The sequence below is a fragment of the Panthera tigris genome, chromosome C1, assembly GCF_018350195.1.
Source record: "Panthera tigris isolate Pti1 chromosome C1, P.tigris_Pti1_mat1.1, whole genome shotgun sequence".
NCBI lineage: Eukaryota > Metazoa > Chordata > Mammalia > Carnivora > Felidae > Panthera > Panthera tigris.
The window spans coordinates 65,371,099-65,443,187 of NC_056667.1; the positions used below are offsets into that span (position 1 = coordinate 65,371,099).

Genomic DNA, 72,089 nt, shown 5'->3' on the forward strand with positions numbered 1-72,089 from the left:
GCTAGGTCATAAGCTATGCACACACTCAGCTTTCATTGATATTGCCTGTGGCCTGTGAGTTTTTATTTTTATTTTGAGAGAGAGAGAGAGAGAGAGAGAGAGAGAGAGAGAGAAGGGGAGAGAGAGGGGCAGAGGGAGAGAGAATCTTAAGTAGGTTCCACGCTCAATGCGAAGCTCGACACAGGGCTCAATCCTACAACCCTGGGATCATGACCTGAGCCAAAATCGAGTCCAATGCTCAACCCGACTGAGCCACCCACGTGACCTGCCTGTGAGTTTTTAAAGTAACTGTACCAGTTTCTAGTTCAACCAGAACTGCCACTGTGCCACATTCTTGCTAACATGTGGTTGGTCTTTTTAGTTTTTGGTGAATAGTGGTATCTCTTTGCGGTTTTACTTTTTCATTTTCTTGATGACTGACAAAGTTGAGTACCTTTGCATATGCCTATTGGCCATTTAGGAAGCGCTCATTTTTCTCTTGGTTTGTTTATTATGATTTGGGGGTGTTTTTGAACTATTCTGGAGATGAATTCTCTGTTGAATATAAGAATTGAAAATCTCCTCTCCAAATTTGTGGGATATATTTTCATTTCCACTGGTGTGTCATTTGATACAAAATCCTTCATTTTAATATTTTTCACTTTATCAGATTTTATGGTTGGCACTGTTTGCATGTTATATAAGAATGCTTTGTCTACTCCAAAGTCTGGAAATGTTGTCATGTAATTTTCTTCTAAAAGTATGATTGTTTTACCTTTCACGTTCAGATTTGTAATGCATTTGGAATTGATTTCGGAGTGGGATCAAAACTATTGTTTTTTTTCTGTAAGCCTATCTGGTTAACTCAGAACCATTTATTGAATAAATCATCATTTCTTATCTGTACTGCAGTGTGAGTTTGTCACTAATCAGGTGACTAAGCATGTGTGAGTCTGTCTCTGGACTCTCTTCTGTTCAATTGGTCAGTTTGTCTCTCTTTCATCAATAACACATTGTCATATTTATGATGGCTTTACAATAGTTTTATAATAATGATCCCTCAAGTTTTGTTGTTATTCTTCTGTTCCTGTTATCAATTTATTGTCTCTTAGTTCCACATTTGTCCTTCATTGCTTAGTCTCTGAAATGGAAATGGTCTCTTTAAATGTTTTTTTTCCCCTTGCCTGCCGGCTCAAAGTTCAGTTTTGTCAGTAGAGGGCGCCAGAGAGACATTGCAAGAGAAGGGTTTGGCTTCCTGGTTCTGCCACTTCTGAAACCCGTGGCTTCTGTGGCGGGCAAGGCGGGGTAGAGAACAGGTCCTGCTACCCAGCGCCAGGGCCCTTTGGTGCCTGGTGGCCAGCAGCACCCAGAAGCCTGCTGCTTCCCCAGTATTCTCCTTTGAGGGGTTCTATAGTCGCGTGACTCCAGTGAGACACCTGTCTGAGCCTCTTTCCCTAGCCCTGTGAATTTCCAGCAGTTTTCACTGCCCCACCACAAGCACTCTTTTTTCCATTTTGTGAGCCAAGGTCATAGTAAGGTCTTAGACCTGCTGGGACATCTTCCTGTGTGTTCTGTTTCACCCTAAGGGTAAGATTATTCCTCACATCTGCTATCTCCTATAGTTTTTAGTTTTTTACTTCTAGCTAATTACTGTAAATAGTTCTTTGAAGTAAACTTTCCTAGGTCAAATTACTGTGTGGTTTCTTTCTCTTGATTGTATCCAGGCTGATATAACATCTTTATAATAATGTTTTAATTAATTAATTAATTATATTAATTGATTAATTTATTAATTAATAATGATGTCTTCTATAATAATGGTGTATTTTTCTGTTTAGTTAGTTCTGTTCCTGTAAATCATATGATAGATTTATTCCTAAATTTTTCATGTATATTGATGTTATTGTAAAGAGTATCTTTTGCATTTGTTATTAATTTTGCGGTTGTTCTGAGACAGAAATCTAATAGATTTTTGACAATTTACCTTTTATCCACTGAGCTTGCTAAATTCACATATGAATGCTAATAGTGTATCTGTATAATCTTCCTTATTTTTCTCATACACAATCATGCTTATGCAAAGAACTAGGTTTATTTTTTCCTTTCTAACCCTTACACTTTTTATTCCTGTATCTTCTTGACTTATTGCATACCTAGATTTGAGACCTTTGGTACAATATTGAATAGAAGTGGTAATAACAAATACTTTGCTCTTCGAAAAATTTTTCATTATAACACCATTAAATATGCATGTTGTGTTTGTTTATTACTAGATAGGCTGTTGGATTACGGAAAGTTTATTATATTTCTGGTTAAGTTTTTTTTTTTAAATCACGAGTGGGTGTCAAATTTTAGGTATTTTCCCCTTGAATTGATAGCATCATATTATTTTTATCTTTTTTGTTCATTAATATGCCAAATTACATTGTGTTTTCAATGTAAAGACACCATGCATTACTACAATGAACCTGTCATTGTTATGTACTATCCTTTTTATTTATCGGTAGGTTCAATTTGCTAATACCGTGTTTAAGATTTTTGTATATATATTGATATTAGTTTATAGTTTTCCTTTCTTGTCGTATAATATCTTTGTCAGTTTTGTATATGGGTTATCCTGATGTCAAGAGTTTGGAAGTGAGGAGGTGAGGAAGTAAAGCAGATAGAAGGAAAATGAAATCTTTAAGGCAAGATAGTACTGGGAAACAAATGACCCCAAGTTTGTAGCAGGGAGAGGCTGCAGAAGAGCAGGAAGAGCGATGAAGGAGAGGAAAACAGAGTCAAACCTTAATGTCCTTCAGGTGAGATAGCTCTGGCTCCCTGGTCTTCCTGACCAGCCACCCAATATGGGCGATGCTCACTGCTTTTAGAGGTGGGCCCCTTATCTAGCTACAGGAACATCTCAAGTGACAAAAAAACCCCACAAAACTTAGGCCATTTCAGTACCTGGGGCCTGGAGTACAGGGCTTAGGGCTTTTCTCCACACAGATCTGGCAATAATTTTATCCACTTATTGTTACTACCACCCTACGACTTGGGTGATGGGACTATCCTGTCTTCATATCTCTCCATCTTCCATTTTTCCCCCTGTAAATAGCCCCCCAAGTCTTTTTAAGATGATTTATTTCCATGTAAATATATAGTATTCTCAAAAATTTATGAGAATATCAGTATATTTTTATATATGTGTATTTTTTTTCAAAAAATTTTTAATTTATTTATTTTTAATATACATCCAAGTTAGCACATAGTGCAATAATGATTTCAGGAGTAGATTCCAGTTATTCATCCCCTATGTGTAACACCCAGTGTCATCCCAACGAGTGCTCTCCTTAATGCCCATCACCCATTTAGCCCATGTCCCCACCCACAGCCCCTCCAGCAGCCCTCAGTTTGTTCTCTGTATTTAAAAGTCTCTTGTTTTGTCCCCCTCCCTGTTTTTATATTATTTTTGCTTCCCTTCCCTTATGTCCATCTGTTCTGTATCTTAAATTCCACATATGAGTGAAGTCATGTGATATTTGTCTTTCTCTGACTTATTTCACTTAGTATAATACCCTCTAGTTCCATCCGTGTTGTTGCAAATGACAAGATTTCATTCTTTTTGATTGCCGAGTAATACTCCATTATATATATATATATATATATATATACACACACACACACACACACACACACACACACATACCACATCTTCTATATCCATTCATCTATTGATGGACATTTGGTCTCTTTCCATACTTTGGCTATTGTTGATGGTGCTGCTATAAACATTGGGGTGCATGTGCCCCTTCGAAACAACACACCTGTATCCCTTGGATAAATACCTAGTAGTGCAATTGCTGGGTCATAGGGTAGTTCTATTTTTAACTTAAAAAATTTTTTTTAATGTTTATTTATTTTGAAGGAGAGAGAGACAGAGCATGAGTGGGGGAGGGGCAGAGAGAGAGAGGGAGACACAGAATGTGAAGTGGGCTCCAGGCTCTGAGCTGTCAGCACAGAGCCCAATGCAGGGCTCAAACCCACAAGCCGTGAGATCATGACCTAAGCCGAAGTCGGACGCTTAACTGACTGAGCCACCCAGGTGCCCCTATTTTTAACTTTTTGAGGAACTTTAATACTGTTTTGCAGAGTGACTGTACCAGTTTGCATTCCCACCAGCAGTGCAAAAGAGATCCTCTTTCTCCACATCCTCGCCAACATCTGTTGTTGCCTGAGTTGTTAATGTTAGCCATTCTGACAGGTGTGAGCTGATATCTCATTGTGGTTTTAATTTGTATTTCCCTGATAATGAGTGATGTTGAGCATCTTTTCATGTCTGTTGACCATCTGGATGTCTTTTTTTGAAAAGTGCCTATTCATGTATTTTGACCATTTCTTCACTGGATTATTTATTTTTTGGATAGTGAGTTTGATAAGTTCTTTATAGATTTTGGATACTAACCCTTTATCTGAATGTCACTTGCAAATATCTTCTCCCATTCCGTCGGTTGCCTTTTAGTTTTGCTGATTGTTTCCTTTGCTGTACAGAAGCTTTTTATCTTGATGAAGTCCCAATAATTCATTTTTGCTTGTTTCCCTTGTCTCCGGAGACGTGTTGAGTAAGAAGTTGCTTTGGCCAAGATCAAAGAGGTTTTTGCCTGCTCTCTCCTCTAGGATTTTGATGGCTTCCTGTCTTACATTGAGGTCTTTCATCCATCTTGAGTTATTTTTGTGTATGGTGTAAGAAAGTGGTCCAGGTTCATTCTTCTGCATGTTGCTGTCCAGTTTTCCCAGCACCACTTCCTGAAGAGAGTGTCTTTATTCCATTGGATATTCTTTCATGTTTTGTCAAAGATTAGTTGGCCATATATTTGTGGGCCTATTTCTGAGTTCTCTATTCTATTCTGATCTATGTGTCTGTTTTTGTGCCAATACCATACTGTCTTGATAATTATAGCTTTGTAATATATTGTGAAGTCCAGGATTGTGATGCCTCCAGCTTTGGTCTTTTTTTTTTTTTTTTCAGGATTGCTTTGTCTATTTGGGGTCTTTTCTGGTTCCATACAAATTTTAGGATTGTTTGTTCTAGCTCTGTGAAGAATGCTGGTGTTATTTTGATAGGTATTGCATTGAATATGTAGATTGCTTGGGCCATATCAACATTTTAACAAAATTTGTTCTTCAATCCAGGAGCATGGAATGTTTTTCCATATTTTTGTGTCTTCTTCAATTTCTTTAATAAACTTTCTTTTCAGTGTATAGATTATTTCACCTCTTTGGTTAGGTTTATTCCTGGGTATTTTATGGGTTTTGGTGCAATTTTTTTTTCATATTTTTAACTGATGAAAGGTATACACAGCAGATCTTGTAAGTACCGTAGTAGCTCAAAAAAGATGGCCATGTTACTTCCTAATTCAGCCTATATGGTATTAATTCATCCTGTGGGTTTTCTGTGCAAGTAGCTTTTTCACATTCCATTGCCTAGTGTCTAATAACTAAATACAGATATATGTTTTTAAAGTTTATTTATTTTGAGAAAGAGATAAGTAGCACATGGGAGGGGCAGAGAGAGAGAAAGAGAGAATCCTAAGCAGGCTTAGAACTGTCAGTACAGAGCCTGACGTGAGGCTTAAACTCAGGAACTGTGAGGTCATGACCTGAGCCGAAACCAAGGGTTGGATGCTTAACCATCTGAGCCACTGAGGCATCCCATAACTAAAAATATTTTTAAAAGAACCAAAAGATTATTGTATTTGCCTTAAATTCTTTATTGCACCTAATCCTAACTTTAAGTTCAGTCATTGCCTCACCTAATCTCAATTCACATTGTTTTTTTTTAATTTTTAATTTCTTTTAAACATTTATTTATTATTGAGAGGCAGAGAGAGATAGAACATGAGCATGGGAGGGAAAGAGAGAGGGGGAGACACAGAATCTGAAGCAGGCTTTGGGCTCTGAGCCGTCAGCACAGAGCCCGACGCGGGTCGAACTCACAAACCGCGAGATCATGACCTGACCCGAAGTCAGATGCTCAACTGACTGAGCCACCCAGGCACCCCTCATTCCACATTGGTTTAATGTGCGTATAATCTATGTCTGTTTATGTCCCCAGAGTTTAGCACAAAGTTTGGTATACTGGTGCTCAATATATTTTTTTACTGAAAGAAGAAAGAATGGATGGATGAATGGATGAATGAATGAATGAATGAGTTAATGAGTAAATGCAAAAGGCTAAAAACTAGTCTCTTTGATTCTAGTCTTGTCCTTTGTTATAGTCAGAAATCTATGGTGGCCTCCCAATGGCCTACCTCCTTGTACAACTCCCTCCCCGTGAATATGGCAGAAATCCGAAAATGATGGGATATCACTTCCATGATTCATTTATTGTCTTTAAGAAAGAGATTATCTTCAGTGACCTTGAAAAAATTAGGTGTAGGTGAGCCCTTATAAGAGAGGGAAATCTTTCTGAAGGCAGAGACTCAAGGCATGAAGGAGGTTTGACACAGAGAAGATTCTGCTGCTGACTTTGGAGATTCTGTTGCTGCCATGTTGTATAAGATGAATGCAAAAGCCATTGGCAAGAAACTGGGAGTAACCTCTAGGAGCTGAAAGTAGCTTCAGGCTGGCAATCAGTGAAGAAAAGGAGACCACAGTCTTACACTTACAAGGAACTAAATTCTGCCAATAACCCGAATGAGCTTTCAATCAGATTCCTTCCCAGAGAAAGATGGGACTGACGTAGTGTCCCCTCCCTAAGGAAAGAAATGAAACGAAACAAAACAAAACAAAAACCTCAAGGCAACCTGGTTATACATGTACGTGTACGTGACAACATCCCTCACGACCTTGTAACGTGAGACCGCTTAATCAGACTACATATTTGTGTGTTACCATATATGGGAGACAAAGAAGTAAAATGTATAAAAAAAACTACACCACATGGTGTTTGGGGCTCAATTCTTTGGGTACAAACCCAACTGAGTTGTGCCGGCACATAAAGTTGCTTCCTGGAGAGAAAAGCCTCCGTGTCACGACTCTGCAAGAATCCTGCTACAGGAGACAGTTGGCCAATACCTGGACTGAGAGACCCTGAGCAGAAAATCCATTTGAACCTTGCTGGGTTTCCTGATCCACGGAAACTGTGCCATAATAAATGTGAGTTGTTTTAAAGCCTCTAGGTGTATGATTATTTGTTACAAGTCCAGAAAAACTAACTCTTCTTTCTCTGACATTCAGTTTTGATCATGCTGTTACTCTGCTTGGAGTCTTCATATTGTCTTCGTGATAAAATCCAACTTAAATAAAGACTTTTACAATCCTAATCAGCCCCCTTGCCTCATTGCCTGCCAGTTCGATGCAGTTCAATCCATTCCAGCCACGAAAAATGTGTGGAGGCCCCTGATGACACTACGCTTTCTCTTGCTTCACTTCTTTCTTGGACTTTGTAGGGGCCCCCGGTGGGCTGCCCCCAAATGTACCACAATGACATACTGATTATTTTGAATTGAAGCTACTTGCGAAATAGCCGGTGTAAGGACACTTACACCCTTAGACCTCTGACCCCCTGAAAGCAGAAAATAAACCTCTCGTATGAAAAAATATCCTCCCTGTACTAAGAAGTAAAAAGACATCCTTATCACCAGAGATAAGGACTTTAAAGTCAAGAAAGCAGAAGAAATAGACCTTGGTATGTGTATGTGTGTTTACTAATCTATAGCTACCTGGCCCAAATTCCACTTAGAATTCCTTACTAATTAAAGTTCCCAAACATCTGTTTTCTTTAGCCCATCGAGTTCTCACAAATTGATTGTCTTTTTGTCTAAATTGTATAAAAACTGCCTGTTTTGTCATTTCTTTGAGTCTCAATTTTATTATTGGGCCTCCAGGCACACATAATAAAACTTTGTTTTTTCCTTCTGTCAATCTGTCTCCCTTCAGTTTAATTCCCAAACCAGCTGGGAAAACCTTGGAGGAAAAGAAGGAAGTTTCTTCCTGACTATAACTTCATGTCTCAGTCTGAACTTTGCTTTGCTAGCTTTTACTAGTGCCCTAAGGCTGGGTGAGGCCACTGTCACTCCGGTCCCCAGGGGATCTTGTTTTTACTCCTCTTGCAGCATTTGGAACACTAATATACCTGTCTGTGTACCTGACCATCTCCCTGATTGCACAGCATACGATTTGAGGGCACTATTTTTATCTTACTCAGCATTATCCTTCTCCAGGGTCTAAGCCCTTGTTGAATGACTGAATGTGTAAATGGGAAAAGAAGCTGTGCACTGCCTTATAAATGAATTAGGGAAGAGCCAAATTTTCATCTGTGTGTTCCAGTGTAGAAAGATGGTTTTAAATACCAGCCAGCGCTGTCGCTCTGTTAGCTGAATTAACTTGCATACTTAAGTTTCATTTGCATGCTTTGAGAAATAAAGATACTAAGAGTGTTTACCGTGTTTGGAGAAGACACTAGGAAACGCGAGCAGTTGCACAGTGCCAAGCACATAGTAAAATGTGCAGAAATGTTGGCTATTGGTTTTATTGCAGTTTTTATTAATTATCATTTCCTGAGTGCCTACATGTGGGCTACAGAGGGGACCAAAGATCTTTCTGGTGGGTTTGGCAGAAATCTTAGTTTCTTTTTCCTTTTCTCTGTCTCTTTCTCTCTAACAAGGAAAAAGAAACCTAATGACGTTCTCATGCTGGCCACTGATTGCTGCTGAGTTTCACTTTCCTTTCTTTCAAACACAGATGCCACAGATCTCGGCAGAACCTTCTGTCTCCAAACTGTGGCTGCTGGATCCAGCTAAGACTACATTTAAGCTTCATCCAACTCTTAAAACCAGGTAAGTGATTTTTTTGCCATCTGATGCTTCCTAGCTGTGTGTAAAGAAAATTGCCTGTTTTCCTTTCTTTGAAAATGAATTCAGAGTGAAATGGCTGCTAATGACTGCTAATGATCATACTTTTCTCTTTCATTTGTTGTGTTTTTTAATGAAAATTTTAAATACAGGGAATGCTAGAGAGTAAGTTCTATCAGATTCTTAAGATGATTTATCTAATTAGAGTAGTTTTTTCCTCCTGAAAAAAACAAAAGCATTACAGATAATGTTGAAGTTACCTGTGAATCTCTCCTATACTCCTTTCTCTTCCCTTCCTTGCCAGAGGGAAATATTATCCAGACTGCGGTATAATTATTGTTGTGCTTGTTTTTTGTGCTTTTGCCACATATACCTCTGTATCTGAACATGATCTCTAGTATTGCTTTGTGTTAACAGTTTATATGAATGCTATCATACTAAGTGTATTGTTCTCAACTTGCTTAGTCTTTTGAGCTTTATTAAAGTTGATACAAATAGGCCTAGTTCAGTCACTTCAGTGCTCTTTAGTATTTCATTGTGTGAATATGCCAAAATTTGTATATCCAGGCTTCTAATTTATCCTAAACAAAGCTGCCATGAATATGCTTGCTCCTCAAAATGATATATGTCCATCAAAACAATGTGAATATTACTGAATCTCCATATTTGGGTCAACTTGGTATTGCTGGCCCCTTGTTGGATGTAAACTGCTATCTCATTATTGTTTAATTTACAGCTCTCTTTCTAGAACAGTTGAACATTTTTTTCATGTGTTTATAGTTGATTTGAGTTGCCTCATCTGTGAATGTCTTCATATACTTTGACTACTTTTCCATTAGAGACAGTTTTTCCATTAGATGTGAGGTACACACACACACACACACACGCACCGTGGAATATTACTCAGCTGTAAAAAGAGATGAGATAAGCCATTTGCAACAGCATGGATAGATCTAGAGGGTATTATGGTACGTGAAATAAGTCAGAGAGAAAAGTGCCATCTGATTTCCCTTATGTGTGGAATCTAGAAAAACAAAACAAATTAATAAAGAGTATGGGTTTATTTCTGTATTTTGCTTTTTCTCTTGGTTTTCTATCATGTTCTTTCATTTCCTGCTTTGTGTTTCTGATGAATGTGAGTCACTAAATCTAAAAACATTGTGGGGATAGTTTGAAGCTAGAAAAATGTTCTCTTCATCCAGACAAGATTTGTTTTTGCTCCTGCCTTACAACTAGAGGCACAGGCAATCTTCATGTATGTGAACCCACTCAGAGACTGAAATTACCAGGAGATGGAATTAAGTCTGTACATTTTTAGGCCACCCTTTTTTCTTCCCTGTAGCTCTTCAAAATCCTTGCCCACAGCTTGGGAGGAAGATTGCCAAGGCACCCTCTTTCTTGCACTATATTCCCCTAGCTCTGTGAGTCTAACAAAAGTTTTGCCTAACTTCTCAGCATCTCAGGCACCTCTTCTAAAGTTCACAGACGCTCCTCAGAGAAATGTGCTCCCAAATGCCAAGCTTCCCTCTCCGTCTTCACTTCTTTTCCAAATCTTAGCCAATGACATAGTCTTCACTCCTTTGTTATCTCTTCAATGCTTTCAAATATATATATTTACAGTTTAACCTGTGTTCTAGTTTTTGAAAGAATTGAAAGAATTGGCATGATGACTCATGGTCTATCCTGCCACTGTGGGACCTCCATGTCTATTAACTCCTCTCATATTTCAATTTCTTGCTCTGTGAACTGTTTTATGTATAAATTCCCCTTTCCTATCTTCTAATTCATGGGCTGGCAAACCATGACCTGTGTACCACCCACTTGTTTTTGTAAAAAAAAAAAAACCTTATTGGAACATAATCATGTCCATTTGTTTACATATCATCTATGTTTTTGCATTACATTGGCAATGTTGAGTTAATTATGGCAGAGATTATATGTTCCACAAAGCCTAAAATATTTAAACCTGTCATTAAGAAAAAGTTAGCTGACCCGTGTTCTAATTTATTAATTTTAATTTTACTTTATTCTTTATTTAGTTGCCCATTTGTCTACTGACTTAAAAAATTTAATGATATTTTAATGATATTTTTGATTTCTAAATTATCTGGGTTTTTTTTTTTTTCATATCTACCTACTATTGTTCTATCTCTGGTTTTTGTGTGTGTGTGTGTTTTGTTTTGTTTTTTTACATTGTAATCCAACCAACGTGTTTTAATTGGGTCGGAGAAAAAAATAACGCACTGGAACTAGAAGAAGCAGAAATCTGTACTTTAAGCCACTGTGGTATACTAACTAGCCTCTCAACCTATTGTTTTTCTATCAGATACAGAAAATCATGGCAGTGACAACGAGATTGACATGGAATGAGGAGAAAAGTCTGCAAAAGCTGCTTGGAAACGTTTCCTTGAGACTTCTTTATAAGTCTAGTGTCCATGGACATACAAGTTTTAGTTTGCTTGATAGGTGCCAGCTTCAGGGATCTACTATAACAATTCTTTACTTTTATAATAAGATTATTGGGGTCTTTATACCTGGGCATTATCCTGCACCAGGTAAAGAGTTTACAGAGCCAATCCCCTCCTTCTGTTTTTCATTTCAAAGGAATAAAGCTACAGAAATGGCAATTGCAGTTCTAGAGGCAGAAGTGAAAATTGCTTCTGGGCAACTGACATTTTGTTCCTTTGATCAAGAGATGTTCTGTATAGATTCAAGCAAAACCAAACTTTCTATACATCCTTTGTTAAGCTCTGAATTAGGAGTACATATCTCCTCTGACCTCACTTATTTGGAAAATGAAGTCTTTCGAGTTGAAGGTATGTTAAATGAGATAATCCTACATTCTGGTTCTAGTCTTTCTTTGTATTTGTTGGTCATCACTGAGCTACAAGAACAAGGATAAATGAGAGGAACAGTCAGGTTTCATGCCATCAAATTACTGTTTCATAAACTTCAAAATGTAACCTGGGAAGCATAAAGGTTATGATGTATTACCCAGAAGGTGTAGACAGCTTTGAACAGAGTCAGTTGAGGAGTGAAAGTGGAGAGATGGAGATGGAAAGTGAGCGATAGCAGGGGTTTGTTTTGATATATGACCCCTTTTGGGTCAGCTCTAGGACCTCTGGGTATACTTATGTGAGAGTTTGCAGAGTGAGTTAATTATCCTCCCTAGAAGGGGGGTAATTTTCCTTTCTCTCTTCACTAGGGTTACCAACACTAACTCCTAACTGGACAGCTCGGCCCTGGTTTATATAAGCAGACTCGCTGCCCCACTGAAAAGGTTGACTTGGCATATTTAGCAAGACAAGTTAAAAACCTTATTATGCTATGTTTATTTCCTACAGGAATTAAGGATGATACAACCTATATGCTCAAGGTAACAAGAGCCTCAAAGTAAGTTAGGTTTTTGGACTATTACTCACTTTATTTAGAACACTTCTATAAATGACATTGGAAATTAAATAATAAAATAAAAAAATATAACTTGGGTGATAAAAATGAATTATAATATTATTTAAATAATATGTTTGAGGCAATTTACAACAACAGCAAAAATAGAATGACTACCAACTGTGAACCTTTAAAAATCTACCTGACAGCAATTTGACTTTCTTTTTCACTTGAGCTGGCTAGATCCAAAGTTTTCCAGACAGAAATTTCTAGATGACTATTTCAGATAATTCCTTTGAAGCCTTTCCTTGGGAATAAAGTTTTGGGGGAATTTCAGTAAGTTTTAAAAGCAAACCTCCGGGGCACCTGGGTGGCTCAGTCAGTTAAGCGTCCGACTTCAGCTCAGGTCATGATCTCGAAGTTCATGAGTTCAAGCCCCGTGTCGGGCTCTGTACTGACAGCTCAGAGCCTGGAGCCTGTTTCAGATTCTGTGTCTCCCTCTCTCTCTCTGACCCTCCCCCATTCATGCTCTGTCTCTCTCTGTCTCAAAAATAAATAAACGTTAAAAAAATTAAAAAAAAATAAAAGCAAACCTCCTTTCCCCAATTTATAAATATCTGTGTTGTATATATTTTATTTCTCCTTAATATAATGTTATTACTGAGATAACACACATCTTCAGTGTTGCTGATATTTCTCTGACTTGTGTTGTCAAGGCTAATAGTTTAACAGTGATTTGGTTGCTGGTTAATGTTTAGCTTTATTAAGATATAGATAAATGCATTTTCTTCAAGCACAAAATGTGTAACCATAGACCATTTCACATCAGATGAGAGATGGGCATTAATACCCAAATAATACATAAGTAATTACAACATACTTGTAAAAGGAAGGAAAGAAGGTCCAGGAGAATTGTGCTGTTGTTCCTCTGGGGGTGTGGCTGTTTTAAGTTCTGCATGTTATTTCACAGGCAGAGGAATCGGCTTCTAGCAGAGCTCAGAGCCTTCAAGCCCAAAGTAGACTTGATTTCAGAAATTTGTATTCTCTTGCTGGGTCCAGTTGGATCTGGAAAGTCTAGTTTTATCAATTCAGTGAAGTCTGTTTTCCAAGGCCGTCTGACTCGCCAAGCCATAGTGGGGTCTGATGACACCAGCATTACTGAACAGGTAAGTTACTCAAGGATTTCCTGAGGGTTTTGTTTTATTGATTACAATTATTAGATTTGTTCATTTCTTTGCCATTCTCTGGGAATGTTAACCTTCTCACCTACAAGCAATTAAATGCTAAATCAAATGTAAAACAGGAGTAAAAGCTGAATCTGAATTGCCTCCATTGAGTTGTGTTTTACTGAGAGGCTTTTCATTTTTATGCACGCAAGAAGCACTTATATTTAGAATGCTTAAACTTGTAGAATACAACACTAAAATTTAAAAAAACTTTGTGTAAGTCTTTGTCTGTTATATTAGAAATGTGTTTTTACTTATGTCCCGTATGGTTTTACCTGGATTGAAATTCTTTTCTCTTTTTTTTTGTAATAAAAGAATGAAACCCTTTTCCATTTTACAAAACCATTTTATAAGAAATGATCATGAAAAGCAAGGCAACAATTCACTTTGGTGAGTCAACCTTCAAAGGGTAAATCTATCAGTGCTCCTGTGAACACAATCTTATTTGTAAACAAATAGGAGTACTAATACCATTTTTAAAACTGTTACTCCAAAGACCTACAAATTATTGTGGAAAAACTTTCTCCCATTCTGTGCTTCTCAATGTTATACAATCAAACAAAAAAATTAAGGGGAATGAATAGGACATTTCATAATCAAACTGTATTTTTCTGTGATTGCTACAACCTAATATTGTTATCTTCTGATTGGAAATGTGCTGTGCACCGTCAGTACAAAATTTTGCATCGGACAGACGTGGCTCATTTTAGTTTTGTGTCACATTTAATAACTGAAAGCATTTTCTATGATTTTCAAGAAACACATTTTATTTCTTGAAGTTGGCTAGATTCTATCTACTTGGCTGGCTTCATCTTGATGTATTAGTCTAGCCTCAAAAGCCAAAGCAAGATACGGCAACAGCAGTTCAATACATTAAGCATTGATGGAAATGTTTCTGTTAAATACTGTGTTGGCAGTAAAGACCTAAATACAAATAATTGGTCTTATTACTCAGGGATTTCAATGTAGATAATAAACAAATAAGTACTATTCACTGTGATAGGTGCTGTAGTACAGGTACTCACCAGGACAGGATTCATCTCCTTCCTTTTCACATTACTTTAAGAGAAGATGTAGATCCTGAAGTCCAAATGAAATGCAAATACTACTATATAAACTGAAGGAATACAGGACAGAATATTTATCAAGGAAACAGAATGTATTTTTTAAATGATTTATTTCTTATTTTGAGAGAGAGAGAGAAGAGAGGAAAGGAGAGAGAGAGAGAGAGAGAGAGAGAGAGAGATCTCAAGCAGGCTCTGTGCTGGCAGTACAGAGCCTGAGGCAGAGCTCAGTCTCACCAACCTTGAGATCATGACCTGAGCCCAAATTAAGAATCAGATGCTTAACTGACTGAGACACACGGGCGCCCCAAGGAAGCAGGAGTTTATTGCTCAGGGACCCTTCTCTTTGAAGAACTCAATTTGTGAAGGAAACAGATTAATGAAAACTATGAATGTGCCTACTGATACTAAAATTACACAATGCACTTTAAGTATGTGACTCCACTGCTTTGTGTAATTCCTTTCCGGTGGAGGCACCAGTAAAGTCCCATTTACTTAGATCAAAATATCCAGTGATATTGCTCCTAGGCATTGGACTTATGGACCAATGGGAGCTTTTGACTTCATTACAGATTCCTATAGGTCATAGAGGGGTTCTCTGCTTCCTGGTTGGGAATGGGAGAATTGTGATTCAAGTTGTTGTTTGGTATCTCGGAGTTAGCATTTTTCTTTGTGTTTCTGCCTAAATATTCCATAGTTGTGCCTATTTGGAAGTATATTTGACCAATAAAGATTTTTCAGAGTTCCGAGAAATCCTCTTGGTATCAGATTGAGTGTGTTTATTAAGAAAAGACGATTTGTTAAAGCAGAGCTTCCCAAAGTGAGGTTTGTAGACCCCTGAGTGTCCCTGAGAGAATTTTATGGGGTCTGTGAGTTTAACATTATTTTCATAATAATACTAAGATGGTTTTGCTTTTTGTAGGGTATGGACATTTGAACTTATCATACAAATGTAGTTTTATTTGTTGCCTGGCACCTTTGCACAAATCAAGTAATGGCACCAAACACTGTTAGTAATCATTGTATTCCTTTCTACCACTCAGCTTGCAGGAAAAACAAACAAAATGCTTTCACTTAAGAATGTAACTGATGAATAAGTAACATGGATTTTATTTAAACTCAGCTTTTGAGAACACATTATTTTAATATTTTGTGTGATGAAATGGGAAGTACATATAAAGGGTTTCTAAGGCATACCAAAATGTGGTGGTTGCTGAGCAAAGACACTGGTGCAATTGAGTTGTGAGCTGAACTTTTCTCAGGTAACATCATTTTTAATTGAGAAGACAATTGGCAGGCTTGCTTATTCATACGTAGCTATTCAGTAGAAATTCATGGAAAATGCACTAACTGAGCATATCACTTCAAGAAAAACAACCAACCAACGATGTTTGTTGCCAATGGTAGCATTTGAGTTTTAAAGAAAATTAGAACTTTGAGCAGCTTGTATCTACCATTTTGAGCTTCATAACTTCCTAAGACTTAAAGACTTATCTGGTAAGATTAGCGGTGCTAGTAAAAAGTATGATGTTTTAATATTGTCCAGTGAAATGTGCCAATATTTGGAAGATCTAGGTAAGCCAGTGAACCAATATTTTCAAATAAACAAATGCATTGTGTTACTAAGCCATGCATGGATACAAAGTGTATTCAAAGTGTAGGATAGATCAATGAATTTAATGTAACTGAGTATGAAAATATCACAGATTCCACATTACAGCTAACCTTTGAGAAATGATCACTTGTTGAGCTTTGATGCATTATTAATGAGGAATATCCACAATTTTCTGAAAGCTGTTAAATTAAATACTCTCTCCTTTTCTTACTACATATATACACGTGAGACTAGGTTTTCTTCATATACTTCAACCAAAATGATCTATCACAAAAGACTGAATTCAGAGGCAGGTATGAGAATCCTGCTATCTTCTATTAATCCAGATACTAAAGAGCATTGTAAAAAGTAAATTGATCCTGCTGTTTTTAATATTTTTTTGGAAAGTAATTTTTTTGTAAAAATGTTATTTGGGTTAACATGCAATAAATTCATAATTGTATTTTAAAATGATTTAAGAAATATTTAAAATTATTTCAGTTTCTAGTATGTTAAATGTCAGTAGAGATGATCTACATAAATAAAAATCTCTTTGAGATTCTCAGTAATTTTTAAGAGTATCAGGTGATCCTGAGACTAAAATGTTTGAGGACCAGTGTTAGGTATTAGCCACCCTGTGTTCTTCCTATTGTCATGTCTTGAATGCTTGTTGAAGAACGAATTTTTACATTTGATATACTTTGTTTTATAGTATAGGATTTATTCCGTTAAAGATGGGAAAGATGACAAATATCTGCCATTTATGTTGTGTGACTCCATGGGGCTACATGAGGAAGAGGGAGTAGGATTGTGTGTGGATGATATACCCCACATCTTAAAAGGCTGTGTGCCAGACAGATATGAGGTAAGAATTCTCCAATCTCGAAAACCTTTCAAATCATTTCCATCAATGCTCTTTGTTAAATTTTTACCCTATAAGACAATTTCAACTGTTATAAGGTGTTTTCAACATCAACCAACACTACTCTACTTTTAAATGAATAAATGTTCATATAAGTAAAGTAGAAGAACTTATTTTCTATGGCATCAAGAAATATAGGCTGGGGTGCCTCATTGGTTCAGTTGGTAGAACTTAAGACTCTTGAACTCAGGGTCATGAGTTTGAGCCCCACACTGGGCACAAAGATTACTTAAAAAAATAAGGTAATCTCAAAAAAAAAGAAAGAAATACAGTCAAAAGCAGTATTTTACTTATACAAATTTCAGAAAACGTTCAGGAAAAGATTGTTCCTATATCACTTTTACAATAATGTAAAATAAGTAGAAAAGTAATAGTTTAACCTCATGCACTTTTTTGATCGCTTAGACAAAATATTGGAACATTTAACCACTTTTTGTTTAAGTGTGATATTGTTATACTATAAGTACTTACGTTTCACCACTTAAATGCCACCTAAATACCTACATCCAAAAGTTGGCTTTGCCACTAATTAGATGTGTACTCATAATGAAGTTACATATATGTCTCTGCAAGTCTTACTTTTTTATGTGTGAAATGTAGGGAATAATAAAGCCCATTTTGTAGAGTGCCTGCAAAGATAAATGAGAGAATGTACTTTAAATGCTCAAAAAGTCAACCATTATTATCACCTTTCTTTTAGGCATTGGGTGTGATACAATCAGCCTCAATTTCTAAACGTGACTTCTGTTGCCGCTCAGTTGTGCTTGATTGGAAACCTTAACTATGGACTCATATATTAAAAAAAAATTATTAAAAACCTATTTTGTTACAGATGCTATGCTAATTGAAACACATAGTTAACTAGGAACGTAATTCTCATCCTCACAATTTATGGAGACATAAGATACAAGGAGGTGGAACAGAGCAGAGAGATTGGAGAACTTCAGGTTCTCCATAAGGTGAGCCTACTAACACCTTCGTTTTTCACAACAGAGAGGCAATCTACTCAGTTTAGCATTGAAACATATAGTTAAAAAATAATGAACCTGTGCTCGCTTCGGCAGCACATATACTAAAATTAGAACGATACAGAGAAGATTAGCATGGCCCCTGCGCAAGGATGACACGCAAATTCGTGAAGTGTTCCATATTTTTTTGTTGTATGGAAACCAATTTGACAATAAATTTCATATATTGAAAAAAAATTACTAGAAAAGCACAGAGGGAAATAAAGTTACTTGATATTATTCGAAAAAAAAAAATAATGAACCTAGCCCTGTACTGTAGTTTTAAATCTATTTTCTTAATCCTAGAAAGATTATCATTCTTGGTATGAAGATGTTAACTTAGAATTTGGGATTTTTCTTCTGTTTCTCTTTAGTTTCTTTTTCTTCTGTAAAATTAAAGAAATTATGTTATTTTATTTTTTTTAATTTATTTTTTTTAGTAATCTCTACACCCAACATGGGGCTCGAACTCATGACCCTGAGATCAAGTTGTGTGCTCTTTTTTTTTTTTTAATGTTTATTTAGTTTTGAGAGAGAGAGAGAGACAGAGCTCGAGCTGGGGAGGGGCAGAGAGAGAGAGACGAAGACACAGAATCTGAAGCAGACTCCAGCTCTGAGCTGTCAGCACAGAGCCTGACGTGAGGCTCGAACTTATGAGCTGTGAGATCATGACCTGAGCTGAAGTCAGATGCTGAACTGACTAAGCCACACAGGCACCCCTAATTTCAGTCCTCTGACTGAGCTGAACAAGCACTCCTATAGCATTTTATTTTATTTTATTTTATTTTGAATGTTTATTTTATTTCTGAGAGAGTGTGTGAGCAGGAGAGTGGCAGAGACAGGGAGACAGAGGATCTGAAGCGGGTTTGGTGTTGACAGCAGAGAGCCTGATGTGGGGGTCGAACTCACAAACTTGCAAGATCATGACCTGAGCTGAAGTCTGAGGCTTACTGGACTGAGCCACCCAGGTGCCCCCTATGGCATTTTATTTTAAATGGCATTTCCCATCCCCCCTCTGTTTTTCTCCTCTATTCATTAGTCCATTTAAGTATGCAAAATGTTTAAAGTCTTAAATGATGTGTAACCAATGTCAATGGTCATTTTTTTTTTTCTGGAGACTCGGATTTGAAATTCGCTTTTTAAAAATATATTTATTTATTTATTTTGAGAGAGAGCATGTGTGCATGGGCACTCGTGCACACAGGAGTAGGGAAGGAGCAGAGGGAGAAGGAGAGAGAGAGAATCCCAAGCAGGCTCCATCCTGTCAGTGTGGAGCCCAACTGTGGGGCTCCACCTAAAAGACCATGAGATTATGACCTGAGATGAAATCAAGAGTGGAACACTCACCTAGCTGAGTGACCCAGGAGCCTCTGAAGTTAACTTTTTAAACAAACATTGTTTGCATTTTTCTGAAATAGTTCCATTATGGATAATGTAAAGTATGGATACTTATAATTTTTGCCAAAACAATGAAGTGGTTTTTCTATACGAAAGATATAATAACATTACACTCCTAGTGGAGAGGAAGTATGGAAGGGGGATTACTAATTAACCTGGGGAAAAAGTGGCTAGGGGGAGGAAAGTTTTGGGTTGGAGGTTAGTGGTAGTTGCATTTCAAGCATGGATGTGTTTTAACGAAGTCAGCAAAGACTCTCTAAATGTTACCTTATGTTTCTATAACAGTTTAGCCCCCATAAATCAATTACGCCAGACCATCCTATGTTCATCGCCTCTCCGTCACTGAAGGACAAGATTCACTGTGTGGCCTATGTCTTAGATATCAACTCTATCAGTTCTATCACCTCTAAGGAGGTGGCAAAGTTCAAAGAAGTTCAAAAAGAGGTCTTAAGCTGTGGTGAGTCTCATTGTCCTTATTAAAAGAAACTTGTATTTTGAGGGGCACTTGGGTGGCTCAGTTGGGTAAGTGTTCGACTTCCGCTCAGGTCATGATCTTGCAGTTTGTATGTTTGAGCCCCAAGTCAGGCTCTGTGCTGACAGCTCAGAGCCTGGAGTTTGCTTTAAATTCTGTCTCCCTCTGCCCCTTCCCCACTCATGCTCTGTCTCTCTCTGTCTCTCAAAAATAAATTAAAACATTAAAAAAAATTAAAACACCTTTTATTTTGAAATAATTATAGATTCACAGGAAATTGCAACGAGCATACAGAGAGGTCCTATGGACCCTTTACCGAATTTCCTGAGTCCTAGATTGGTTACTGGCAACAGTAGACAGAGATCATTTACATATTTTTTTGTCACGTGTGATTTTCCAGTGGCTTGATAGTCAAGTCACCTCCTCATATTACTTGACCTGACCAGGAAGATCAAAACCAGAAAATTGCCACTGTTATGTGTGTGTGTGTGTGTGTGTGTGTGTGTAGCCCTGTGTTGTTTTATCACATTTGTAGATTTAAACGTAGTTAAGTGAGTCACCCTCATTTATGGTCTGGGTGCTTTTCAGTCTGTTGCTTTCTCATTGGATGTCAGGGCTACTGGGTTTGTGTGGGGCCCTTTAAGATTGGGATCTGTGTTGTTTATAATTCTGTGATTCCCCTGGTCTTAATCCCCATTGTTTTTCAAGACCAGACATTTTGTCTTTCTGGTGTCAGCCCCCAGCATTGGGGTGCCTGATGTGGGGCACAGTCCCTTCATTCCCTTGAGAAAGAGTTTGTATTTTTTTGCATCCCACCTGATTGTGAGGTCACTGCATCTGGAGTGGAATCCTGGGCAGTGTCTCTGCCTCTCATACCCTTCTGGATGCACTACTTTTGTGTTTTTTTGTTGTGGACATGCTAGTCATCTAGTTCTTAGGTCCTTTTCAGAGGACAGTGATTCCATACGTAGCTGTAAATTTGTTGTGTCCATAGGCAGAAATGAGGTCAGGGTCTTCCTATGTTGCCATCTTTAACTCATCCTCCATGGGAATTTTAGAATTACCTTGTCTATTTCTACAAAAAATCTTGCTTGTAATTACATTACATTAACCACATGTATAATTACATTAACCACATGTATAACAGTAACCACATGTATAAATTTTGGGGAGAATTGACATCTTTACTCTGCTGAGTCTTCCAATCCATGAACATAATATGTCTCTCCATTTATTGAGATCTTTGATTTCTTTCACAAGTTCTCCACAGTTTTTTTTTTTTTAATTTTTTTTTAACGTTTATTTATTTTTGAGACAGAGAGAGATAGAGCATGAATGGGGGAGGGGCAGGGAGAGAGGGAGACACAGAATCGGAAGCAGGCTCCAGGCTCTGAGCCATCAGCCCAGAGCCCGACGCGGGGCTCGAACTCACGGACCGCGAGATCGTGACCCGGGCTGAAGTCGGACGCTCAACCGACTGAGCCACCCAGGCGCCCCAGTTCTCCACAGTTTTTAACATTCAAGTCCTGCACATGGTTTATTAAATTTATACCTACATATTTAATTTTTTAAAAATGATATCATATTTGAATTTTGGCTTCCAGATGCTTATTCCTGGTACATCAATTTACAATAGAATTTTGTATGTCAATCTTGTTTCTTGTGACCTTGCTGAACTCACCTATTAGTTCTACGCAAGTTTTTTTTTTATTCCTTGGGATTTTCATACCATCTTAAATAGGGATAATTTTGTTTTTAATCTGTATGCCTTTTATTTCCATTTCTTGTCATATTTTTCTGGCTAGAAGTTCCAGTACTGTGTTGAATAACAGTGGTGAGAGCACATACCCTTGTGGTGTTTTGATCTTATGGGGAAGGTATTCAGTGTTTCACCATTATGATGTTAGCCATATATATATATATATATATATATATATATATATATATATATATTTTTTTTTTTTTTTTTTACAGCTGTGCTTTGTCAATTTGAGGAGGTTCTTTATTCCCAGTTTTCTGAGTTTTTTTTCCTTCTTGTCCTGAATGGATGTTGAATTTTATCAAATAATTTTTCTCCATAGATTGATATAATCATGAAAAAATTTTCCTCTTTATCTTCTTAATATGATGGGTTACATTGATTTTTGAATCTTCAGCCAGTCTTGTCTCCTTAGAATAAATCCCATGTATTATGAAACATATTTTTTTCATATATTGCCAAATCCTATTTGATAATATTTTATTAAAAATTAATGAAGGATATTGATTCGTATTTTTTTTTCCTGATGCTTTGTCAGGTTTTGGTGTCAGGGTAACACTGGCTTCATAAAATGAGTTGGGAAGTGCTCCTCTTCCATTTTCTTGAAAGGATTGTGAAGAATTGGTGTTAATTTCTCTTTAAATGTTTGGTAGAGTTTTCCATTGAAATCATCTGAGTCTGGAGATTTCTTTTTCAGGGCTTTTTAAAAAACCAAAAATTTAATTTTAAAATAGTTATCAAGCTATTAATCTATGTCATATTAGGTGAGTTGGGATAGTTTGTAGACTTTAGTTCATTTCATTCCATCTAAGTTGTCAAATTTATGTGGATAGAATTGTTCATAGCATTTCCTTATTATTCATTTTATATCTGTAGGGTCTGTAGGGATATCTCTGTGACCTTCCTGATATTGGTGATTTATGTCTTTTCTTTTGTTTTTCTTTGTCACTATTTCTAAAGGTTTGTCAATTTTATTGTTCTTTTCAAGGAACCATGTTTTTGTTTATGTTTTAAATTGTTTTTCTGTTTTTAGTTTGTTCTTTGATTTCTGCTCCTTAGGGTTTCTTTCATCTTCTTGATTTGGATATAATTAGCTTTCTTTTTTCTGGTTTTTAGAGGGGAGGAACCCCTTCCCTTCCTTTCCCTTCCCTTCCCTTCCCTTCCCTCCCCTCCCCTTCCCTCCCCTCCCCTTCCCTCCCCTCCCCTCCCCTCCCCTCTCTTCCCCTTCCCTTCCCTTCCTTCCCTTCCCTCTTTTAACCTTTTGTTCCTTTCTTTCCCTTTCTTTTCACCAGTTCCAATTAGCATTCCTTAGTTGTGCACTTCTCCAGCAGCCAATATAGGCTATTTGAAGTAAAAAGAAAGCCTAGAGAACTCACCACCATATTTTTCGTTGGATCCTGTGGTCCTTAGCCAATTTCTGTTATTTTGTTATTCTCTCCACATTTCAATTTTTGTGTTTGATTTATAAATAATGTCTAGTGTTTCTAGTTGTATTTAGAAGGAAGAATAGGGAAAAGTATATTGGCTCCATTTGGTCCAGAAGTGGGAGTCCTTTCACTGAATTTCAGGAAAAAAAAAAGACCCAAATAAACACAACCAGAAATGAGATATTACAACTGATACCACAGTAACACAAATTATCATAAGAGACTACGATGAACAATTATACACAAACAAAATTAGAAGAAATGGATAAATTCCTAGAAGCATACAACCTTCTGTTGTATCCTTCATGAATCATGAAGAAATAGCAAATCTTGACAGACCAAATATGAGGAAGGATATTGAATCAGTAATCAAAAAACTCCCAACAGACAAAAGTCTAGAAACAGGTGGCATCACTGGTGGATTCTACTGAACATTCAAATAAGAATTAACAGCAATCCTTCTCAAACTATTCCAAAAAGTAGAGGAGGAGGGAACTCTTTCAAACTCATTTTAGAAGATCAGCATTACCCTGATATCAAAACCAGGCAAGAACACCACAAGAAAATAATATTACAGGCTAATATTCCTAATAAGCAGAAACATAAAAATCTTCAACAAAATATTAGCAAACTGAATTCAATGATAGATTAAAAGAATCATATACAATAAACAAGTGGGATTAATTCCAAAGATGTAAGGATGATTCAACATTCACATATCAATCAATGTGATACACTACATTAACAAAATGATGGATAAAATCATATCAATAGATGCAGAAAAATCATTTGACAAGCTCAACATCCACTTATGATAAAAACTCTCAACAAAGCGGGTAGAGAGGGAATATCTATATCATATATATGACTCATATATATGATTCATGTAAGGGGAAGATACTAAAAGCTCTTGTAAAGAACCTCAGGGATATTCTTGAATGGCATTTGGAAATCTTAGTTTTATAATATTTTTTCCTGGGGAAGCAGGTGTTAGTAAAGAGGCTTTTGATTCGGTTAGCTGCCTATTGGGAGAGGGCAAGAAGTCCTTAGTAGAACTGTGAAATCAGTGTGCTTTGTTTTTACAAATACTCTCACACAATCTTCACTTTCTGGGGTCTTTTTTGCTCTTCAATATCCAGCAACCACCCTGCCTCCCACCCCACCTTATCACTTTAAAACACACTATTTGGAATGGTAGATGATTGCAACATGGTGTGAATTCAGTTGCATTTAGAAATTATATCTCACGTTGGAAGAAAAGATCATTTCTCCTATTAGAAGAACTTCAGGTTCCATATTGACATTTACTGGGGATATTTCATTCTCTAAATCTTCACCCCACAGAGAGTTGCTTTCACACATACTGAATTGCCTTGTTGACACATTACTGTTTATGATACAAAATCACTGATTTATCTCTTTGATATAGGTACAGCACTTGTGGTCTTGCTTACTAAAATTGATAAGTGCAGTGAAATTCTTCAAGACAACTTTTTAAACATGAATAATTCTATGACGTCCCAAAGCCAGGTAAAGAATATATTTCTAACCAGGAATTATTGTAATAGTGTTGTATTGTGTGTGTGTGTGTGTGGGGGGGGATGTATGGGTGTTTGTGTGTGTGTGTGTGTGTGTGTGTGTATGTGTTCACACTACAAATGTGAACAGGCAAATGAAGAAGTGGATCAATTGCCTGATTAATTCAAGTTTATGTCCTACTTTAAAATAATAATTATCTGCATTATAATTATATTCAGAAGATAATTTATCAAGCTATTGCTTTTTCAGTTTCTTTCTTGAATTATATTTGAATTTAGTCCTTTTTCAGATATGAGTTATGCTTATTAATTTTTCCACAGATAATAGAAGTCAGCAAAATGCTAGATATTCCTGTTTATAATATCTTTATGGTTGAAAATTATTCATCAGAGTTGGAGCTAGACCCTTTAAAGGACACTCTGATCCTGTTTGTCCTGAGGCAGATGTTACGGATAGTGGATGACATTTTAGAGGATTTGCCTCTTGAAACAGGTAATCTGGCCCCTTTTCCACTCTTGTCATAAAGCATTGGTATTTTTTGAAAATCCCTGAGTTCTACCTTACTGGGCGGCTGGTGCCCACTTGCTTGCTCTAGACCTGACAACCATGTTAGGATATGTGCTTTGTTTCTATTCTTTTCCTTTTGTTTTCAGGTAAAATTGTCACAGCTCTACATGTGACATCAGTTGCTTTGATTCTGATACTTGGCCCAAACCTGGATTGGCATGCCCTGGTTAGAGTCAGTCTCTGCTGACAGCCTCTTTATGACTTCTGCTTTCACTCATGTTTCACCTTCGGTCCCTGACAGCATCTAACTGACAGTTTCTTCTAGGTCCTCAAGCTGAAAGGACAATCCTGAGCACTGGTGGGCCAAGATATGCCCCACTGCAAACCACCCTCTGGATTCCTGCACTATTTATGATTTTAATTTCTGTGACACCTTTAAACCTCCCCAGCAAAATTAACTGTCTCCTTATGTATTTGTCTATAGCTCTGTATTTAAAGCTCTATGTGAGTACTAATACATTGAATAATAGTTTAAACATGATTACATGGATGTCTAGTTCCCTAAATAGATTGTGAGCTCTTCAAGAAGCAGGGTTTGGATTTTACGCACATTTGTATGACAGAGTTTAGCACAGTGCCTGACAAGGAGTAAGCGCATCCCTCCCAACTTCCCCAGAGTGATAACATGTACTTAAATTTTTCCTCCTTACAGGGAGGAAGGCTGGAAGAAAATCAAATGCCAGAGACAAGAAATGGACATAAAGGAGGGAGAATGTTTCATTTATCTCTGGATGAAGATATGAATTTAAGGGAATTAAAAAAAAGCAAATATTTCTTAAGGACTTACGTGCTATTTCTGTGAAAAACAAACAAACAAACAAACAAAAACAAAGCTTCTTCCTTTAATGAACTCATGCCTGATTTTCATTAATTGAATTCCAAACCATCCTAGCCATGTCTCCCAAGTAGAGTGATCAAATGAGGCTACTTACTAGTGAAAGGCAATAAGAAGGTTGTCTTTAAAAAAAAAAATTTATGTTTATTTATTTTTGAGAGACAGAAAGAGAAAGAGCATGAGTGGGGGAGAGGTAGAGAGTGAGGGAGACACAGAATCCCAAACAGGCTCCATGCTCTGAGCTGTCAGCACAGAGCCCGACTCAGGGCTCAAACCCACCAACCATGAGATCATGACCTGAGCTAAAGTCCAGCACTAATGGACTGAGCCACCCAGGCACCTCAAGAAGGTTGTCTTTTACAGGTATTCCCAAATGATTCTAAATTCCTCTGGGTAGCTGTGAAGTTAGGACTAGCAATAAATAAAGAAAGAATTTCTGAAGACAGGTTTTAGGTTTTTTCTTCCATAAAACCCTAACTCTCTTCTCCAAATTTCTTAGTATTTTTCAGATGAATATGCTTTGATTCAATAGTTACCTATATTAAAATAGTCGAATATACTTTTAGTCAGAATTATTGTCTTCTTTGGGAAGTCCTGGGTATTATCATGGCAAGAATTCCTTAGGGATAGTTGTGGAAAAACAACTATTTCCTGAAGCAAAGCTACAGGTGAAATGGTGCCCAAATGAATGTTTGATAGCGTGATTCAGAGCAAGAGATAGATGGTATCTTTAAAAGAGACAGAGGAGTAGGATGGTGACAGATATTGAGGAGTAGAGCCAGAAGTAGATGTTGGGAACAAAGAGTTCCAGCCGGGATGGTTACGTCATGGACATAGGCAGCAACGGGTCCAAAGGGTAGTATGTGTTCGTTTCCATGTAGTCCACGATACAAACAAGCCACAGCTGTAATTGGGTAGAAGACTGAAGGTGATTGAAGACCCACCATTGTCCTTTACTGACTATAGGGCCATAACTCATCAATCTTCATGTGGAGTCAGCAAAAATCTGGTCAGAGGAAGGTTTTGCTACATGCAGAAGTATATTCAAGATGGAACTTCCTTACTCTGTTTGAAGGGTAGTGTGGAATACCTCATGAAGGAGATGGGGACCCTGAAAGGAAGAAGAGTAATGGAGAGATCAAGAGAGATAAACCATCAGAGACTTAACAGTGCAGTAGTTTATACTGGAAAGTTGCTAGGAGAGTACATCTTAAATGTTCTCACCACATGTGCAAAAAAGGTACTTATTTGAGGCAATGGATGTTTTAACTAACCTTATTGTGGTAACCAGTTGCAATATATACATGTTATCAAATCATTACACTGAACACCTTAAACTTACACAATGTTATATATTAATTATATCTTTTTTTCCCCTGGGGATTTTAATTTATTTATTTAGTATTAAAATCCACTGATTCTTGACTAACACATGAAGTCTGAAACAATCAACTTTCCTGAGTCTTATTTCTTTATATTTTTTATTTTTTCAATTTTAATTTTGGTTACTTTTTTTGTAGTTTCAAACTTTTATTGAATTCCAGTTAGTTAACATATAGTGTACTATTAATTTCAGGAGTAGAGTTTAGTGATGCATCACTTCCATACATCACCCAGTGCTCATCACAAGTGCCCTCCTTAATCCCCATCACCCAGTTAATGCATCGCCCCATCCACCTCCTCTCTAGCAACACTGTTATCTATATGTAAGAGTATATTTATACAATTATATCATAATAAAACTGGAAAGTAAGTAAAAGTGGCTGTTTCTGACAGAAGTTTGTAGCATTATACAAATTCACCCAGCATCCACCTTAATAAAATACCAAGAGTCGTTATGGTAGGTGATGTGTAAGCCTGTGTCTCTTTTAGAAAGCTAATTTTATTTTATTTTTATTTAAAAAAAATTTTTTTTAATGTTTATTTATTTTTGAGACAGAGAGAGACAGAGCATGAGCAGGGGAGGGGCAGAGAGAAAGAGAGATACAGAATCTGAAACAGGCTCCAGGCTCCGAGCCGTCAGCACAGAGCCCGACGCGGGGCTCGAACTCACGAACTGTGAGATCATGACCTGAGCCGAAGTCGGATGCTTAACCGACTGAGCCACCCAGGCGCCCCTAGAAAGCTAATTTTAAAGATTATCATGTTGCTTCTTCATAAAAAAAGCAGGCCCAGGGGCTCCTGGGTGGCTCAGTCGACTAAGCATCTGACTTCAGCTTAGGTCATGATCTCACCATTCGTGAGTTCAAGCCCCATGTCGGGCTCTGTGATGACACCTCAGAGCCTGACACCTGCTTCAGATTCTGTGTTCCTATCTCTCTGCCCCTTCCCTGCTCATGCTCTGTCTCTCTTTCTCTAAAAAATAAATAAACATTAAAAAAAATTTTTAAAGGCCGTCCATATATAATATGGTGAAATTGAGAGACTCAAGTAAGCCCCAGATGCTTCAGAGACCAGCTGAAGAGTAATCATCTTGAAGTGACAGAACTCATTTTAATGCTAAAGTCACTACTTGACAGCAAAGCTGGTTGAAGCCTTCATGGTATTCCTAAAAGCTGTGGGAATTTGGAAGTTCCCAAATCCCATCCCAAGGTGATGAATCTCTGAGCCAATTAATGGAGGACAGTAGATTTAAGATCTAATTTTTGCCACCAATTTAAGCAAGATGGAAACTTGCATGCTAATCACAATTTTTTTTCTGATGTTGGAGAAAACGCAGACCACTGGGGTCAGCCAGACAATAGAATTAGAATTATGGCTAATATCCAACTGCATGCCCCCTCACTCCTTTCCCAACACAGCTCACATAATGGATTTGAGCTGTTCCAGACTCCAGGACAGGAATGATAGTGGAGGTGAAACTGCAGGTAGAGATTGTAGGAATGGGAATAGAGATGGGGAAGAAGAATAACAAGCTATGCTAAACAATGTTGTAAATATGGTATTTATTTATTTAGAGAATGTGTGTGTGGGCATGCGCACATGCATGTGAAAGCAGGGGAGGGGTAGAGGGAGAGGGGGAGAGAGAGAATCTTAAGCAGGCTCCATGCTTAGCATGGAGACTGACATGGGGCTTGAACTCACGACTGTGAGATAATGATCTGAGCCAAAATCAAGAGTTGGGATGTTTAATAGACTGAGCCACACAGTCATAATTTTTAATTTTTAAAGTTTTTAAAACAATAGATTTCTTTTGAACATTTCATGATAACATCTATCTGACAGTAATTTAAAAAATGTAAGAGTGCCTGGGTGGCTTAGTTGGTTAAGCATCCAACTTCTGCTCAGGTCATGATCTCATGGTATGTGGGCTTGAGCCCCACCCCCCCCCCCCCCCCCCCCCCCCCGCCGTTGGGCTCTGTGCTGACAGCTCAGAGCCTGGAGTCTGCCTCAGATTCTGTTTCTCCTTCTCTCTCTCTCTCTCTCTGCTCCTCTCCTACTCACTCTGTCTCTGTCTCAAAAAAATAAACAAATAAATAAACATTAAAAAAATTAGAAAACGCAAGGAACATATTTAAGCCTTTGAACTTGTTTGTCTTCCATTTTGGTGTTGAGTTGTGGAAGCAATTCAAATTTGAATGGACTACTACAATTTAAATAAGCATACTAAGACAAATACATGTGTGGTATTCCAAGTGTATGAGACTCTCCTGTCTGGCAGATAATCAGTTAGTGTTTCTGTTCTGGTTGTTAGATATAGACAGAGGGGGTTTCAGGGGGAAAAAAGTAACTTATCTGCATCATAAGACTTGGAATATATCAAATGGACACTATGTGTGGTTAGACAACCCCTTAAAATAGCAACTTTTATATTTTTTCTGTACTTCTTTGCATATAGTTCTTCCCCTATTTACAGAATCACTCACATTGTCCTCCTGAGAAGATCGTTTAAACCAAAGAGTGAAGAAAAAAAAACCTGAAACAATGTTTAGATTTTCTTTAGTTTCCATAGTAGACCCCTGAGAGTCCAGACCATGAAAGGACCTGAACATAGGATTTATGGAATTCTATGAATTAAAAAGGTAATAGAGGAAAAAAATAGAGGGAAGTTTACTTTTCCCATTTCCATAGAAACTGCAAAATAGCCCCCCTGCTGGGAAGTAAAGGGGAAGAGAAATTTGGCATAACTTTGGTAGAAATATGAAAGAGGAACAGAACTGGGGGGCCCACAGGAAGTGTGTGGTCACACCAACACAGGTCTCTGCATGGGACCTATGACACCTCTGAACTCATGTGGGGGGCTGGTGTCTTCCAAAAGCTCAAGGAAGGGAGAGCTGGAAGTAACCATTTCTTGAAGGTGCTGGTTCATTCAAATGACATACTTTATGGTCAAGGGCTACCTAAATTATTGGATTATTTGTATGTGTAGGGGGGTGTGGGGAAGGTTTGAAACTGCCAATTCTACAGGATCTCTTAAAAGAATATGAGGCAAGTACAGACTACCAAATGGTCTCTGCTACCATCTCCACATCTTGTTTCTTTATTATTAAGGAGCTAGGCCTTTCTATTTCCATTCCATTGATGATACAGGCAACTTGTCAATTACTCTAACATTCCTGGCTTCCTTAATGAACTGACAGCTGTTTGCCAGGCAATGTGAGACAGTCCTGCTTCAGTCTGAGTTCTTGAGGCAGTCTGCAAAATGACAAAGAGAGAACCTCCTGCTGTTTTGAGCCTGTTGGGGAGCAGTGGGATCTGACTGAGGAAGGTGTTCAGATGGTGGTGACATTATCCTTATACTTGCTGGTCTCCAAAATCCTTATGTCCTACCCCAGTGTTCTCTGTTTGAGATTGTTGCTCCTCTGTCACAGCTTATCAGAAATCGTCACTCTTTTTTGCTGCAACCTGTCTTACCACCAGTGGTATAGAAAGCAGTGGGCCCTGATGAAAATAAGTTGATTGTAGAGAAGTGGATGAATCTGGGGCATGTGTCCTGGAGTCAGATTAAACAGCATGTGTGTGTGTGTGTTTGTGTATGTGTGTGTGTATTTCAACATACAGAAACTGACTAAATTTTTCTTTAAAAAAGTCCACTTAAAAATCTGGCAAGCTGTTAGCTTTTCTTTTCTCTGACTTCAGTTCTTTGGCTCTCATATTTTTATGTGACTTTACTTCACAAATTTAAGCGGATCAGCTTGTGCTCCCTGGAAGAAGGAAGCTGGCACTCTGCCGACTGGGCTGGGCCTTACTAAGTTTCAGTTTCCTTTTCTCTGAGTCACCGAAGCCTCCACATTGCTGAAGAATTTTTTGCTCCTATCGTGTGTCTGCTTAGCTGTCCAGACAGAGCAGCTACGCTCCACTTCAGTCCTTGTACAGATTCTACAAACAGGTAAATGAGTTGCTGCTTTCCACTTTTCCTAGCCACTTGCAAATTATAGTCTTCTTTTTTTAATTAAAAGAAATCCTTTAGAATGGAAAACTAGTCAATGATTTTTCTTGCTGTCTGTTCATCCTTGGTTTACTCTTTCAATGTATAATGTAGAGTAGAGAAGAGGAACAAATGCAAGCTTTGTGACAGTATGTGTTACCCATTTTTCAATACTTATTGGAAAATGTATTTGATTTTCTGCTAGATCGAGAAGTATGGCGGTGAGAACTCGTTTGACATGGATGCAAGAAAAGAATCTGCAAACTTATTTTGGAGGAAAACAGTTTACCCTTCTCTATAAAGCTAGTGTTCATGAATTCTCTGCATATTATTTGTTTAAGAGATGCTGTGATCAAGGGCCGATTGTGGTGGTGATTTATAAGGAACACTATGTTGTTGGCGCATATATGAAAACAAGTTGCAAGAAAGAGGAGAAAATTCCCATCGTCCTTTTTGCTCTTGAAGAGAATACAATTTCAGAATGCAAAATAAGCTCATATGTACCAACTGAATTGTTTCATGATGGTAGTAGAGGAAGGAATGACTTAGAATTCCACATAAATATGAGGAAACAAGTGATGACTCTGAACTTAGATACAAGTGAAAAACTTCGATTACCTCATATGCAAGCTTCTCCCTTTCAGGAATGTGAAGTTTTTCGATGTGAAGGTAGGTTTAATTAGATAACTTATATAGAGTTCTCTCCTGAATGTTCGGAGGATTTGAGGTGACCCATTTCTTTAAGGAAGAATGTCCTTGTCTCTGGGTGACCCAGACTGAAACCTGGCCACACATTGTTTGCTGAGACACAACCACGGTCAAAAGGAGCATATACAGAGTTTTCTGGAGGGTGTTTGTGTGGGCAAAGGGTAGGGGAAGGGGAGGAAAGGTAGAAGAAGAAGAGAGAGAGAGAGAGAGAGAGAGAGAAAGAGAGAGAGAGAGAGAGAGAGAGAGCAAACTTGAAGAGGGCTGCTCTTGGAATGAAACCAAAGCTTGAACTTCTCTTGATTCGTTCTAGATCCTGCAGTTTCCCATTATATCCATTATATCAGAAGACCAAAATTAATTAATTTATTTTTCTTCCAGAGGACATTGTTTCCAATATCTGCTGTTATAAACAGTGCTTTTATATAATATCTTCATGCATATAACTGTGCACACAAGAAGTTACTTCTTTATAGTAACTTCCTGGAAGTGGGATTGCTGTTTAAGAAATATTTACATTTGCAGTTTGACAGACACCTCTCAAAAGCTTCAGTTGTCTATACTATTCCCAAGAGTGTTATAGAAATGCCTATTTCCCTGTCTTCTTGCCTTTATTTGATATTATCAAACTTTAGAATATTTGTCAATTTGATGGTCAAGGAGGGCTTTTCGTTTTCTTTTTTGCTTATACCTGATTACTCGGAAGTCTGTGTGTATCAACCATTTACATTTCTTCCATGAAATAGTTATTTATGTCTATCCATTTAAAAGAAGAAACCTGGGAATAACTCTCTGAGTATTTTCATGTTCCAAACTAATTGTCTGTGGTCTTCATACTTGAATTATTGTCAGAGTATGTAATTCTTGAATCACATTTTATTGTCGGGGATTTTGTAATGTTTCCACAGCATTGATATTGCTGTGGAAAACACAGGTACAGACTTACTTATTTGTCTTTGTTGTTTCTCTTTGAATGATTTGATCTTTTTTCCTGGCTGCTCCAAACATTAAAAATTCTTTTGTTGATGTCTGGTAAATTTAATTGGATATGTCATGATATTGAGCATCCTGGATCAGTTAAGTAAACTTTTTATTGAAGTATAACACATAAACAGAAAAATGCACAATTGATAAATGTACCAATTAATAAACTTTTATAAATTAGACGCACTAAGGTAACCACTACTTAGATGAAGAAATAGATTATTACCATCATTTCAAAAGACTCCTTGCTGATTCTTCCTGGTTATTGCCAGCCAAAGATAACTATTACTTTGGCTTGTGTTGACACTAATTACTTCTTGTTTTTGAATTCTATATAAATGGAATCATATCAAAATATGTATTCTTTTTTGTCTGACCTCTTTCATTCAACATTACGCTTGAGGGACTAAACTAAACAAGGTAATGGATTCTAAAATCAGACCTCTACGAATCAGGTATCTCACCCAGTATAAAGTTTTACTAATAATTTCAAAGATAAAGATAATCAGAAGTCTCAGAGAAGGCAGAAAGGGTACAGGAATATTCTATGTGGCTCCTAGATCCTTCTTTTGCATATTAGACATATGCTTTCTGGCTAAAAACAACCAGCAGGATTTTATTTTAAAGTTTATTTGTTTACTTTGAGAGAGAGAGAGAGAGCAGGGGAGGGGCAGAGAGAGAGGGAGAGAGAGGAACCCCAGCAGGCTCCACACTGACAGCTCAGAGCCCAATGCAGGGCTTGAACTCATGAACCGTGAGATCAAGAGCTGGACACTTAACTGACTGAGCCACCCAGCCGCCCTACCAGCAAGATTTTTAAATGAAGTTTATGGGCCACTTTACATATTGAAGAGTGGTTAAGTTTTGGAACATTGGTATGTCAGTGCTATGGATTGAATGTGTCCCCACCCCCTCCCCCAACTCCCCCACCAATTCGTATGTTGAAACCCTAACCTCTAATGTGACTATATTTGGAGAAGAAGCCTCTAAGGAAGTATATAAGGTTAAATGAAGTCATAAGAGTAGGGCCTTAATTCAATAGGATAAGCATTCATATAAGAAGGGGACACCAGAGGGCTCGCTCTCTCCACATGAACACACGAGAAGAGGTCATGGGAGAACACAGTGAGATGGCGGCTACTACAAAGCAAGAGAAGAGTCCGTGGAATTAAGTCTACCTTGCCAGACAGTGATCGCAGACTTCTCAGCTCCCAGAACTGGGAGAAATACATTTCTGTTGTCCCAGTTAATGGTATTTTGTATGGCAGCCTGAGATGACTAAGACAAGCAGCCTACATGACATTTCCCATGAAGATGTGCCTCATAAATCCATAGAATCTGTATTTATTCTAATTAATCCTTAGCCAGGAACATCTTATTAAGGGCATTCAAGAGGTACATCCTTTCCTTGTAGGAAACATCATTAGTCTATATACCAGGAGATAAGATTATTAGCAAATTTTTAAGGAAGTTAGGCTGGGTCATTTTTCTCTTTTTTCCTTGAGGGTGTTACTTGCTACAGTGAGTGAATGTATCTCAGGCCAGCTGCTTTAACTCCTACCTCTCTACTGATTCATCATATTATTGTATGTTGCACTAATTTGTTCCTTTTCATTTTCATATAGGATTTCATTGTAATGATTCCATCATACTTTTTCTTAATAAAATTACTGCTGGTGGACATTTTGAGTTTTCTAGTTTGGGGCTATTACAAATAATGCTGCTATAAACAGTCTTGTACATGGTTTTTTGGTTCACATGTACACATATTTTTGAAGAATATAAATATAAAACTTCAGGGTCACTGGAAACATATATGTTTGCTTCAGTGGACACTGACAGAGCTTTCCAACATAGTTATATCAATTTTACCCACCACAAGAAGTGCATGAGAGTTTCTGTCACTTCTAAATTTTTCCCAACACTTTTTATTGGTTATATAGTATGTAGTCATTTAGGTATGTGAGCTGTAGCATGACATTTTGTGAATTTGGCTTTCTTTGATTAGACTAGTCTGTAATTTATTTTATAGTTTAAACCAATCCATTACTATATTAATTTACCCTTTTCTTAATTTACAAAATTTGTCTTGTGTTTTTGTTAATTCCTTCTTATATTTCTAATTCCCTTCTTATATTTCTTTATTCTTTTCTGTTTCTCTTTTTTATTTTCAAAACTTTCCTTCTTTCTTGCTGTTAATGAAATGTATTTTTAGCACAAGATTGATATAAAGTGTTTATATTTTTGTTATTGTCAATATATTTACAATTTTGATTTTTAATTTCTTGTTAATGTTAAGAGAGTGATTTGTAAAATCCCAAGAGGTTGGTTTTCTCTTTGCTTACACTTATTCTTTTCTAGTTTTATTATATCATAGTAATTGTAGGTAGTCTTCACTATTTTTACTTTGGTAATTTAAAGAGGTTTTCTTTCCATACATATAGCCTTATTTATTTATTTTATAAAGAGAGTGAGAATGCATGGGGGGGTGGATAGAGAGAGAGAGAGAGAGAGAGAGAGAGAGAGAGAATCTCAAGCAGGCTCCATGCCCAGTGCAGAGCCCAGTGCAGGGCCTGATCCCACTACCTTGGGATCATGACCTGAGCTGAGAACAAGATTCAGATGCTTAACTGACTGAGCCCCCCAGAATCCCTATATATAACCATATTTATGAATGTTTCACATAGTATTCCTCTTTGGTAGTGTAGAATTGCCAGCATCACTCCTCCTGTTCCTTTCAGTTTTTTTAATCTAAATTAAAAAAATGTGTATTTATTTTTGAGAGAGACAGAGACAGAGACAGAGACTGAGTGGGGTGGGACAGAGAGAGAGGGAGACACAGAATCCGAAGAAGGCTCCAGGCTCTGAGCTGTCAGCACAGTGCAGGAGCTCGAACTCACAAACTGTGAGATCATCACCTCAGCCTAAGTTGGACGCTGAACCTACTGAACCACCCAGGTGCCCCTCATTTTAAACCCACCACCACAGAATGTTTCTTCACAGGAAATAAATACTTCTTCACCTAGTCTCATTGGTTCAAATAAAATCCTCAGCTGACTCCTGAACCACTCACTGTGCTCTGATTGGGTAGGGATGAGTTCTACATTCTCTTCAGAGCTAAGAAGAAAATCAATTGGACTGGAAGTTCCAGGAGCCCCAGTTGCAGATACTAGGTTTTGGAGAAAATCTGGTGTCTGTGGGTTTTTTTGTGTGTGTGCCTCTGTATATTTTCCCTTTCAGACCTATTGCATTATGGAGAAGAACTATCTTAAAGTATTCCCACTCTTTCCCTGGCCTGTCCATGTCTCTTCGCTTTGCTTCTCTGATTCAGAAAGTGTCCCAGTTCTCATTTCCAGTGATGGAGCAAGCCACATACTACTGCTGGGTAACTGAGTAAGAAAAGATTTGTAGACAATCTAGTCTTACAGTTCCCACCTTGCCTCTAGCTCTAGATTCTGCAAATGACATGTTTAGGAGATTTGCCATAATTTTTTCCACTTGCTTTCATTATACTGCACTGTTATCATGGAAAAGCTATTTTTGTATTTTTCCCTAGTGAATGCATTGACATTCATTCAGTCAGCCAGTCATTCAACAACTTGTAATTTTCATTTTTCTTTGATTATTTCCCTAGATTTGTTGGACAGAAGGACTCTGGAAGGAATTAATGAGTAAGTCAATGTTCTGTTATTCTGCTAATGATCTTAGACTTACTCTAAGTTCTGTCAATAAATCGGTAGCACAAATTATAACATAACTTGTGGATTGTGAAGAATAAGCTGTAACTATATTTATAATCATAAAACTATTTGATAATACTAATGTTAAAACAGAAAGAACACCGAGGAGGGGGAACATTCCTAATGCTTTTACATAAGTGGAGGAAACTAATTATTTGACTGCAAGTCTACACTTTTGCTTAGAATTTTTGCAGTTACCGTTTCCACTACTTTAGGGAATCGCTTTGGAAGTGGTGGTCGGTAGTTGGAGAATACTTATAGAGCTTTAAGAACATGCCAGAAATTATTACTTCCATAAACTCCAAAAGTCACATATTATGCTGTGTTTTTCAAAGTTTATTACCGGTAAGTTATTTTCATGTTCAACATAGCTCATATTTAGCACTAGTTTTGTTTGGTCTGGTTGCTTAAATCTGAAAGGTTGTATGTCTGATTGACTTTAGTTACAAGTGTTATTTTTCTTCTTTTTCAGTAGGATGTGAGGTAGAATAGTTTCATGCCCTTTTAATAGGAAAACAAGTTGCTAATAGAAAATAAATGATAATACATAAGAAAAGAAAACAAATTCTAGAAAAATTTATGGTAAGTTCTTGTGACCTACCCTCATTCAATTGTTAACATTGTCTTGTCTGTACAGGCTCCACGAGAGCTTATTGTCAGCCGTGAACACTTACAAACCACATAAAAACCTCGTTCCCCAAGTGCGAATTCTGCTGCTGGGTCCGACTAGAGCTGGGAAGTCTAGCTTTTTCAACTCAGTGAAGTCTGTTTTCCGAGGCCATGTCACACACCAGGCTCTGGTGGGCTCTGAAGCGACTGGGGTATCTGACACGGTATGTCCATTCAGGGCCACTCAGCCTTTGCTTCTTTGGTCCAGTTAATTGGGTTCGAAGTCTTTTGTGATCAACTTCATTACGTGTAGACTTTATCTCTGTTTGTAATTTTTAAAATCTTATTATTTTTTAGTGTTTATTTATTTTTGAGAGATAGAGACAGAGCACGAGCAAAGGAGAAGCAGAGAGAGAGGGAGACACAGAATCCGAAGCAGGCACCAGGCTCTGAGCTGCCTGCACAGAGCCCAGTGCAGAGCTTGAACTCACGAGCCGTGAGATCATGACCTGAGCCGAAGTCAGATACTTAACCGACTGAGACACCCAGGTGCCCCTCTGTTTGGAATTTTTTAAAAAGTGTACTCTTCTTTAATTTTTTTTTTTTCAACGTTTTTTTTTTTTTTTTTTTTTTTTTAATTTATTTTTGGGACAGAGAGAGACAGAGCATGAACGGGGGAGGGGCAGAGAGAGAGGGAGACACAGAATCGGAAACAGGCTCCAGGCTCCGAGCCATCAGCCCAGAGCCTGACGCGGGGCTCAAACTCACGGACCGCGAGATCGTGACCTGGCTGAAGTCGGACGCTTAACCGACTGCGCCACCCAGGCGCCCCTAAAAAGTGTACTCTTAAAGTTCCTTTTTCTCATCTGTAGTACAGGACATATTCCATTAAGGATACGGTGGATGGCAACTTCCTGCCTTTTGTTCTGTGTGACACAATGGGCCTGCATGAGAGAGGAAAAGGGCTGTGTGTGGATGACATAGCCTACATCTTGAAAGGCCACATTTCTGACAGATACCAGGTATGATTGGGCCAATCACTGAAATATTATAATTGATATTTAAAACGTTTATTTTTGCTCACTCTGGACAGCAGCAAATGCCGATCTAATTTGATGCATCATCTTTTATTTTCTTCAAGTGTACTCATTCAAGTTCGTTTGCTTCTTCTTGATATTTTATTTTACAAAGAATTAAAACATGCAAACAACTCTTCTATCGTAGCTGTTATAACAACTCTGAATGCTGTTACACATTCAGCTGCCTTGGGCTATATGAAACACAAATCCAACTAACATCAATTTACTAACATTGGTCATTTTTCTTATGTAATAGGAAGTCTGAAGGTAGGTGGCTTTGTGTCAGTGTGGAAGCTCTCTGAGGTTATTAAATTCAAGGGTCTTTCTAACTTTCTGTTCTGAGACCCTCAGCATGGGGTGCTATGGATTAAGTATTTGTGTCCCCCTAAAATTCACAGGCTAAAGCCCTAATCCCCAGTGTGATGGTGTTAGGAGGTGGGGCCTTTGAGAGGTGATTAGGTCATGAGAGTAGAGCCCTCATGAATGGGATTGGTATCCTTATAAGAAGAGACCTAAGAAAGATGAACTTTCTCTCTGCCATATGAGGACACAGTATGAAGGTGGCTGTCTACAAATCAGGAAGGAAGCTCTCATCAGATGCTAAATCTGTCAGCACCTTGATCTTAGAATTCCTAGCCCCCAGAATTGTGAGAAGTAATTTTTGTTGTTTAAGCTACCCCACAAGGTAATTTATTATAGCAGTCCAAGCTAAGACTTGGGGCTTTCATCATTATGCTCTCCAGATGTTCTACTGAGCCTTGTCAGTGTTCCAGGCAAGAAAGAGGAGGAGATTAAAGTGAAAGCCACTTTAGTCTATCAATTTTTGTTTTAACTTTCTAGTCCTTTTATTTTATTTACTTATTTTTAATGTTTATTTATTTTTGAAAGAGAGAGAGAGAGAGACAGAGTGCAAGTGGGGAAGGGGCAGAGAGAGAGAGGGAGACACAGAATCTGAAGCAGGCTCCAGGCTCTGAGCTATCATCACAGAGCCCGACATGGGGCTTGAACTCATGAACCGTGAGATCATGACCTGAGCTGAAGTTGGATGCTTAACTGACTGAGCCACCCATGTGCCCCATAACTTTCTAGTCCTTTTGATAAACATTTAAATTTTGAATTAATCATTAATTCACCTTGTTCCAAATGATTAGTCAATTGGGTCAACATCTTTTGTTGAATGTCTTTGCATCTTTTCCCTACTAAATATAGGGATTGGTTTTTATATTCTCTAGCTTGTTCTATTGATGCATTTATCAATTCTTTTATGATATTCATTTTGTTACCATATCACTTAATTGTTTTAATTACCATAGCAATCAATAATGTCTTAATGTCTCACTGGACAAGTCATATTCATTATTTCTTGTGTTTTTTCTTGACTATTTTCACGATATACTTTTCCAAGTGAGCCTGTTTGTGTTTTTTTTTTTTTTGATTGTTTGTGTTTGATTTGTTGGTGCTTTGATTAAAATTACATTAAAATTTTATACCCAAAGTTGTTTTACATCTTTACGTATCCGGTGTTCTTATCCAGAAACACGGCATGTTTTATTGTTCTATTCATGCAAGGGCTTTTCATTCTTTAATATAGCATTATCTTGTAGAGGTAAAGCTTTTTAAAAAAAATATTCTTTTTTTTTTAAAAAACAACTTTATTGTAGAGAATGTTAAATCTATGCAAAAGGAGACAAAACGATTTAATGACTTCTCATTTACTCAGCTTCAACAATCTTTGACTCATAGCCTATCATCTCTGTCTATTCACTTTCTCTTCTCCTACAGTATTTGGAATCAAATTTAACATGTCATAACATTTAATCCATAAATGCATATGCATTTATCTATGTAAGGATATATACCTTTTGTTATAGATAGCTGTATACCCTTCTCATATCTAAAATTAATCATTGTTTTTTAATTTATCAACTATTACCCAATGTCCAAGTTCCTAATTGTTGTATAAGTATCATGCTTTTAAAAAATTTGTTTAAGTTTATTTATTTTGAGAGAGTCAGAGACAGTGTGAACAGAGGAGGGGTAGAGAGTGAGGGGGGGAGAAAGAGAGAGAGAGACAAAGAGAGAGAGAAGCCCAAGCAGGCTCTCCACTATCAGCTCAGAGCCTGACACAGGGCTCGAACTCGTGAAACCATGAGGTCATGACCTGAGTTGAAATCAACAGTCAGACGCTTAACGAACTGAACAACCCAGGTGCCATGCATTTTAAAAACAGCTTATTTGCGAATGATTGAAATATATTTATTCAGACTCTTAACCTGTACATTCTGCCTCTATCTCTTTTGGTGTTTTTCCTTGTAATGTGTTTTTTTGTTTGTTTGTTTTTCTTAGAAATCCCATTGTTCTGTAGACTTCTCCATGGTCTCAACTTTGCTGTTTGCATCCCTTGATGCAGTTTCCTGTGGTCTTTTGTTTTCTATGCACCCTGAAAATTGGTAATTGAGTCTAGAAGCATGTTCAGATTCAGCTTCCACTTTGTAGAGGTGCTGTGCTCTTCCGTGAAGAGACACACATTTTGTTCTATTTGATTCTTTTTGCTTTTCTAATAATGCCGATATTCATTAACGTTCAAGGCCTAGATTCATGTGTTTATTAGGGTGTGAACATGTGATATTCTATCTTCATCATTCTTTTTTTATTTTATATTTATTCGATGAGGAGATAAATGTCTCCTCATCTACTGTTTGATTACCTGGTGGCACAGTTAACATGGGAGAGGCAGGATTTTTTTTCTTTACTACAAGCTTCTGAAACCATAAGGTGGTTTCTTTGTATCTGCCAATAATGACCAGTGATTATTTTATTATCATTATGAACCCCTGAATTGAACATATTTAATGTGTTTCAATCCTGTGCCATTTTCTCCATACTTATATTACATTTAACATATCTGACCAGTGGGAGCCTCTACAAGTTATATCGTTAGTCCTTTTGACATGAACCTAAAAACCTACTATATTCCTTGATTTCTGGTATGAGAGATGTCCAAGCCACATATTATATATTTCTAGTGCCTGATTTTGAGTCAATTATTTCTCTAAGATGTCTTGGTTTGGCTTATTAGAATTGTTATTGCTACATGGTTGGTCATTGATTCTTGCCATTTTTGGGGGACAGAGGTAAGTAATAGATCTTTTTATGATAAGGTGCATTATAAATTCATATAGAAACTTCTCTTTCAAATTCAGTACTAGGTAGTTTTTACTTAATCTTTTTCTGTCTTGCTTCTCTATCTGCTTTCTCTCAGGGTCTCTATTCTAAAGGACTCCAGAGATGACAGAATGTCATGTCACAACTCATTTGCTTTCTCTCACAAAATATTCACTGTGATCTCAGAATAAAACTCTAATAGTACCGGGGTGCCGGGGTACCTGTCGGTTAAGTGTCCAACTCTTGATTTCAGCTCAGGTTATGATCTCACGGTTTGTAAGATCGAGCCCCATGTCAGACTCTGTGCTGGCACTTCAGAGCCTATTTGGGATTCTCTCTCTCTCCCTTTCTCTCTGCCCCTCCTCTTCTCATGCTCTCTCTCTCTCTGAAACAAACAAACAAAAAAACAAATTCTAACAGTACCATAAACAGTTTAATCATAACCACTTTTAGTATAATATTTTAGTATAATATTTTAGTATAAATATAACATAATCATAATCAAAATCAGAAAGAGTTTAAAATTTGAACCAGATTATTTATTTATTTAATTTTTTATTTATTTAAAAGTATTATTGTATTTTACATTTAGGGTGTATCAAGTAGTAGGAGTATACAAATTACTGTGCTTTAAAGTCAATCAGAAAAAACATACAATCAGAAATGGTCTCTCTTTGTGTAGTGAGGACCCCCAAATGGAGGTAAAAGTTCATTTGGTTGATTTTAATTTAGGGATAGGTTTTTAAATTTAATTATGTTTTATATTTATGTTTATAATTTATATAGCTCTCTTTTTCCTCTTTGAATATATTTATCTTACACTAGACATCTCCATTCATTTTTATTACCTACCAGACCTCTATAAACACATGAGTTTGTGACTGCTGCTATATACATTCTCCAAGCCATCATAGAAAGTACACCAAAATTCTGATCAAAAGTATGGAACCCACACTTAGTGGTCAACTAAAATTTGCCCAAACCACATACAATTTATTTTGGTGTACTGAAATATAGTTTTAAACTCAACTTTACAAAATAATGTATATTCAAAGAATTCATTTTCTTTCTCTGCCCCTTCAAATACATTTCTCCCCTTTTCTTATAAGCAACCATATAAAAATTTTTCATTTACTTTCATTTTTTTACTATATAAGAAATACTTACAGATTTGTGGTTCCCCTCTTTTTAGAGAAGTCATGAAATACTCTCTGCTATTGATATATTAGAATTTTGCCACTACAAATAGTACTGAAATTAATAGGCTTGTACATACACCATTTTGTATTTTGCCAGTATACATGTGGGACAGATTCCCAGCAGAGGGATTGCTAGTTCAAGAGTAAATGCATCCCATTTTGAACTACTTTTCATCCCTGGTTTCTGTGTGATGATACCGGATTTCTTTCTGTATGCTCTCACCTCCGCCTTTGCCCACATTGCTTCTATCTAGAACACCGTCTGCCATACCTTTATTCCCTTTATCAAACTCCATGTACTTTGTAGCTCCCAGATTATGTGTCCCTCTGTCACAGAAACTTTACCTGACTGCATGAAAGGGTTGATAGCTACTTGCATAGACTGTCTTCTCTGCCAGATTGTTACTCTCATAATATTAGAGACTTGCACAGTGCCTGATACATCGTATGTGCTCATAAATATCCATAGAATTAATGTGTTGCATTTTGTTTATCTTATAGTTTAACTCCATGAAACCAATCACACCAAGTCATTGTAACTATATTCACTACCCGTTGCTGAAGGACAGAATTCATTGTGCGGCATTTGTGCTTGATGTCAACTCTGTTAAATACATCTCTCATGAGATGATAGCAAAGATCAAAGCAATTCGAAGGCAATTGATAAAGTGTGGTGAGTCTCATTCCACTTTACTACTAAGGGTAATGTATTAGACTATATTGTAGAACGGTTTCAGAACAGGATGAAAAACTTAAGAAATTGCATATGTGAATCTTCCCTGGCCCATCAGTGTAGTTCAATCAAATCCAGCACTTGATAGTGTTATAACTTTGTGCAAGTGAGTTAAACTCTCTATGTCTTAACTTCTAATCTATAAAATTAATATGATAATAGCACCTAACTCAGGGATTTATTATAAGGATTAAACAAATCAACATATATGAAGAGTTTGGCACAGTTCTCATTACCTGCTACCACTGTATCCTAGCACGAATTTATTTACAAAAAGTTCTAGATTTTCCCTTGAGCCTTAAGTGATTAGAAATGGAAAACAGTATTTCAGTAAGAAAAAGCATCAGGGAAGTAAGATGTTCGGTAGGGAAGGGATAGTTAAAAGTCTTAGGAGAAGGTAAATAGGATTAGAGAATTATGGTGTCCCATTCTGTTTTTTCTTGGCCTTATCCATTCTGTCTGGGAAAGAGCAAGTCTACCACACTTCTAACTTTGATTAAATTAGAAGCATGGAGTGATTTACTTGCTCTCTGAAATTTAAAGCCTTGTAAGGGTGGTGTGCAGGGCGATGCTTGCTAACATTGTAACAGAAGACCAACTTATTTGTGATGCTTTGACACATCTGTTGCCTTCTTGAGGCCTTTTCTCCCCCATCTTGTTTATTAGGTGTCTTTTCTCTAGTCTCCATGAAAACAACTGTTTGGAGAGGAAATGAAACCTATCACCAACACTGTAGCATCAATTTTAGTTATCTCGTCCAAGAGGTGGTTTCATTTGAAGTCTCATACCACGGAAAGCCTTGAAGGGAATTTCCTATGTCAGAGGAATTCTGAGTACTAATGAGTAGTTAGAGGGGGGTATTTTTGAAGGGTGATGGCCCTTCCCAAATATCTGGAATTGCTTCATTGGTAGCCTATTGCGTAATTGATAACTGATTAACTGAAAAGTACTGATGCTGTCTATAATGATCAAAATGACACGTATCTGTTTGACCTAGGTATGCCACATGTGGTTTTGCTCACTCATGTGGATAGCATGCAGCTGATTACAAAAGGTGACTTTACAGACATATACAGATGTATTCCTGTGAAGCACAAGGTAATGATGTCCTTCTTTGTAGACACACTTTCTAGGATATGTCACTATAATCGCATGATATTACTGTGTGTAAAAATAAAAATGGACACCTACTGAACTTAAGAATGAAAACAATTACTTGGATAATTCAAAATCATATCCCAAGATTTAAAAATTAAATATATATTCATCCTTACATGGACACAGATTATTCCATTTATTATAATTTAATTCAGTTAGGTTCAATTCAACAAATATTTATTGATTACCTTTCATAATCGAGTCAGTGTGCTAGTCTCTAACCAGACACAGATAATTAAAACAATTTCCTTGCACTCAAAAGCTTACAGTTTTATCAGTGGAGGTGAGGGGATGGGGGAGTCAGAGGAGAAAAAGATGACAGAGTATGATTATGACAATGTCATGAAGTGACTCAAAATAAAATTGAAAGATTAAAGGAGGAAAATATTGTGTTAAAGTGTATGGGAAAGATTTCATTACTGGAGTGTCACTGAGAAATAGCTTTCAAAGAGAAAGAGGATTTCAGGAGGTGAAGAGACTAAAAGGGGAAAACATTCAGGCCATGAGGATAGCATAAGTCAATACAGCAGTGTCTAGGGGGAGCATGGCGTCATTCAGTTTAGTGGAGGGCTGAATCCTTGTAGGGGGAGATAGAGTATGAAAGTTATATTTGCATGAGGTGACTTTACTTAATGATGTGCATTATGGGGAATCATACCAATTTTTTCTCTTCTTTTTAAAAAAAACTTTTAATTTAAATTCCAGTTAGTTCACATACAGTGTAATATTAGTTTCAGGTGTACAGTATAGCAATTCAAGACTTCCTATACATCACTTGGTGCTCACCCTAACAAGTGCCCTTCTTAATCCCCATCACCTATTTAACCCATCTCCCCACAGGCCTCCCCTCTGGTAACCATCAGTTTGTTCTTTATAAATTAGAATCTGTTTCTTGGTTTATCTCTCTCTTTCTCTCTCTCTCTACCTCTGTGTGTGTGTGTTTCTCTTTGTTCATTTGTTTTGTTTCTTAAATCCCACATATACATGAAATCATATGGTGTTTGTCTTTCTCTGACTGACTTATTTTGCTTAGCATAATACATTCTAGTTCCATCCATGTCATTGCAAATGGCAAGATTTCATTCTTTTTGATGGCTGAGTAATAGTTCCATATATATATATATATATATATATATATATATTATATCTTCTCTATCCATATATCTAGTTTGATGATATATTCATATATATTATAGATCCATATATCCATATATATGGATCTATAATATATATATCCATATGTATATCCATAATATATATCATATTTTATATATATATACATATATATACATATATATAAGATATACTATATCCATATAATATATATATACATATATATACACACATATCTTGTATATATACATATATATATACATATCTTCTTTATCCATATATCATTTGATGAACACTTGGCTCTTTCCATAATTTGGCTATTGTAGATGATGCTACTATGAAGAGTAGTGGTGTAACCAAAGTAAAGCTTCATAAAATTTAATTTGCCACCCACATGCAGAATAAATCAGAGTCAAAAGGAACCTGGACTTGGGAATACCAGTTGGGAGGATATAATGATAGCTAATATTTGTTGAGTACTAAATATGTGATAAATTTTCTTATTCAATACTTATAACAACCCTGTGAGATGGGTACTGTCATTACCACATTTTATAGATGAGAAAACAAAAGCACAGAGAGTAAAATATTTGCCAGTGTTTTTGACAGTGCTAAGAAATAACAGAACCCTATTTTGAATCCGGGCAATATCATTCCATAGATAAATTAGTTTAAGCACAAATTGAACATCAATATTAAACTGGTCTAGGAAAACTAGATTAATCCTGAGAATAACTTTTAATAGGAAACAGGGAAATTATAGACTCCAGCATAAGGGCATTAAAAATGCTTCAATTTCCAAGTACTTTATACAGAATTATTAGTTCCTTTCAATTTCTAATTCATATGGAATCTACTATGTGTATTCTTGATGAAAATTAGCAGTGATTTTGAAGACTCCTTGTGAAGTTCTTTAAGAAAGTACTTTTTGGGACCAGATCTCTATCTTCATTTTCTCTAACAGGAACACTATTGCCAAGCTCCTGCTTTTTGTTATTGCTTTCACAATGTGTATTGACCTAAAATAGTATTTGTCACTGTTTCTGTATTGCAGTTAGAGGCAGTCCACAAAAAACTTGGATTTGCTCTTTCTGATATCTTGGTGGTTAGTAATTATACCTCAGAGTGGGAGTTGGACCCTATAAAAGATGTTTTGATCCTCTCTGCACTGAGACATATGCTGTGGATTTCAGATGACTTCTTAGAAGATTTGACCGCTCGAGGAAACAAGGATTTAGTGGTGTAAATACTTGAAGGTATCAGCTGTATGGCTACTCCCTGCTTGGATCTATTGGGTACCTGGCAGTTCATTGTGTCTCTATGGATCACTGTCCTGTGAATAGTCCTACTCTTTAACTCACTGGCCAGATGTGTTTTTCTTTCCCCTCACTTTTCCTGATTTCCCACCCTTAGGGTATATCCCACAGATTTGTACTACTTCTCTTTCTCCTGTCTTAAGATAGAATCTTTGAAATGATGCATTTCTGTCATTTGTACTGTTTGAACATCCCAAGCTGTATCCTTGCCCTCTTCTCTTGAAATGCGTTTTTTGCTTGGGACCCTGATATGGATTGGATCAACTTGTTTCTGATCAGATGTGATCTTTGGTTATATGCCTCTTTTACTTTTTAAATTTTTTAATGTTTATTTATTTTTGAGAGAGCATGAGTAGGGGAGGGGCAGAGAGTGAGGGGGGCAGAGGATCTGAAGCAGGCTCTGCACTGACAGCAATGAGACTGATGCGGGGCTCAAACTCACAAACTCATGAACCGTGAGATCATGACTTGAGCCAAAGTCAGACGCTTAAGCAACTGAGCCACCCAGGCGTCCCTTGATTACATTCCTCTTTCTTGGTACCTACCTTTCTGCCTTTTTCGACTTGACTTTTTTTGACATGTCTCCCTCCTCAGAGTTTCTCTTAATGCCATGTAGTCAGGATGGTCTTAATGCCCATGGCAGATGTATGTGCCTTTCAGATTTATGACCTCAGATTTTAGCATTACATGCAGTCTCTTTCAACCTCTATCAACAATATGCTGCACTGTTTCAATCAAAGATCAGACAGAAAGAAGTTTCAACGTATACTCAAATCTTATTTTAGTTTGTGAGAAATCAAATTAGAATATAATATCCTCTTTATTCTCTCTCACTTACAAACTACTAAGACATTCTCATGCTACTACTAACTCCGCCATCTTGTTTTCTCCTTTTCTTCTCTTCTTGATGGGCACATGCACTCCCAAAGGGGAGATTGGAATATTCCTTTTCCTTCTGGTTGCTTTTCCTTAAATAAACCATTAAGAATATTTTGTTTCTCTTTTATCAGAGATTGGAGAAAAGGAAATATCAAGTATGTAAAAGGAGGAAACAAATACGTGAACCCTTCACATACTAGTAATTTTTATCTCATCATTGAAGAGTGAAAATTGAGAAATAAGAAAATACAGGAAAAAGAGAAATAGATGAAACAGAAGGGGCATGTTTTATTTATGTCTGGGATGAAGATGCCCTACAAAATCGTAATACCTGCCAATAACTAGGAGCAGCAAGATTTAAAGCCATTAATTGTAAAAAAAAAAAAAAGATTGTGATTTCTTTTGGATTTATTTTCTGTATCTGTGGAAAATGGAAGTTTCTTCTTGTAAAACTTGAGTTTAACTTCAGTGTGCGTGTGTGTGACTTTGGAAAAGTTTATTTTAATATAACTTGTCAGCATGTTCTCATCCTCACCCACATCGTCTTATTTTGCCTTCTTATTTTATTTCTAAAGTATTTGAGTGCTTCCTTCAGAAGCACATATACTAAAGTATTTGAGCTTCTCTTTGGGTCTCCAGTTAATGTATTCTTTCCCCTACAGATATTTGTTTGGTTGTTTGTTTGTTTGTTTAATATCTGAAGCTGTCTTCCAGGATGTGACTATTAATATTAGTAAGAGTTCTGGAGGATTAAGACTAACAAGGACTATATTTGATTACGCTGTCAATTACAACTATTTTAGCTACAAGTGACAAAACTCAACCTGAATTACATGAATAAAAAATAATCAAACCATAGAAAAGGCTGGGGTTGAACCAAACTGCCTCAGAAATGGTTGAGTCTAGGGATTCAAAAGGTATTCTCTCTCTCTCTTTCACTCTCTCTCACACACACAAGTGCACACACATGTGTATGCACACACACACAGATATACACCCTCTGCTTCATTCTTTGTGCTTATTGCTGTCATTCTTTCAGGTTAGCATTCTTGATAAATCTTAAACCACCTGAATCCAGGTTTCAAATTGGCATTCACTTAGCCTCATGACCCGAAAAGGAAGAGGATTTTCTTTTCCCGTGTCATTGTGAAATACTCCAAAAAAGGACTGCAATTGATTTAGCTCAAATCGTATATTTGACCTCTGGGAACAATCACTTCTCTTTTCCAGAAGAGAATTAAGTCATAATTGCCCAGGAAGAGTGATATATTACTAGAAGAAGGGAGTATGGAGCGCCTGGGTGGCTCAGTTGGTTGAGGGTTCGACTTTGGCTCAAGTCATGATCTCGCGGTTCGTGAGTTTGAGCCCCGTGTCTGGCTCTGTGCTGACAGCTCAGAGCCTGGAGCCTGCTTCAGATTCTGTGTCTCACTCTCTGTCTGCCCCTCTCCTACTCATGCTCTGTCTCTCTCTGTCTCAAAAATAAATAAAACATTAAAAAAATTTTTTTAAAAAAAAGAAGAAGGGAGCTTATTATAGACATGACCACTGTTGGATTAACTGAGCTGGAGAGGTACCACAATATGTATCTTATATTTAGGGAAGTCTTACATCTAGTTTCTCATTTATATTATAAAGAATGTCTTATTAATAAGTCTAAAATCATTAATAATTACTTTAAAAATCCTTTTATTAAAGTAATATATACACATAAAAAGCACACAGTTCACAATTGTATGGCTCAGTACATTTTGATACTTAACAAACCAATGAAACTAGAACTCAGATAAGAAACAGAACATCCTACAAGTCCCCTTTATGCCCCAGATATCCACTATTCTGACTTCTAATTGTGTAGATTAGCCTTGTGCTTTTTTATCCCTTACATAATATCATGTACTATTTACTCTTTTGGGTCTGACTTCTTTCATGAGATAGTGTATTTGTTTGATTCATATTATTTACATAGGTAAAGATCATTTATTCTCATTGATTCTATTATTCTAATGTTAATGGGTGGCTCTAATAATTTCCTTATAGATCAACAATATATTCTATATAGGTTGCATTAAGCTTTTTCTGATTTATAGCTATATGGAAACAAACCATATGATTTTGGGTGTTTCTGATTTTGTATTATAATAAAGATTTCATAATGTGAACATACCATGTTTCAATTTGTAAATATAGCTTGAAAATGAGAAGTAGCATCATGAAGAAGTTGACATTATCCTAAAATTAACAAAGTAGTGTTAAGGGTCAAACATATCCAAGACTTTCTTTAAGAAGAACAAAGTGGGAAAACAGGTATAAAGAGATATATCAAGAAAATGTAAGTTGACTTTGATGCATTGATAAATTAATGGAACAGAACAGAGAGTCCAGAATCAGACTCAAGCATGTCTGGACATTCGTTCTATGATGGGGTAGCATCGCAGATGAATAGAAAAACAAACAATTCATAAATGGTCAAGGTCAATTGGTCATCCATATGGGGAAAAAAGCTCTGAATTCCTCACATCATAACCAAAAGTCTACTTTAGGTGGACTAAGTTTCTAAATGCTAAAAAGCTTTTAGAAGATAAAATAGAAGAGTACTTTTATTCCTTGGGAGTGAGGAAATATTTCTTAAGTCATATTTCTTAAACAAGATACAAAAAGCTTAACCTCAAAAGAGGTGAAAATTCAGCTACATTGAAATCAGTAACTTTTATATTCAATAAATCCCATTAAGGTAGTGAAAAGACACAGCAAGGTGTGGAAGAACATACAGCTAGCAAAGAACTAATGAAAAGATGTATAAAGAAATTCTACAGATCTCGAAGAAAACTGAAATATAAAAGAAAATGAACAAAAGACTTGAAAAGGAACTCTAAAGAAGAAGGAAATTATAATATCCAGTACAGAAGATAAATGTTCTATATCATTAGTAATAAAAAATATTGAAACTAAAGTAATCTGATTCTTTTTTACTTTTACTGAGATTTAATTGCCATATAAAATGCATATAGTAAAGGTGTAAAATTGGGTGAGTTTTGACATATGAATACATCTGTAAAATAATCTTGACAATCATGATAAGAAATCTTTCTATCACTCCCTACCCCCCTAAACTACAAGTGCCCTTGTAATCCATTCCCTTTATTCCACCTCTTGTTCTGGTCCTCAGACAACCACTGGTCTGCACTCTGTCACTGGAAGTTAGTTTTCATTTTTTAGAATTTATGTAAATGAAATTTTATAGAATATGTTCCTTTGTGTCTGGCTTCTTTTATTCAGCACGTTTTGAGATTCATCCATATTGTTGCATGTATCAGTAGTTCTTTCTTTTTATTGCTGAGTAGTGTTTCATTGTGTGAATATACTACATTTCTTTATCTGTTCACTTGTTAACAAACTTTTGGATTGTTTCCAGTAAAGGTGAAGATATGCAGGCAGACCTGATGAGTATCTTAGGGATACTCTTTATATGTGCATTTAAATACATGTATAAGAATTTTTATTGTAGCATTATTCATTATCATCCCAAATCAGAAACAACCCATCAACAGTACTGCTCATCAACAGTAGGGAAGATAATAAATTGATGTATACTACATAGAGTATTTCATTTCATGTAGGAAAGAAAATTAAAGAACAGTTACTATACGTATCAGTATAAACATTGCAAATACAGTATTGACCAAAAGAATAAAGACATGAATTAATGTTTACATTGTGAATAAATTTATATAAATTTCACAAAATTTCTAAATAAGAGAGGAAATGATGACTATAAAAATGAAAATGGTGATTACCTTTCAAGGGTATGGGGTTGTGAAGAATCAGGGGCTCACCTAGTGGTTCTGTAGGAGCAAAAATGTCCTTTATTTTGAACAAGGTGGTGGTGAAATGGATATTTGCTTTATAGTTATTTTTAAGTTGTGCATTTGTATTTTGTGTACTTTTCTGCATGTGTTGTATATTTCACAATTAAAACAGAAAAAAATGAGAAGTAATGTCACACAAAAACTTTAGAATTAGACAAAACTGGGTCCAGTTCTCTATTCTGCTACATAATTTGTGATTTTTTAAAAAATCTCTCATTTCTCCATCTTACAGATGACAACAACACTATATTCATAGGTATGCTGTAAGACCTAGATTAGATAATATATAACTAGATGATCAGTGTAGGTACTTAGAAACAGACACTCAGATGCTGATGGACATTACCAATCTTGTATAACAACAAACTGATAAGTTACTATGTCTCTCTATTATAAATTTAATTTTATCGTAGTTGAAAACAAAGGTAAGACTTGGACTTGGTAGCTCATGAGAAAAAAAGAGACTGAAAGTCAAATTATCAAAGTTTTTGTTTTTGGCTGTTTGATAGGTGGTTTTAAAGAAAATATACTTTTGGCTTCAAGAGCATGCTGTTATCTAAAATTCAAAATTTGTAATAGCAGATAGAAACATATTAAATGGCTTGGTCATGTATGCCCCCTACTGGCCAATTCTCTACAAAGTAGAAATGATGCTGAAGGTTGAATTTGGAAGCTTGAATAAAAACTGCTAAAGCTTCTAATTCTTTTTTTTTTTTTAATTAAAAAAATTTTAATGCTTATTTATTTTTGAGACAGAGAGCTGGGGGAGAGGCAGAGAGAGAGAGAGAGAGAGAGGGAGACACAGAATCCGAAGCAGGCTCCAGGCTCTGAGCTGTCAGCACAGAGCCCAATGCCGGGCTCGAACTCACAGACTGCGAGATCATGACCTGAGCTGAAGTTGGATGGTTAACTGACTGATGCACCCATGTGCCCTTACAGTTTCTACTTCTTAAAAAAACTATCACAACAGAAAAAGTTTTAAATGTCTAATTTTGTAAAAGGTATGCAAAATTTAAATAGAAGATAATTTTCTCCTGGTGTTGAAAATGTGGTAGTATTTGGAAATGCTGTGTTCTGTTATGTTTTGTTATTTCTGGCATTATGCTAAACTTATTTTTTATCTTTTTTTTTAGTTTATTTATTTTGAGAAAGAGAGAGAGAGAGTGTGAGAGAGGGGAAGGACAGGGAGGGAGACCCAGAATCTGTAGCAGGCTCCAGACTCTGAGCTATCAGTGCAGAGCCAGATGCGGGGCTCAAGCCCATAAGTCACAATATCATGATGTGAGCCAAAGTTGGACGCCCAACTGACTGAGACACCCAGGTACCCCTAGACTTATTATTTATGCATATTTGCATTTTAAGGTAACATTAATGTGTTTTATTTTAGCATTTTTGTTAGTCTGCAGAACAGAAATTTGAATATATAATACTTACAGCTTATCATGATCAAAGAACACACAAAATGGGTACTTTTGCCTTTTGCTTTTCATAAATGTGATCCCCAATTACATTACTTTTGGATAATGAAGTCTTGAACCCACTTCTACATGAGTTAATTTGCACAGGCAAATCCTAGTCCAGTGGAAAAGGAGAAACATTATACTTCAAGTGTCATGTTCTCTCAATTTTAATTTCTGTTTGATTTAGGATTATTATATATGAAACAAGGGTTTGCAAGTTAGTTATTATAGTAAATTGCCACAAAAACATTAAATTAAATATGACCTGTTTCCCTGCCAATGCTGCCTTCACAGAGATTAACAGTGGATTCCTTTCAGCTACATAGTACTGAGTGCAAACTTCTTAGGGTGGCATTCCTAATCTGGACATATTTGATCTCAAACCGTAAAACCAGAGCTGCACTGAGTGACTTACTCTTCTTTACTCTTTTATGCATCTTCCTTTCCCCACGCCTTTGTTCATACTTTGGGGGCAGTTACTTAATTTCTATTTGCCTTGTTTTCTCATCTGGTACATGTGGCTACTTTACCTACCTCAATTGTTTTGAGGATTAAATGAGAAAGTATAGGTAAAGCACCTTTTAAAAAGTGTCTGAAACACAGTAAACCGTAAATAAGTGTCTATTACCATTATTCATTTCCCCCTGACCGTCCTTCTGTAATATTCCTCCCCCATTCCCATCTACCACCTACCAGTAAGGAATTGTTTTCTCTACCATCTGCATTCTGTTTGCTTTTTGTAGATACCATCCAAGCATTATCACACTGTATGCGAATTGTCGAGCTACATGGCTGTGTGCACGGCACACTGCTTCTTGTGGGCAGGAGTCCAAACAGTACAGTTTCTGCACATAAAAGGTGTCCAATAATGTTTTGGGATATTAAATAAAGTGATTAGAAAACATAGGAAGGTTGATGGGATGTGTGCCTGATTCATGTAATGCCAACTGAGAACAGCAACAAGAAAAAAAAAAAACCCTATTTTTAAATGTAGGAAACCAAAGTAGGAAAAGGCAAAGAAAGGCAGAGCTGAAGCCATTACTCCTTTAATAGTCAGTCTTAACAGCTATCTGCATTCATCAGACTCCCGCAGAAAATAGAAGCAACTCCAGGTCTTTTAAGCAATGTAATTTAATGTAGAAATTTGGCTATGCAAATGATGGGGAAGCTGAGAGGTCAAAGGAAAGACAGAGAAGCAAACCATAGGTTAACCAAGTAAAGGAGACAAAACTTTACCTCTACCCATCTTAACTTTTCAGCTGGGACTCTTTATTTATTTTTTTAATGTTTATTTATTTTTGAGAGAGAGAGAGAGTGTGTGTGTGTGAGCATGAGCAAGGGAGGGGCAGAGAGAGAGGGGGACAGAGGATCCCAAGTGGGCTCTGTGCTGACAGCAGTGAGCCCTATGCAGGACTGGAGCTCACCAACTGTGAGATCATGACCTGAGCCGAAGTTGGATGCTCAACCGACTGGGCCACCCAGGCACCCCTCAGCTAGGGCTCTTTAACAAAAAGTCAGATCAGGGGTGCCTGGGTGGCTCAGTCGGTTAAGCATCTGACTTCAGCTCAGGTGATGATTTCACATTCCATGAGTTTGAGCTCCATGTCAGGCTCTGTGCTGACAGCTCAGAGCCTGGGGCCTGCTTCGGATTCTGTGTCTCCCTCTCTCTCTGCCCCTCCCCTGCTCATGCTCTGTCTCTCTCTGTCTCAAAAATAAATAAAAACATTAAAAAAAGTTAAAGAAATTAAAAAAACAAAAAATCGGATCAGCAAGACAAAAACAGTTTATTAACACATACACAGTGCCCATCATGTGGGACAAACTTCAGTAACTCCAAGCTGTGGCTTAGAAAAAGATCTATGCATCCCTAAATTCACTGCAGCATTATTTACAGTAGCCAAGATATGGCAGCAACGTAAGTGCCCATCAATGGGTAAATGGAGAAAATATACATGTGACAGAATATTACTCAGCCAAAAAAAAAAAAAAAAGAACAGAATCTTGCTATTTGTGACAGCATGGTTGGACCTAGACAGTACAATGCTAAGTGAAATAAGTCAGAGAGAGAAAGACAAATACTGTACCATATGATTTCACTTATACGTGGAATCTAAAGACAAAACAAATGACCAGGCAAACAAACAAAAAAAACCAGAAACAGACTGTAATACGGAGAACAAACTGGTGGTCAGAGGGGATGGGGTGGGGGATGGGCAAATAGGTGAAGGGGATTAAGAGGTACGAACTTGCAGTTATAAGGTAAATAGATCACAGGAATGAAAAGTACAGCCTAGGGAATATAGTCAATAATACTGTAATAACGTTGTGTGGTGATGCATGGTGACTACACTTGTGGTGGGCGTTGTGTAAGGTACAGAATCACTGAGTCCCTATGTTGTACACTTAAAATTTATGTAACTTTACATGCCACCTACAAAAAAAGAAGTTACAACACCAGCTTAGGTAGCATTTATATCCTACCTTTAGGCAGAAAAGGGAAGGGGAGAGCTTTTCTTGCTTCATTTTTTTTTTTTTTTTTTTTTTAGAGAGAGAGAGAGAGAGAGCTAGCGAGCTTGAGAAGGGCAGAGGGAGAGAGAAGGGGAGGAGAAAGAGGGGAGGGGCAGAGAGAGAGGGGGCAGTAAGAATCTCAAGCAGCCTCCACGCTCAGCACAGAACCTGACTGAGGGATGGATCCCATGACCTTGGGATGACCTGAGCGGAAATCAAGAGTCAGACGCTCAACCAACTGAGCCACCCAGGCACTCCTCCTGCTTCTTAATTGCCTTTAGCTCAAAATAATTTTTATGTCAAGAAGCATATTTTGGGGTGATGTATTCTAATTTCCTTCAACTAAAACAGGAAGCTGCTACCACCCTTAAGGCAGAAAAAAACAGCATGACAAGAAAAAGTTCCCAGAACTAATTGGCCAAAGCTCTATGGAGGAAGCTAATCTAAGTGGGGGCTTCCTAGTAACAAGTGAAATTGCTCAGGGTGGGGTTGTCCCATGATAGCTAGAGTCACGAAGAAGACACTTTTGCTGCTAGAGGTAATACCCAAGAGTAAGACAGGAGCAGATATACCCCAAGATCTCGCACATCTGCCCTCCCATCTCTAGTGGGTACCTCCTATTGGCCAAACCCAGACATAAACCAGCTGAGGTGGGAGTCTGAGAAAGCAGCTTGCAGAAGTGGGCTTTTCTGTAATATTGAGTAGAATTGGGCACCTACCTGAGGCACAGATCTGGAGGCAAAGATGCAGTGACCACTTAAAACCCCTTTTCTTCCCTCCAACTTTCAATCCAACCTCTGGTCTTCTCTCCATTCCTAAACACAGGATAAATGTTCACGCTTTCACTACTCTTGCAGCATAGAATGCAATCTCTGTGTTTCTTCCTACTGGAACTTAATAAATGTTCAAAGCGCAATTTGACTGCATTATATAGCTTTTCTCATGCCATCAGTTACATAAAGTACCCCATTGGTACTTTATAGTACTTTGATTATATTTCTTTTGTAGCAATAATTTTTGCTTTACAGTATAGTGATTTATGTATATGTCCTTCTCTCCTAATATTAAAAACAGTTTTGGCTAATGCTTGACTAAATATGCCCCCTCATTCAACACTTTTTTTTAGTGCCAAATGTGTGGACTGTGAATTGTGTCCATAGGGCATTACCTGAGGTGGTCTGCCTTCACCTGCTTATGGTGATATCCATTAGTTCAGAGACAATAGGAAAAGAACTTTCATCCTGAGATATGGGCCGATGAAAACTACAATGGATGTCAAGATTTTGCCCTCACTGTCTTTGGATAGTCCATTGCTGGAATAAACCCAATTTAGTTAGAAGAATAAGTACATGGAATTTTTTTTAAGATTTTTTTTTCCCTCCAAAGACAGAGAAGATTTCTATCTCTTTTTCAAGATAAGGCTATAGAGAGTAGGAAAGTTATGGCCAGTATGTTTTTCCTTTACAAGTGGTATGGAGCTTGATTTATTAACACCAATATTAGAGTTGGTTATTATCTACAGATGTACTTCAAACTATATATTTCCCAATGTTTCATCTTATAAATTTCCCAGTATTATGAGAAGAGGTAATTCACCTGTGAAACAACATTCTCTATTAAGCATCCATGTGCCACGGACTGTGCAAACGTTTCAGGAGGGTTAGTTCTGCACAGAGTTTGGTTATAATGATCCCTGGGATTATTTTCAGGAATGTGGACTGGGGCTATCAAGGGTCCAGTTTAGATTAAAAAGATACCATCTAACTGAATCACAGCAATGCCAAGGACATGCATTTCAACATATAGGCCTTAGTTAGTCATTCCAAGATCTCAATATCTAGAAACTTGCAACTATTTTGTAATTTCCGCAAATTTGAGATACTATACTTCAAAGTCTCAGACAATGGACTTTTGAGACTCCCTCCTGTACTGTTCTAATTTTGCTTCTTTCCAGGCATATTTTGTTTTAAAAATATTTAGCACTCATCTGGGCTACATTTTCTATGCATTCCATATTTCTATGCATGGAAAAAATGCTTATTCTGAAAATCATGTAAATTGTAAGTTATAAGAATGGACTCTTATTTGTATTCAAGAATATTGATTTCTTCCATGGTTCAAGATTAAGATTCATGAGATTCTCTGTGGTGCAGAGTATTGTTCCAGATTCTAGAGTCTGAGGATGTAGGATTAAAATGGGACTTTGGATGCAGGGATTCAACATTTTGCTTTACTGTTAAGTAGCTCTGTGATTTGAGGTTAATTTCTTTACTTCTGTAAGATTTACGTTTTTTTTTTTTTTGTAAAATTAGGAGCTTGGACTTCACAAGATTAATTCCAAGCTCTTTTCCAGCTCTGAAATTCTATGATACTATGATTTAAATATTTGCATATATGGGGCAGATACTTAACACTCTACAAAGTGCACACTTCTGACACATGAGGTTCTAAGTGACATAACTTGATTTTGAAAGTATCTTTGATGAGCAAGCGGTAGAAGAAACACATAAAGACATTGGCAGCCTGTAGGTTACAGACCATCCTTCTGTGACTTTCATCTTACTTTTCCCTAGTTTTTTATTCAAAACAAGTTTTACCACAATTTGCAGTTGAGCAGAATCAAAGTAGGATACAAAAATCAATCCATGTTTTTCCTGTTTCGTAGATCATTTAAAATTACAAATGATGTGCCAAGTATCTATAATTGGTCCCAGTTAGCCATTTGTGGGCTGAAATGACAAGACGGTGTGTCCAGAGGAGTGAGAATATCATTTCGTTACTTCAGGCAGGTGAAGTCTGGCCAAGAAGAGACAAGCTCATAATCTTCAGTGAGACCTGGGTAGTGGGGAGGGTATGGGAATAATAGACCGGGCAGATAGGAAGGAACAGGAAGATCAGTGGTAGCCAGGACCAGAGAGACTGGGAGCACTCGTGACCTGAGGAAGAATCACGTGAAGGCAAGCCCTAAAGCTTCCACAGTGATTGTTGATCAGAATGATGGCTAGGTGGCTCTGTTCAGCTGCTAATTTCATGTTTTCTCTTTTTTGCTATTAGTCACAAAATGAATCGGTTGCATTAACAGCCAGTATCAGTCGTAAAAACACATTAGCTGTTATTTTTCTCTGCACTGCGTTTATTATTGTTGTTTTCCCTTAATGCCAGTTATTATAAATACATTGCAAAAATTTAGAATAATATACAGGATTATAAGACAAAGACTCACAAGGGCTAATTGTAACCCGTGCACTCTTTTAAATCATCATTTATTAATTTATATGACACTTCAGGGTGATCAAATCCCTTCACCGAAATCAAAGATAAGGACAGTGGAACTAAGCTTAAAATATCTAAAGAAATAGGTTGTTTACTTCATTCTTCCCAGGTGCCTGGCAAAAAGTATGTGGATATGCAAACAGGTGGAGAATCAAGTAGAATCTTGGCTCTATAAGTCACCAGTGAAAACTGCCTACATTGCTAAGAGTGCTTCCTAAAAATGACCCATTAAGAGGGGGGCTCTACCTAGGCTTCCATGGGTGATTTGCTGTTCTAATGTGGTGCTTCCTACCTGGAGCTGTAAAAAAGCATCAGAAAGGGCACTGACGCTTAGCTGTTCAGTGGATTTTCAATCAAAGTTCCAAAGTCATTCAACAGGAGAAGATAACCTTTTCAAAAACAGTCCTGGAACAAATAGATAAATAAATACAGAGGAAGAAAGAAACTCCAACCCTTGCCTCACCCTACATATGAAAGTTAACCCCAAATGGGTTCTAGAGTTAAATAAAGAGCTGAAATTATGACATTACTAGAAGAAAGTTTAAATGAAAATCTTTATGATCCTGGATTAGGTAAATATTTCCCAATCAGGACATAAAATCCATACAAAATAGAAATTGAAAAATAGACTAGATCAAATTAAAAATGTTTTCTCTTTGAAATACTTATGTAAACAAAGAGCTGATAGACAGAAAAATAAGCAAAGACCCATCCAGAGCATACAAAGAACTCTTACTCAAAGATAAAACAATTTTAAATAGACAAAAGATTTGAACAGATACCTTGCAAAAGTGGCCAGTTACATCATAATCCATCACAAAGGGTGACCAACACCAGCAGTCATGGGGAAATGCAATTGAAAACACAGCACTGCCTATGACTCTCTTACAGCAAAGCGTGCTTTCAGGAAATTAACATTGCATTGAAGCTTACTACGTCCATAATTTGGGAAAATAAGGATTCTATGGTCACCTAGAAGACGAAAGCAAAAGTGTAGAGAGATAGAGGTAATTGGGTTCCGAATATTTCGTCATGGAGCTCAGTATTCACACAGAAACGTGATTAAAAGGGACAAATGAGGGTATCCAGTGGCAAGTCAGACATGAGTAGCCATTACGGATTCATACTCTCTCAATGGCATTTCACCTTCCAAAGATCTCCTTGGGACAAAATTCCGTTCTCATGTAGGTCATAGTTTGGACTCTTTTGTCACATAATTGTATTCTCTCTACTATAGCAAAGTGAATCCCTTTGACACTCTGTGAAAATATAATATACTTTATATCATAAAGACATCTCTCAGGATTTCCAGCCTACGGTCACTTTTTCTTGGAATGGAGCAGACAGATTTATCATTTGGCAATCCTAGTAGAAAAAGGCTTGAGACGATTATTTCCTTTTAAAAAGAGATTAAAACATGGTGCTACTTCTGGTTTTAAGGGAGTAGCTTGCGAACTTCCTGTCTTGAAACAAACAATAAAACCTGGCTACAATAGAAGAAATCAATAAATAAAAACAGCTATTTAAAAGTCCTGGAAAAAAATAAAAGCACTGGAAGGAACCAAGGCAACCAGAAATAAGAAAGAAATAAACCTTGAGGTGAGCTTCTCTTTCTATGCAACTTTTACCCCTTGAGGCACTTGCTGATTAACAGGTTTGAAGGTCAAAATCTACATAAAAGAGGCTTAAAACTTGCTGTAATTTTTCTGGGCTAGTGATATAAAATAGGAGTTCAGAGATACCAAGGAACTCATGACTTCACCAGCAATGTCCTGAAGAAAAGGGAACCATGGAGAAAGGAAGTCATCTTTCTAAGTGGCTTTTGCCCTCATATAATATTATAAAATGAGTAAGGATTGTACTCTGAAGAACCTCAGCTTGTTTTCTGTGAAACTACCTGGAGCTTCCCAACTCTTTGTTCAGAATGAGCCTCCAAAGACCACTACAAGTTGAGATTTGTAGGGGAAATTTCCAGTACAAGTCCTTCCCTTTTTTGTGTGTGTAGTTCAAGGTGAACTAACACACCATGGAAACAGCAACAAAGGAAACCCAAGAGTCTTGAGACCAGTGTCTGATGAAGAAAGGCTTAAATTAGGAGGATGAAAGAAGAATGAATTTTGAGAAGTGAGGGGCTGGCTGCATTAGTTCTCCTGTTTTGTTTTGTTTTGTTTTGTTGGAAACCCATTGATCTCAGGCTGTAGAGACCACCAAGGATATTTTACCAACTTGACTAGGTCAGGAGTCAACAAACTTTTTCTGTAGAGGCTGGTTAGTAAGTATTTTCAGCTTTTCCGTCCAGGTAATCTCTGTCGCAACTACTCAACTCTGCTGTTGTAGTGAGAGGGCGGGCCTACGCCGGCCGACTCCATCTTGTTCTGTGTCCTTCACCTTGACCACACCTCCTCCCCTTGAGTAACCCCCCCCTCACCTGCCTAACAGGACTCGGACCCTTCCCCAGGACCCTTCCCCAGCCAATCGGCTGAGGCCATAGCCGTTACCTCACCAACTGCCCCTAGGCCCCAATGAAACCTTTGTCCTTTTGAAACTCGCTCTCTTTCCCTGGTATCTCACCGCTGCGTCGGTGCAGGTAGAGGATTGAGCTCGAGCTAGCTCGAATAAAGGCTCTTTGCTTTTGCATCGGACTCGGCTCCCTAGTGGTCTTTGGGGATCACGAATTCTGGGCATAACAGTAGCATGTAAGCAGCCAGAGACAAAAAGCCAATAATGAGAAAGGCTGTGTTCCAATAAAATGTTATTTATGTACACTGAAATTTAAATGAATTTCGTGTAATTTTCATGCATTATGAATTACTATTTTCTTTTGATATCCTTTTTTTCACGATTTAAAATATAAACAAAGGGGCACCCAGGTGGCTCAGTCAGTTGAGAGTCTGACTCTTGATTTTGGCTCAGGTCATGATCTCATGGTCATGGGATCAAGTCCCATGTCAATCTCTGCACCGACAGCACCGAGCCTGCTGAGGATTCTCCCTCCCTCTCTTTCTCTCTTGCTCTCTAAATAAATGCTCTCTTGCTCTCTTGCAGGAGCCCCTCTCCTGCTCTCTCTCTTGCTCTCTAAATAAATAAACATTACAAAATAGCTTTATTTTTTATTTTATTTATTTATTTAAAAAAATTTTTTTAACATTTTATTTATTTTTGAGACAGAGAGAGACAGAACATGAACGGGGGAGGGACAAAGAGAGAGGGAGACACAGAATTGGAAGCAGGCTCCAGGCTCTGAGCCATCAGCCCAAAGCCCAACGCGGGGCTCGAACTCACGGACCGCGAGATCGTGACCTGAGCCGAAGTCGGACGCTTAACTGAGTGAGCCACCCAGGCGCCCCCAAAATAGCTTTAAAAGTTTAAAAAAAGGTGATGGAGATAAAGGAGTACACTTGCTGTGATGAGCACTGGGTGATGCACCAGGTAAAGTGTTGAATCACTATGTTGTACACCTGAAACTAATATTACACTGTATGTTAACTAACTGGAATTTAAATAAAAACTTAAAAAAATAAAAAAAAATTTTAAAAAAGCCATTCTTCAGTCACAGGCTGTACAAAAACAGGTGGTGGGTGCACTGCACCCATGGCTATAGCTTTCCAATCTCTCTCTTAGTGTCTCAAGTCCTCCCTGATATTCAGGATCCTTCGGAGATTCTGTCCTCTTTCTCTGTAATGACAGCATTATGGTCATATGGAATTTGAGGGAAATACTCTGAGGGCAACTGTTCCTGGAATTGACTTCATCTGCTTAATAGCCACATCATCAAGGAAGAGAAGATGGCTTGTCAGTTTTGTGGTTATTCTCCATGTTTGCTCCAGAAATCACTTGCTTGATTCTTCTCCTTCAGAGTAACAGGCTCTAAACATGAGTGAGGAATCATTTAATATGATGAACTGTACTGTCAAGAAGGTAATGTGGAATGAGACATAATTTTTGTTTTTGTTGTTGAAATTTTACATTTGTTAGTGAATGGCTTCTATTTATGAACAGGTATAAGGTGACTAGGTTCCTGGGGCACCTGGGTGGCTGCAGGTCAGGTCATGATCTTCTGGCTTGTGTGTTTGAGCCCTGTATCAGGCTCTGTGCTGTCAGCCTGCTTCAGATTCTGTGTCTTCCAATCTCTCTCACCCTCCCCCACCCCTCTCAAAAATAAATGAACATTAAAAAAAAAAAAGACGACTAGATTCCTGCACATGTTCGGAGGAACCATCAGTAATGAGGCAAGTGACTGGCTGGCTGGCTGAAACAGCTTTCAGATACTGACTATCATCTTTTCCTTATGAGTCGAGCCAGGGAATAGTCTGATACATGACAAAATTAAAAGAGAAAGATGGGAAATGGCAATAAGATAATAAGGGCATATGATAGTACACATCCAACTGTGAGTCAGATTGTTATAGTTCAGAAATTTACACTCAAGTGAAAAACAACAACCCAGAAATCTATCCCTAAGATTATAATAAGTTTATGCAAATCTTTTAAATTCAAATGGGAAAGTTTTACAAGTGAGTTTTAGGTGGACATAAGGATACCCCATTCCAAGGCAAGTTTCCAGTTATGGAAAAGGAAATCAAAGCTGATGTTTATAACAAATTTGGGAATGGTTTTCTTGCCTCTATCAAAAACTGCATCCTTTCCCCCCACCCCTACTCCCCGCCCCCAGAGAGTACTTGGGATGAACGAAGGCAAAAACTTTGCCGAGTTTTGCTACAAAAGGGAAAGCTTAAGGTGGATATACCAGGACAGGAGCATGACGTTGCTTCGGAGAGGGTACTTTGGCAAGAAATGGAGCATTTGAGCGAAAAGACTCTCAGTACTGGCTCCCAAATCACTGTAACATTGTCCAAGTCAAGCAGCAAGTAAGTGAGAGCTTTGCAAAGGCCATTAATGGAAAGGGCCAGTAGATGGCATAAATAAGTCAGGATAGACTCAGAGGCTCAAGGAAAGGAAAAGGACGTTCGTTCGTTCGGGCAGCTCCTTACTTTTATGTCTAACACTTCTGCCTGAGCTTGTACTATTCGCCTCTCTGACCCTAGCTCTCTGAACTGTGGTTGCACCTTTAGTTCACATTCAAGAATGGTCCCTCAAACACAGCCTGAGGTACTTAGGACCAGAAACTCAATGAAATGGTGAGATCCAAAGAGGATTATGTTTACCATCATTATTTTCCTTTCTAACCCCCTTGTCTTCCATCTTCCTCCCTCCCTCCCCCCCTTCTTTGATGCCTCAGGTGCAAATATCTGAGCCACTTATACTCTGCTCACCATCATCACTAGTTGTAAAACACTCTCATTTAAAAAATTTCCCCTTCTCTCCCAGGATTTCCACTTAAGTCTCCCCCATAGGCATTCAAGGGCATGTAATTGATATTTACTCTTGAAAGTGTATGTACATTGGTGACATATATGTTATACATGCTTATATTTTTAATTTTCATAAATGGCCCTATGTTGTTGTTTTTTGCTTCTTAGTGTTTTCACTGAACACTAGGTTTCTGAGACATATTCAAGTTGCTGTCACTTCTAATTGCTATCTGGTATTATTCTGTGCTAGGTGTGCACCTGCTACAATTTAATGGTTTATTCCTTTAGTGATGGACAAAACTAGGCCTCCATTATTTAGGAGTTATCTTTTATTTTTTCTTTCCTCTACTTCACACATAGACTGGGGAAATGCTACATTTTGTTAAATGGCTCCTATAAATGTGATACACAGTGAATAAGACTGAGAAAGCAAGCTGAGTGTTTTGGAAAAGTATTCTGAGCCCACTACAGATCTGTTCTGCTCCTTTAAGGGTGCTAGAAGAACTTTCTGATTCTTATTATTCCTAATTTTTATGTTTTCACTAACCATAAGGAGGAAAACCAATGAGATATTTATGTTCATTCTATTCTTAAATTTATTTTTTCTTGTTCTAACAGTGTAATTTGAAGAGAGAGCAACAGTGAGAATATTATAAAATTAAAATAACTAGTTAATGTTTTATAACCAACATCATGGCTATTTCTAATCTGAATCCTCTCTATATACATAATACTTTGAATGGAAAATGCATATGTACTCTGCAACATTAAACACCAGTAAAATATTTATGCCAGATAGATGGGCAATATGGTGGGTTGGAAAAATTATACTTTTTTGGTATAGGCCAAGAGTATCAAACTTTTTCTATAAAGGCTGCTATGGATAAATTGTGGCTCCTTAAGATTTGTGTTGAAGTTCTAACTCCCTATATGACTACATTAAAGATGGGGTATTTAAGAAGGTTATTAAAGCTCAATGAGGTCATAAGAATAGAGTTCTGATTCACTAGAATTGTGCTCTTATAGGAGGAGGGGGAGACACAAGAGCTGTCTCTCAACCATGTGAGGACGCAGTGGAATGCAGCCTTCTGCAAGCCAGAAGCGGGTTCTCACCAGAACCTTACCTGCTGGTACTCTGAGCTCAGCCTTCCAGGGTACCAGGGTCTCCAGAACAGTGAGAAAATAAATTTCTATTGTTTAAACCACCCCCTCTATGGCATTTTGTTATGGCAGCCTGAGCTGACTAATGCAAAGGCCCAGATAATAAATATTTTAGGCTTATGTGCCAGGACCAGCATTACAAAACTTATTCTGGAATGCTTTTCTAAGAAGGTGACAGTTGGCTAAGGAATCAATCATGAGCAGGATCCAATTATGCAAAACTCAAGGTGTTCTTGGCAGAGCAAACAGTAGGTGTGAAGTTCTCAAGGTGGTAGAGGTTGCATCCAGCTAGTGGGAGGGGGAGGTAGGGTGTGCTCAGGACAACAATAGACCCAGTGTGTCTGGTTTAAAGTGTGAAAGTATGAATCATGTGAAAAGGAAAGAGAATGAGGAGGGTCATGGTGAGAAGATGGAAAGAAATTTGGATTTTATCATAAAGTGTTATGGGAAGATTTTAAGTGTGTGAGTGTACTTTGTGTATTTAACCTTGTATTTCTTTTGGACGCCTTAAAGCCCGGAAGTGACTTGATCTGATTTATGTTTTGTTTTTTTTTTAAAAAAACAAATCACTTTGGCTACTAAATGGAGTAGAAGCTGGGTACCCAGTTAGGAGTCAATTGTAAATCTGGAACATGATTGCTGGAAAGAGTGGGTGGATTTCAGATATTATTTTGACATGGAATCATCAGGATTTGTTGATGGATTACATATGGAAGGCAAGAGAAAGACAGGATGATGTACCGTGTTTTGGTTTCAACAACTATAAGAAGGATGGTGCAATTCACTAAGATGGGGAAAATAGGGAAAGAATAGAGTGTTTTTCTTCTTTTTTTTAATGTTTACTTATTTTTGAGAGACAGAGAGAGATGGAGTGTGAGCAGAGTAGGGACAGAGAGAGAGGGAGACACAGAATTGGAAGCAGGCTCCAGGCTCTGAGCTGTCAGCACAGAGCCTGATGCAGGGCTCGAACTCACGAGCTGTAAGAACGTGACCTGAGCAAAAATCTGCTGCCCAACTGACTGAGCCACCCAGGCGCCCCGAATAGAATCTTTCTCTAAGGAGAGGGAGGCAAGAGTTTATTTTGGGAATGTCGCTTATTGGATGCTATTAGAAATGAATGGAATTACTGAGTAGATAGTTATAGGTACAAAATCCACATCTCGGTTGAGAATGTGGGCTGGATGTGGTCTTCAGCACAGAGATGGAAGAAGAGCCATGGAACTGAATGGAAGCCCCTGGGGCAGCAGTGAGCAGGGCAGAGAAAACAGTGGGCTCGGGGCTGAAGTTTGGGGCATTTAGTGGCCGAGCAGAGGAGGAGCCATCAAAGGGCACTTCCAGGAAGGAAACTTCTAGCAAGGTAGGAAGGACATTTACCTCAGGTTAACAGTTATTATAGAAATGAAGATCAGAGAGGATTTCAAGAAGGCCAAAGAAGTCAGTTGTTTTGGATGCTGATTGAGGGGTTGTGAAGGATGAACACTGAGCAATGACCACTGGGTTTGGCAATGGAGATTGTTGGTGGACCTGAGACGAGCAGTTTCTCTAACAGAAGGGGATAGAGACCTTAATGGACAGTGTTGAGAAGAGAGTAAGGGTAGGAATTTAGAGATTAAGAAGGAAAATAGCATGAGCACTGAACTTGCCTCTTAAGACCCGAGACTGAAGTTGATCTCTTCCACTTACTAATTGAACCATCTGGGGAAAATCATGTAATTTATTTTAATCTCATTGTGTTTCTCTGTAAATTGGGTGTAAAACAGCACACACAGGTTAGCCATGAGGATTAAATGAAATAATTCAGGGAAGTGCATAATGCACATAATAGACACTTTGCAAGTACCATTTGTCTTTTCCTATCACATTCTATTCATTTGATCCACCTTCTTCTTCTGGAAATGAAGGTCTCCAATATATGTAGAGTCACAGCTGGCTTTTCCAAGTGCCAAGGAACTCTGATGTTGTGAGTACAAAATCTTCTAAAATAAAAGATTTTGCTGCTCTAATTTCCCCATCTGTGCATGATATGCAATAAGCATAAAACTCTCCATCTTGGTTTCTGGGGGCTACCACATGGGAGAGCAAGAGGATACTTGTGCCATATCCTGAACATTTTTCTTGGGATCTGTCAAATGGTCCTGATCTGAGGTTCATCTACACCTAAGGTGTACATACCTATGGACTGAGTGAGAAGAGAACATTCATAAGCCAAAGTTGATGCACTTTTCCCCAGAAAAGCAAGGTTGGCATTGTCCAGTGTGTGCTGAGGAGCTCTAGAAGCTCTGTTGTCTGTTCCTATTTAATTGCATTGCACATGCACTTATGTCTATACTTGAAGAATGGGTTGAAGGAGCCAGTGAATAGCATCCCTCAGTCTTCTACACTGCTGCCTCCCCCAGGAGATTTTGTTTCATAGCAGGCCACCCTGGTACCCACAATCGAAGAGGAAAGTGCATTATTCTAATTGAGGGACTTGCCACATTCAATTTACCTTCTTTTAAGGATGTGTCCTTTTTTTCTGTCTATCTCCCCACGCCTGCACCTGTCACTAGAAAAAATAGTCTCTTTAAGCTTCATAATTAAAAAATGCTCTACTGATTAAAATATTTGTTTATGCAATAACAATAATAATAACTAATTGCCTATAGCTTGATGAGTTTTATATCACATTTCAGCCAAGTAGGACTCAAAACATCTGAGCTATTAAATCCTGATAAGTGATAATGGAAAAGACTGCTCAGCCTTAACTGTAGTGATGTTACCAGCAGCGCTATAATTATAATTTCCTCTTTCATTAAGTACCACAATTTGCCATTGATTTTTATGTAAAACCCCATGGACTTCAGTGGGAGTTCCTTATATACAGCAAAGGGAAAAGATGCCTTTTGTTATTTCTTTGAATGTTTCTAAAACATTAAAACTTTAATCCTTTACAGTGTGATTGGGTCATCCTATTTATATCTTATTTTCTGCAAAAAGTGTATATAAAGCTACTGCAGTTCTGCTTAGAATGTTTATTGTTTTTGGAAAAATTTGGTACCGAATCATATTTTCAAGAGAACTGTAACACAAGTGGTCTGTTTGAAGATTGATAGAAGTTCAAGAGAATAATCTTCTTAGAATATACAGAATCTCTTTTCTCATACTTCATGCCACGTTTCACCTGGTTTTATTGTTGTGTGTGTGTGTGTGTGTGTGGTTGTGTGTGTACATGTGTTGATAGTGTCTGAAGTCTGTGAACTTCCTGGGATATGTTCGCATGGGATACGAGACATGCTAAAGAGGCAAATTCCCCTCTGCTCCCAAATGTCCACTCACCATTCCAGCCAGCCATCCTCTCACACTCTCCACCTCCTTCTCTGCTTATGAACACAATCTTTTGCACCTACATGCCTTCTATTACAGGGCACAATCACATCTATTGTCAGGCCAGCATTTCACTTGCCATTAAAGTAGTAGAACTGGGGGTGCCTGGGTGGCGCAGTCGGTTAAGCCTCCGACTTCAGCTCAGGTCACGATCTCACGGATCTCGCGGTCCATGAGTTCGAGCCCCGTGTCGGGCTCTGGGCTGATGGCTCAGAGCCTGGAGCCTGCTTCCGATTCTGTGTCTCCTTCTCTCTCTGCCCCTCCCCCATTCATGCTCTGTCTCTCTCTGTCTCAAAAATAAATAAAAACGTTAAAAAAAAAAAAAAACTAAAGTAGTAGAACTGGAAAATGGCAACTCGTTAGATCTCTTATCAGTATTCCTCCTTCCTTCCGCCCTTATTTCCTCCTTCCTTATTCCTTCTTCCTTCCTTCCTTCCTTCCTTCCTTCCTTCCTTCCCTTCTTTTCCCCTGCTGAGGACTTGATGTTCACTAAAGAGAAGTTTGGACACTCCCATCTTGTTAGTTAAAGCAAAAACAGGAGTAATTTTCATTGTGGGAAGGAGCATCCCCTGTTTAATGCTTACTAAGTATCCTGTAAGAAGGTCCTGGGGATTATGGCTGGTTGTGGATTCCACTTTTAGGAGTTGAGCTGACTCCAGGCCCATGCACAGTGTTGTGGGGGGTGGGGGGAATGAATCATGGTTCTTCTTTGCTTATGATTTTCTAAAACAAAGCATGTCTCAGCAGTTCAAGGTAAATTCATGAGCATGCCTCAGTCTGTGTGTGCATAGGGAGTTCAGCTCTGCCACTATCTCACAAAGTGAATGTGGACAAGTTACCCAACCACTCTGGGCAAAGTTACTATTACAAGCTGAAGGTTAAGAATCAGATGAAACTAGGTTCTGTATCATCAGTTATTGCTTCTTAACCAATCCAAAGTTCAGATGTCCAATAATAATTTATTCCTGCCTATGTGCCCATATGGGTCATGGGGGTAAACAGACCTATGATGTGTACAGCTGGGTGGTTCTGCTTCAAACTGTGGATCCAGCTGAAGTTGGTTTGACGGCCAAGCTCAGATATGTTCCACCTGTTTATTCTGGGCCCAGACTGACTGGGCAGTAACTAACCTGGGGAAGCTCTTCTTATAATGTTATCAAAGGCACAAGAGAGTAAAACCAATCTCCCAGGGACTGCGAAGGCTCGTTTTGTGTCATGTCTGCTAATATCCTGTTGGTGAAAGTAAGTTTGGGGACTTATTCTGAAGTCATGGTATTGGAGGGAACTATCTTTCTCTCATTGAGGTGGGGGAAGGCAGAAGAGTAACTATTTGTGAAGAATATGATTATAAGTAGAATTATTTTTTTCTAGATATTTATGTTTCCATTTTATGTGTTGGTACTTCCAGAAAGGAACAGTTTGATAGAATGCATTTTGGGGGAATTTTTTTTTCAAATTGTGGAGGTGGATTATTCTGGGGATAAGATAAAGCTTTGAAGTTACCAATTAAGTAAACACTATAAAAACTTCCCTATTTTGATTTTACTGTTTCTGTCTTTTATTTATTTATTTATTTTATTTTTTTTTATTAAAAAAAATTTTTTTTAACGTTTTATTTACTTTTGAGACAGAGAGAGACAGAGCATGAACGGGGGAGGGGCAGAGAGAGAGGGAGACACAGAATTGGAAGCAGGCTCCAGGCTCTGAGCTGTCAGCACAGAGCCTGACGCGGGGCTCGAACTCACAGACCGCGAGATCGTGACCTGAGCTGAAGTCGGACGCTTAACCGACTGAGCCACCCAGGCGCCCCTGTTTCTGTCTTTTAAAAAAAAATTCATCAATTGATTTGATAATATTTAGGGGCTGGCTAAACCATGAGAAGCACTGTTGTTGGGGTCCAGAGAGGATAAATGCATGGGAAGAAATTTGAGGTAGAATCTCTAACTGAAATATTACTACCCCATTTTATGTAATGGTGTCTTATTAGAAGTAGTAGCACAGCAGATATTAATTTGCACAGAATATATAATCATTTGTGCGAAATATAACTTCCTTTTCCTCTAACTGAACATAATTTGTTTCAAGCCATGTTCCCATCCAAAGGAAGGAAGGGTGTTTATTTTCTCCCTTACACTTGCAGGTAAATTCAGTCAAGTTTAGGGATTGTGTGTGTGTGTGTGTGTGTGGTCATTTCAAATTTAAACTAAAAGGAAATCAAGATTTTCTCCTGCTTCCTTCTTCTCTTTGATTATACTTCTCAGTCCCTGGGGCAATGAGGCACTTCTGTGGTGTCAGTGGGCAGAGGGACCTGCCTTCCACTGGCGTCCTTTGCGGTATTCAAACTATCTGATGGTGTTGTCCCTTTATAGCATCTGAGTTTGGAACTCATGTGTATAATATTGGTCTGTAGATTAATTCTCCCTTCCCAATTCTGAGGATCCTGAGTTTGGTGTACTTTGTTTCTGCAAACTCATGCCACACAGGATAAATGAAAAGCAAAAGCAAACAAAAAGGGTTGGCAGTTCTCAGCCTCCTGTTGGGGCAGGCTGATGCTCTGTGAGGATGCTTAGAGTTTCTCTCTTGGGCATTTCTGTTTAGATGCTCTCTCTTCTCTTCTATGCTATTCTCCATGACTCCGGAAAGGTAATGAGTCACATTTTTCCCTGTCCATAGATCCCTCAATTTATCTTGGCCCTTGATTGTTTCTCCCCAGGGACTCTAAGTCTATAGGCAGGGTATGGGCCAGTGGGCCAGTAACTAAGGCTCCTTATTCTCCAATTATCCTTTCTTCCAAGCTTGAATGATCTTTATTTAGTGGGCCATAGATGCAGGGGGAAAAGTGTTTTCTCGTATTATTTTAAATATTTCTACTCTTACCCATGAATTTACCAAATGATCTGGCTTTTTGACCTTTGAAACCAAGAACATGACATCTTTTTATTCACTAATATTATTCACCCTGGAGGTGATGAGCTGCCCTAAGGAAAGATGATGATGGAACAAAGAAGAAGGAACAGAGCAACATGCCAGTTAATATCTCGCTATATCATCCCCTGTCTGCAGTTTTAGGAAATGAGAAGATCAT

The 72,089-nt window shown here is 37.6% G+C and overlaps 2 protein-coding genes and 1 non-coding gene across 5 annotated transcripts; all 3 read left to right on the forward strand.

The window, feature by feature from the left end:
- Positions 1-6,985: 6,985 nt before the first annotated feature.
- On the forward strand, positions 6,986-26,205 carry IFI44L (interferon induced protein 44 like). Of its 2 annotated transcripts, XM_007079200.3 has the most exons (10): positions 6,986-7,116; positions 8,704-8,798; positions 11,140-11,629; positions 12,158-12,206; positions 13,174-13,369; positions 16,800-16,952; positions 19,700-19,871; positions 24,502-24,602; positions 24,932-25,103; positions 25,831-26,205. In XM_007079200.3, the coding sequence occupies exons 3-10, from the start codon at positions 11,152-11,154 to the stop codon at positions 25,878-25,880; spliced, it is 1,371 nt and encodes a 456-aa protein (XP_007079262.2). In that variant the 5' UTR covers positions 6,986-7,116; positions 8,704-8,798; positions 11,140-11,151; the 3' UTR covers positions 25,881-26,205. The 2 variants fall into 2 exon arrangements, with proteins under 2 accessions (XP_007079262.2, XP_042853592.1); XM_042997658.1 differs by lacking the exons at positions 6,986-7,116; positions 8,704-8,798 and having other exon boundaries at positions 10,947-11,629.
- On the forward strand, positions 18,058-18,164 carry LOC122241612. The gene has a single exon (XR_006221853.1). It is a non-coding gene; the product is annotated as a U6 spliceosomal RNA (small nuclear RNA).
- Positions 26,206-30,229: 4,024 nt separating the features above from the next.
- Positions 30,230-51,304, forward strand: IFI44 (interferon induced protein 44). Of its 2 annotated transcripts, none has more exons than XM_042997659.1 (9): positions 30,230-31,342; positions 31,587-32,050; positions 36,705-36,741; positions 37,448-37,643; positions 38,292-38,441; positions 43,364-43,535; positions 44,593-44,693; positions 46,921-47,122; positions 50,793-51,304. In XM_042997659.1, exons 2-8 carry the CDS (start codon positions 31,597-31,599, stop codon positions 47,110-47,112), a joined length of 1,302 nt encoding a protein of 433 aa, XP_042853593.1. In that variant the 5' UTR covers positions 30,230-31,342; positions 31,587-31,596; the 3' UTR covers positions 47,113-47,122; positions 50,793-51,304. The 2 variants fall into 2 exon arrangements, with proteins under 2 accessions (XP_042853593.1, XP_007079263.1); XM_007079201.3 differs by lacking the exon at positions 50,793-51,304 and adding an exon at positions 48,193-48,595.
- The last annotated feature ends 20,785 nt before the right edge of the window (positions 51,305-72,089 follow it).

Bases quoted from the DNA above. Each gene is read 5' to 3' on its own strand.
- IFI44L (XM_007079200.3), top strand. From the start codon at position 11,152: ATGGCAGTGACAACGAGATTGACATGGAATGAGGAGAAAAGTCTGCAA. The intron at 12,207-13,173 runs GTAAGTTAGGTT...GTTATTTCACAG, and splicing joins AAGGTAACAAGAGCCTCAAA to GCAGAGGAATCGGCTTCTAG. The intron at 19,872-24,501 runs GTGAGTCTCATT...TCTTTGATATAG, and splicing joins AAAAGAGGTCTTAAGCTGTG to GTACAGCACTTGTGGTCTTG.
- IFI44 (XM_042997659.1), top strand. From the start codon at position 31,597: ATGGCGGTGAGAACTCGTTTGACATGGATGCAAGAAAAGAATCTGCAA. The intron at 36,742-37,447 runs GTAAGTCAATGT...TTGTCTGTACAG, and splicing joins ACTCTGGAAGGAATTAATGA to GCTCCACGAGAGCTTATTGT. The intron at 38,442-43,363 runs GTATGATTGGGC...TTTATCTTATAG, and splicing joins ACATTTCTGACAGATACCAG to TTTAACTCCATGAAACCAAT.